The sequence below is a fragment of the Sciurus vulgaris genome (assembly GCF_902686455.1).
Source record: "Sciurus vulgaris genome assembly, chromosome: 14".
Taxonomy (NCBI): Eukaryota; Metazoa; Chordata; class Mammalia; order Rodentia; family Sciuridae; genus Sciurus; species Sciurus vulgaris.
The window spans coordinates 19502716-19563663 of NC_136475.1; the positions used below are offsets into that span (position 1 = coordinate 19502716).

General features: G+C 36.0%; 1 protein-coding gene and 1 long non-coding RNA gene across 3 annotated transcripts; one reads left to right on the plus strand and one right to left on the minus strand.

Moving 5' to 3' along the window:
- Nucleotides 1–2397: 2397 nt before the first annotated feature.
- On the plus strand, nucleotides 2398–59714 carry GCC2 (GRIP and coiled-coil domain containing 2). 2 transcript variants are annotated; one of them, XM_079110375.1, is made up of 23 exons: nucleotides 2401–2527; nucleotides 2863–2919; nucleotides 4011–4095; nucleotides 5462–5529; nucleotides 17907–18011; nucleotides 18908–21376; nucleotides 22016–22088; nucleotides 24480–24580; nucleotides 24686–24784; nucleotides 27535–27654; nucleotides 28137–28301; nucleotides 28578–28682; nucleotides 29250–29412; nucleotides 35800–35900; nucleotides 35998–36075; nucleotides 36886–37023; nucleotides 37894–38015; nucleotides 41018–41194; nucleotides 44399–44616; nucleotides 46056–46250; nucleotides 47405–47544; nucleotides 49559–49760; nucleotides 58107–59714. In XM_079110375.1, exons 1-23 carry the CDS (start codon nucleotides 2522–2524, stop codon nucleotides 58175–58177), a joined length of 5058 nt encoding a protein of 1685 aa, XP_078966501.1. In that variant the 5' UTR covers nucleotides 2401–2521; the 3' UTR covers nucleotides 58178–59714. The 2 variants fall into 2 exon arrangements, 1 of the variants encoding a protein (XP_078966501.1); XR_013759133.1 differs by lacking the exons at nucleotides 49559–49760; nucleotides 58107–59714 and having other exon boundaries at nucleotides 2398–2527; nucleotides 44399–44620; nucleotides 47405–47543.
- On the minus strand, nucleotides 6540–10143 carry LOC306643975. The gene is made up of 2 exons (XR_013759135.1): nucleotides 8942–10143; nucleotides 6540–7836 (listed from the first exon to the last, which is right to left on the minus strand). It is a non-coding gene; the product is annotated as an uncharacterized lncRNA (long non-coding RNA).
- Nucleotides 59715–60948: the final 1234 nt, after the last annotated feature.

Here is a 60948-nt window from a genome sequence, read left to right on the forward strand (position 1 = left end):
TCCTCTATTCAGCAGAGAGAATTCAAGGCCCTTCACAGAGCTCTGACAATACTCCCCTTGATCAACTTTCTTACATGTTTACTGACCCTTGGGCTGTTTGCCAATGGCCTAGATATTTGGTCTGTTACTTTGAAAACTAAAGTTTGGCAGAATTAAGATATCCTTCCAAGCATCCCTGTTCTCTGCCATCTGTAGACATCTGGTATTGTTGACCAGTGAAAGAGCTTTCATCAAAATCAACTCGAAAAGGTTTTAATTGTCTCTCTCATCTTGTGGTCTATGCACCTTACCTAAGCAGTTGGTCACTAAATGCAGTTGTCCCCAGAAAGAAATAATCTCCTCTCAGTTGCATTCTAAATAATGATCACAATAAAGAGTTTGGCAGTTTCTTACAAAATCAAACATATACCTATTATAGAACCCAGCAAATCTCACTCCTAGTTATTTATTCTAGGGGAACAATGTACACAAAAACCTGGACATGATTTTTATACAGGTTCTACTCACAATCATCCAAAACTAGGAAAAAAACAGATGTTCTATAACAGTTGAATGGGTTTAAAAAACCGTGACACATCCACACCCATAAAATAGAAAAAGTTATTGATAAATGTAACAACTTGGAAGAATCTCAAAGGCATTATGTTGAGAAGTCAGTCTTAAAAGTTTAGATACTCTATTTCTATTTTTATGTTCTTGAAAATTCAAACTATAGTGATGAAGAATAAATCATGGTTGTCAGAGATTAGGGATGGGAGGGGAGTGTGGTTACAGTGTAGTAGTATGGGAGAGTTTTGGAAATAATAGAACTTGTTCTGTAATTTGTGTTGCTGTTTACATGAGTCTATATATTAAAACTGAAAGAACCGCAAGCCAAAAGAAAAGTCTATTTTGTTGTATGTCAATTGAAAAAAAAAAAAAAAGGCAAAGACTATAGACTTCAAAAATGTTAATTTTATAAATGATCAAGAAAGGCTGTGGAAATGTTCCAGATTACCTAGATTCCATACAGGAAGGGGGAAAAATGTTGTAACAGCCTTTATATTAAGAGACAGAAAAAATACCCCTGACATTTTAATTCTAAACGTTTTCAAAATCTGAAAAAAATTGACTAGGAATCTTGTGTTCTGTTCTTTTGATTTTTTTTCTATTATCATTTAATTAATATTCAATTAAGTATTCAGGTAGTGCCTACTACATCAAAGGCAACATACCTGTGCAGACAAGAAAGGACAAATCCCTACTTTTCCCTAAGGCTATTGAATACTGTGTGCCAAACCACTTACCACTCTTCTTTAATAGTATTTGCTGCCATTCAAGCATTAAAAATTTTTGCAACTCAGGAGTCAGTTTTCCAAATTATTTTGAGATTATTTTTCTAGTCCCATAGGGAAGTTACTCATTTTTACACACTGCACAAAGTCCACCTTTATGGTCATTTTCTCTCAAGTCATCTCATTATTGAAAGATGTTGGTTTGTTTCACATTGGAAAATTCCTTCTCCAAATATTTTGAACACTGACTGTGACAGCAAACCCTGATGCCTACTGGCTCACTCAGAAGGAACTTCCAGACTCACTGTGGTGGTCTTGGCCCTGCCTTTTTCCCTACATCAATTTTGTCCTCAGGCCGACTAGTACTGTGATGGCAAATCTGCTAGCAGGAATCAGAGATGTATGTTTCTTCAATCATATTGAAAGGAAAAAATAATTATCACTAAGTCCAAATCTTAAACAGAAGCCCCGAACCTCACTGCCTGTACACCTTAAGAGTACCTGTTATCCCTGAACGGGTGTTCTACACACCGCAGAAGAGGAAGAGTCGAAGTTAAGCACCCCAAGGTCTCCGGTAGTCATCCTCTTTTAGTTGCCACTTCTTTACCTAAAAGGATCAGCTACCATTTACTTGATCCACACCGTGTGCTGCCTCTTTGCATCCTTTGGGCCATTTCAAACTACAGGGAACTGAGTTCTCTTTCCAGGTGACCTTAGTTCAAGGGAATGTATGGGAAACAACAGTGGAAGGTCAGGAGACAGCAAATTCTTCAGCAGGGAAGCAAGCAGGCTCCTAGGGGTGCCGAAGGGCCCGTCGGGGCACAGCAGCAGCTCTGGTGACTCCACAGCAAATCTTAGCCCGGGAAGCGGGGGTCCTCGGCTTTCGTCTGGTAATCTCCCCGCGCACGACCCCATCCCCAATATAAGGGAGTCACAGGACTCCAACGCACCGAGTTCGAGACCCGCGGGCCCAGGACCGGCGGCGGCGGGTGGAGCGCGCACCCGACGGCACTTAGGTTTAATGGGCGAGGCTGGCCCCAGGCCAGGCCCGGGAGCGGCGCAAACAGCCTCCCCGCCTGAGAGGCGGAAGCGGAAGCACCCGAGAGCTGTCGCCATGGAGACGCAGGAGGCGGGGCCGCCCCAAAGAGCGCAACCTTCGACCCGCAGTTGAGGCGACGTCAGAGGCGGCCGCAGTCGGAAGCCCTGCGGCGGTGGCCGTGGTGCGGGTCCGCGGCGGTGTGTAGGCGATGGAGGTAACACGCCCGGGGCTGCCAGGCAGGGTCCATCCTCTCGGCGCCCAGCCTCCCGCACCGTGACTGGGGACGAGGGTGGGTCCCCGGGAGGGCTCCGCGGCCGCCCGGGTTCCGAGCCTCGCGTCCGCGCCGCCGCCTTCGCAGACTGTCCCGGGCTGCCTGTCCCTGAGAGCCCGCCGTGTGCGGTTCCCCACCGCGGCGACCGCCCCAGCGCCCCGCTCTTCGCGTCCCCGAGGGCTGCTCCTCGCGCCCCGGTTCCCGACCGGTGGGGTCCACGCTTACGCCTGGGGCTAGCAAGAGTCCTTTTGACGCCTGGGTTTGATTTTATTTTGTAGGATCCTGTTCAAGATGGGGTGGCCTCCCCAGCCACCCCCGGGACCGGGAAGTCTAAGGTGAAGAGAATGCTTGACCTGCAGGCTCCCTCAAGAGCGGAAGGGTGATGAACTAGAAAAACTTTGACGTGGGGAGAGGGCGGCCTGTTTAAAAGAAAGAACCTTCAAGGGATTGCAGTCTTAATCGACAGTCGCCCATCTATTTTCTGCTTCTCTCTCTCCTCCCCTTCTCCCCCTAACCTTAATTTCCTGATGCAGAAACCCGTCCTTGTTTACTTCCTGCTCCTGGTGTGCACTGCTAAGAGAGCCTGCAATTTTTCAGACATTAAATAAAGCAGTCTGATTTATGAAGATTTCTATAGTGGTGCAGTGGAAAAAGCAGTGACTTAGGGTGGGAAACAAGGGGCTCTGGTTCCTACGTTGTGAAAAGAGAGTTGAATTAGCTCATTTTTTATGGTCCCATATAATATTTAACATTCAGTGATTTCAAATGATAGTGGTTTTTTGCCAAGATTTATTGTTTGCACGCTAAGTTTCAGGCCCTTGCCTAAGCACTGGGTTTCTTTATTTAAGCTTCATGGTACCCATGAGATAGTACTGTTGTTATTCTTGTTTTACAGATGAGAAAACTGAATCCGCAGGGGTTAAGTAATTTTCAAAAGTGGTAAAAACCTAATATTTTTAGTTAAAGCTGAAAAGTTTCCTGATGCATCTTGTTGCTGTAATTATAAATTTTCATGTGACCAGACTTCTTTCGGCTTGGCATAGAATTTTTCAGCTCATAGGAATTTTAAGTAGTATTAGTTCCAACCCCTAATTGTACAATTTGAGAAATCAAAACCTAGAAAAGTGACCTTTTGCACTAGTAGTAGTTCCAACCCTTAATTGTACAATTTAAGAAATCAAAACCTAGAAAAGTGACCTTCTGTCACAAAAGTCTTAAGAGGTTATGTGCTCTTCCTGCTAATAACTAATGATTCTTGAGTTGAAGTTGCATTTGCTAATTTAAAATATATGGAACAAAGTATGGTGTTTGGTTGGCTTAAAGGTTAAATATGCAGTAGAATGTTTTTATTTTTAAGCAGACAATATGTTTCTTTTTTGTGACATACTGGAAATGTAAGTGATAACAAGTTGGTTACATCTTTCAGCTGGAAACATTGCCCAAGGAAGATCTCATCAAGTTTGCCAAGAAGCAAATGATGCTATTACAGAAAGCTAAGTCAAGATGTACAGGTATTAGGTTGAAAATATTTATCTTGGTTAAAAATGGTATCAAAGTGCATTCTACTGTCATGTATAACTATTTAAGACAAATATTTAAAATGTGTGTATATATATATATATATACACACACACACACGAAAAAAATGATAGTTTTTAAAATACTACATTGGCCTGTTTTTATTTTCCATGGTTCCAAATGTATCTTAGTCACTGTTGTAAGAATATCACTACTTAACAACACTTACCTCTGTTGTGTTGTTTTTTTGTTGTTGTTTTGTTATTGGGTTTCTGAATATTTCCATGTCTGAATTACAGTAACCTTTGAATTGTTAAAGTTAGGGAGTACTATTTTTAAAATTTTGTAAAGTTAAGAATTTTTTTCTTCATGTGGATTATAGATTCTTCTGAGTTAAGTGTTTTCTAGAAGAGTCAGTTGAAATGTTAGAGATACAAAGTGGTAAACCTAAAGACACAGTCAGTGTCCTTAAGTAAAGTAATAAAAGATTGCCATTCCTGGGAATCTGAAGTGTATACATTTGCTGGGATTGGTTGATTTTCTATTCTGTTTTCTTTTTATTCCAAAAGGAATTTGATGCTAATACTCTTTATAAGTATAAGAAGGTGAGGTCTTGAATTTCAGATGATTTAGAAATGTTAATTTCCCAGTCTAAAAGCCAAGACTTATTTTCTATTAAAAAAGGTCAAATTATGCTTTAGAATTTGAATCTGCTTGTAATTAAGAGAGTAGTTTATTTGGAGCGATGTTCTAGGCTCTAGAGCTAGGCTTGATGAAATGTTCAGGTTAACATTTTTGCTTAATATGAGGTTAGTTGTTGCTTTAAGATTATACAGTAAGAAGTATTTACAACTGAAATAATATGATGTCTAGGATTTGTTTCAAAATTATCAGGATGGCCAGGCACAGTTGTGCATGCCTGTAGTCCCGGCTACTCTGGAGGCTCACAAGGGAGAATCACTTGAACACAGGAGTTTGAGACCAACCTGGGCAACATAGTGAGATCCTGTCTCAAATTTTATAATAATAATAATAGTAACAACAACAGTAGGTAAGAGAGGAAGAAGGAAGTGAGTACTATTAGGAAGGAAACAAAATTGTGTGATAATCACTAAAGCAGGATGATGGGTACATAGAGATTAATCATACTATTTTCTCTACTTTTTTATCTTAAGTTATCCATATTAAAAGGAAAAGAAAAGGTGGTGTTATTATGTGAGTCAATATTCCTCAGTGTCTGCTTCTTAAATATATTTAAATTTATAGGTTTTGGAGTTTTTGTTTTTTTGTTTTTTTTTAAAGAATGTAGTTATCAGTTTAGTGATTATTTTCTGAAGGAAATATTTTTAACTTATTTAGAATTGGAAAAAGAAATTGAAGAATTCAAATCAAAACCTGTTGATGGAGGAACTGATGATATTATTAAGGTAATGAAAGAATTGTGAATATTGCTTCCATTTTTTATTTACTGAGAGGAAATGTCATATGATAAATATAATGTCCTTGAGGGCTGTCAGTTCCATAGAGACTGGCATTCTGTCTACCACTTCCTCTTCGGACTAATTTAAGTTTTTCCACTCTAGTTAACTATTAAAAAAAAAAAAAAAAAAAAAAAAAAAAAAAACCACCAATAAGGATCTTTTTCTATCTGAAATGAATATTTTCTCTCCTCTTGTTACCACATACTTCTCAGTTTTACCTCAGTCTTTGCTCCATTCTTCCTGCCCTCTCAAAAAACCTGGCCATGCTCACAACTTCATTGTTCTGAAGATGTATGTAATCTGTAGGTGGAACTACATCAGTAGATGTTGACACTGATCCACATCTGACAGTTTAGATCGAGCTCCCTGGGGAAAAATTCCTCACATATTTTACTTGTCCTCTTCTCAAGTGCAGCATGTCCATATCCCCTCCTCTGGGTAGGTCAGCAGCACCACTGGGCTTTATGCTTTTTGACTTATGCTTTAATTCTCCTATTTCCTGTATCTTCCGCGTGTATCAGTCACAAGAGACTTTCGGCTACTTCAGTTTATCACTCCAGTGTTTCTGCTTTCTCTCCATTTGCATGGCTCTCTCCTGCCTTCTGTCTTTATGTACTTGTTTGGTCTGCTTGTTTTCTAGGTCCGCTACAAATTTTTACTGGAACTGTTGATTCTCTGAACTTCTACACTGCTTTCCTCCATCAGGCCCCTGTTTGCTAGGGTCTCTCATCATTCATTTTCTCAGTTCACCATCTCATTTTGGTAGATTCACATCCTTCTATAGCTTCCTAAGTTTGAATGCATGGGGTGTACATTTTTGTATTGTCTTATATTTAAAAGTGCCTTTATTCTACTCTCATATTTGATTGATAGCTATAACTTGATATAGAACTTCTAAATTTTTCTGTATCTGTTTTTGTTTCCTTAAACAGCACAGGCTGTTTTTTGTTTGTCTGTTTTTAACTAATATTGTTTCACATAAGGAGCTCAGAGGGAGGCAGTCCTAGAGTTGGTTTAGTCTCCCAGTGGTGTCATCAGAACAAATTCCTTCATCTCTGTGCTCCTGCGTCTTTATCTTATCAACTCTGGAGACCTGGGGCTTGAGGTTTTAACTTTTATAGTGTCTATAGAAAAGACAGGTAAGGAAAAAACAGTTAATCATAGAAGTTGAATGAGATAGTCTACAGAATGTGCCACAGAACTTTTTGGAATCTAGAATTATATTTTCATTCCAGTTTTCCATTTTGTCAGAAATGTCATTGACTTTTAATTTTCCCACAATTATATTGAAATTTCTATTTTGGGATTTGAATGTTTAATTATGAAGAGCTCACTCTTGACATCTGAATATTCATACATCTTATTTAAAAATTCAATATGTTCTGTCATTCTGAGGAAATAAATTCATGGTCTCTTAAAGCTTTTGCATTTTCTGTTTCCTTCAAGTTGAAGTGTTTTTAATCACTTGTGAACCAAAATAAATCTAGGATCTTAAACATAATGTACATCTTCCTTCCTATGTAGTCCCCTCCTATTCCTATGCCAACCCCCTAGTTTCCCATACCCAAGGTAACTATTATCTAAATCCTATATTCATCATTTTTTTCCTTGTAAAAAGCTTTATTTCATACATTTTAGTTTTTAATGTCTTTAAAAGGGTGTCATATTGTTTTTGATGTATTAGGACTTTTTTCCCACTTATAATTTTTTTCATAAAGCTCGTCTGTATAATTGAACGTCACTGTGAATGCTATAGATTGTTGCATTGTATTAATGTAACACAGTTCGTTCACAGATTACACTGTTGATTGGCATTGGAGTTTTGCCCAGGTTCATGCAGTGTAGTGTTGTGCTATGAACTTTATTGTATATATCTTCTTTATGAATATGAAAAGGATTCTCATCGGTAAATGGGTGAAATTACCACATAAAAAGTTTCAAGAACGTTCAGCTTTAGGAGATTATGTCAAACAACTTTATAAAGTATTTGGAATAACTTCCACCAGCAATATACCAAGGGTGCTATAGATCCATATCCTCTTCCTACATTTTATTTTTGCCAATTAAATAAGTATAGAATGAAAGGTCATGGTAGTCCTGATTGGAATCACTTATTTTTTTAATCCAACATCCATTTTTTTAATGGACCAGTGGCCTCTTTTTATTGATTTGTACAATTTATTTTTTAGTTGTCAGTGGATCTTTTATTTTATTTATTTACTTCTATGTGGTGCTGAGGATCGAACCCAGGGCCTCGCACATGCCAGGCAAGTGCTCTGCCACTGAGCCACAACTCTAGCCCCAGTAGAATTTTATATATAAATTTTACATAGAGATATTCTTAGTTATGCATGTTTTGAATACCTTCTTTCCATTTGTGACTTGACTTTTCACTTCTTATGTCTTGATAAACAAAAGATCTTAATTTTATCAGATACATCCTTGTCTTTTTTAATAGTGCTTTTAAATATATTTCTGTCACATATTACACATATTTCTATATATATATTTATTTCTATCTTTTCATCTTTTTTTATCTTTCAGCTAATGTTTAAAAGATATTTTCTAAGATTTTTAAATTTGGAATTTTGATGTTTAAGTCTTAATCCCTCTGCAGTTGATTGTTTCTTTTCTTTTTTTTTTTTTTTTTTTTTTTTTTTTTTTTTTTTTTTGCGGTGCTGGGGATCGAACCCAGGGCCTTGTGCTTGCAAGGCAAGCACTCTAGCTCAGTTGGTAGCATTTGATTGTTTCTTAATATGATTTTTTGACATTAATATATGCTTGTGGAGCTGGGGATAGAGCTCATTTGGTAGAGTGCTTGCCTTGCAAGCACAAGGCCCTGGGTTTAATCCCCAGCATCGCAAAAAAAAACAATTATACAGATATATATATATATATATATATGTGTGTGTGTGTGTGTGTGTGTGTGCATGTGTCTGTTTTTGAGGGGGCTCCAGGGAATGTTTGACCACTGAGCCCTTTTTTTATTTTTTAATTTGAGATAGGGTCTCACTAAGTTGCTTAGAACCTTGCTAAGTTACTGAGGCTGTCTTTGACCTTGTGGTCCGCCTGCCTCTACCTCCCATGTCACTGGGATTATAGGCATGCACCACCGTGCCCAGCACTTGGGCCTATTTCTGAATTCGTTTTAGTTATTTTGTCTATGCCTCTGCAAATACTATATTGTCTTCATTATTTTTCTATAGTTTCATAGTAAATTCAGATAAAGTAAATCCTCACTCTGTTCACAAGTATCCTGACTATTCCTTGTATTTTTTTTTTTTATATTTTTTAGTTGTTGTTGGACCTTTATTTTATTCATTTCTTTATTCATGGTACTGAGAATTGAACCCAGTACCTCACACATGCAAGGCAAGTGCTCTACCACTGAGCCACAACCTCAGCCCCTGACTATTCCTTTTTATTAATTTTTTTTTTTTAGTTTCAGTGGACCTTTATTTTATTTATTTATGTGCGGTGCTGAGAATTGAACAAAGTGCCTCACACATACTAGGTAAGCGCTGTACCACTGAGCTACAACCCCAGCCCATATCCTGACTATACCCGATCTTTTACTTTCCCATATACATTTAGATCATAATGTCACATGCTATGAAAAACTCCATTGTGATTGATTGGAATTGCATGTAATCTATAAAGTTTTATAATTTTCCCAGTGGAAGTTCTTTATATATCTTTTGGTAAAATTATTCCTCAACTCTATGTTCTTTGTTACCACCATAAGTGATATCTTTTTAAACATTGTTTTCTTATTTGCTTCTGGTATCCAAAATGGAACAAACTTTGTATATTAGTCTTATATGTGATATGTGGCTATTTTGTGAAACTCCTTATTGTTCCTGATTACCTGTAGATTTTTCTAGATTTTTTATGTAAGTGCTCATATCATCTGAAAAACCTTTTTTTTTTTTTTTTGATGCTGGAGACTGAGTCTAGGGCCACATGTATACATCAAGCACACACTCTACCACTGAGCTTTCCTGAAGTCTCCAGCTTTCTTTTTTGATCGTATCTTTCATAAGCTTTATTTTCCTGGCTAGGATCTTCAGTGCACGTTTTGATTTTGCTTTGTTTGGGGTACTTTTGCTAAATTTCCCAGGCTGGCTTCAAACTCCTGACTCAAATGATCCTCCTATTTCAACCCATCCAAGTACATAAAATCTTGATTAGAAATACTCGGGGACTTAAGTGATATTTGGGATTTTTGTATCCAGATTTGTGGCAAAATGGGTCTTTGATTATTCCTTTTTGTAAAGTATTTGATACTAGTTTCAAGTTATACTGATTTTATGGAATATCTTAGAAGTTGTTCTTTTTATTTTGTCTGGACAAACTCATGAAATTGGGATAATCTATTTGATTTTTTTTTTTTCCCCCAGTACTGGGAATCAAACTCATGGCCTCACACATGCTAAGAAAGCACTCTTACCACTGAGCCACATCCCCAGCCCTGGGATAATCTGTTTTTTGAAAATTTGATAAAAATTCAACTATAAAACCATCTGTTCCTCTTATATTCTTCTCTGTCTCTCTAGTTCTCTTTCTTTTTTTTTTTTTTTAATTTTTTATTTTATTGTAAACAAATGGGATACATGTTGTTTCTCTGTTTGTACATGGTGTAAAGGCATACCATTTGTGTAATCATAAATTTACATACAGTAATGTTGTTTGATTCATTCTGTTATTTTTTTCCCATCCCCCTACCTCTCCCACCCCTCTTTTCCCTCTATACAGTGCTTCCTTCCTCCATACTTGCCCCCTCCCTAACCCTAACTCTAACCCTAACACTAACCCTTCCCTCCCCTAATTATGTGTCATCATCCACTTATTAGCGATATCATTTGTCCTTTGGCTTTTTGAGATGGGCTTATCTCACTTAGCATGATATTCTCCGATTTCATCCATTTGCCTGCAAATGCCATAATTTTATCATTCTTTAAGGCTGAGTAATATTCCATTGTATATATATACCACAGTTTCTTTATCCACTCATCGATTGAAGGGCATCTAGGTTGGTTCCACAGTCTTGCTATTGTGAATTGAGCAGCTATGAACATTGATGTGGCTGTATCTCTGTGGTATGCTGATTTTAAGTCCTTTGGGTATAGGCCAAGGAGTGGGATAGCTGGGTCAAATGGAGGGTCCATTCCAAGTTTTCTAAGGAATCTCCACACTGCTTTCCAGAGTGGCTGCACTAATTTGCAGCCCCACCAGCAATGTATGAGTGTACCTTTCTCCCCACATCCTCGCCAACACCTGTTGGTGCTCATATTCTTGATAATCGCCATTGTAGTTGGGGCAAGATGGAATCTTAGGGTGGCTTTGATTTGCATTTCTCTTATTACTAGAGATGTTGAACATTTTTCCATATGTTTGTTGATTGCTTGTAGATCTTCTTCTGTGAAGTGTCTATTCATTTCTTTAGCCCATTTGTTGACTGGATTATTTGAATTCTTGGAGTAGAGTTTTTTGAGTTCTTTATAGATTCTGGAGATTAGTGCTCTATCTGAAGTATGATTGGCAAAGATATTCTCCCACTTTGTAGGCTCTTTCTTCGCATTGCTGATAGTTTCCTTTGCTGAGAGAAAGCTTTTTAGTTTGAATCTATCCCAGTTATTGATTCTTGCTTTTATTTCTTGTGCTATGGGAGTCCTGTTAAGGAAGTCTGGTCCTAAGCCAACATGTTGAAGATCTGGACCTACTTTTTCTTCTATAATCTGCAGGGTCTCTGGTCTGATTCCGAGGTCCTTAATCCATTTTGAGTTTAGTTTCGTGCATGGTGAGAGATATGGGTTTAGTTTCATTCTGTTGCATATGGATTTCCAATTCTCCCAGCACCATTTGTTGAAGAGGCTATCTTTTCTCCATTGCATATTTTTGGCCCCTTTGTCTAGTATGAGAAAATTGTATTTATTTGGGTTTGTGTCCATGTCCTCTATTCTGTACCATTGATCTACCTTTCTATTTTGGTACCAATACCATGCCGTTTTTGTTACTATTGCTTTGTAGTAAGAGTTGAAGATCTGGTATTGCAATACTCCCTGTTTCACTCTTCCTGCTAAGGATTGCTTTAGCTATTCTGTGTTTCTTATTCTTCCAGAGGAATTTCATAATTGCTTGCTCTATTTCTGTAAGGTACATCATTGGGATTTTAATTGGAATTGCATTGAATTTGTATAGCACTTTAGGTAGTATGGCCATTTTGACAGTATTAATTCTTCCTATCCAAGAACATGGAAGATCTTTCCATCTTCTAAGGTGTTCTTTAATTTCTTTCTTTAGTGTTGTATAGTTCTCATTGTAGAGGTCTTTCACCTCTTTTGTGAGATTGATTCCCAAGTATTTTATTTTTTTCGAAGCTATTGTGAATGGGGTAGTTTTCCTAATTTCTCTTTCTGAAGATTCATCACTTATGTATAAAAATGCATTGGATTTATGAGCATTGATCTTGTAACCTGCCACTTTACTGAATTCACTTATGAGTTCTAACAGTTTTCTGGTGGAATTTCCAGGTTCCTCTAAATATACAATCATGTCATCAGCGAACAGGGATAGTTTGAGTTCTTCTTTTCCAATTCATATCCCTTTAATTTCTTTGGTTTGTCTAATTGCTCTGGCTAGAGTCTCAAGAACGATGTTGAATAGAAGTGGTGAAAGAGGGCATCCCTGCCTTGTTTCAGTTTTTAGGGGGAATGCTTTCGTCTTTCACCATTTAGAATGATATTAGCCATGGGCTTAGCATAGATGGCCTTTACAATGTTAAGGAATGTTCCCACTACCCCTATTTTTTCTAGTGTTTTGAGCATGAAGGGGTGCTGTATTTTATCAAATGCTTTTTCTGCATCTATTGAAATAATCATGTGATTCTTGACTTTAAGTCTATTGATATGGTGAATGACATTTATTGATTTCCTGATGTTGAACCAACCTTGCATCCCTGGGATGAAACTCACTTGATCATAGTGCACTATATTTTCTTTCCTTGATGTGTCTCTCTCTGGTTTAGGTATCAGGGTAATATTGGTTTCATAGAATGAGTTTGGGAGGGTTCCCTCCTCTTCTATTTCATGGAATACTTTGAGAAGTATTGGAATGAGCTCTTCTTTAAAGGTTTTGTAGAACTCGGCTGAGAACCCATCTGGTCCCGGACTTTTCTTTGTTGGTAGGCTTTTGATGACTTCTTCTATTTCATTACTTGAAATTGATTTATTTAGTTGTGTATGTCCTCCTCGTTCAGTTTAGGCAATTCATATGTCTCTAGAAACCTGTTGATGTCTTCGAAATTTTCTATTTTGTTGGAGTATAACTTTTTAAAATAGCTTCTAATTATGTTTTGTATTTCAATCCTGTCTGTTGTGATATTTCCTTATTCATTCTGAATTTTAGTGATTTGGGTTTTCTCTCGTCTTCTCCTTGTTAGTGTGGCTAAAGGTTTATCAATTTTGTTTATTTTTTCGAAGAACCAACTATTTATTTTGTCAATTTTTTGTATTGTTTCTTTTGTTTCAATTTCATTGATTTCAGCTCTGAGTTTAACTATTTCCTGTCTTCTACTACTTTTGGTGCTGGTCTGTTCTTCTTTTTCTAGGGCTTTGAGCTGTAGTGTTATCTTGTTTATTTGTTGAGTTTTACTTCTTTTATTAAATGCGCTCCATGAAATAAATTTCCCTCTAAGTACTGCTTTCATAGTGTCCCAGAGATTTTGATATGATGTTTCTTTGTTCTCATTTACCTCTAAGAATTTTTTAATTTCCTTCCTAATATCTTCTGTTATCCATTCATCATAAAATAGCATATTGTTTAATCTCCAGATGTTGGGATAGTTTCTGTGTTTTACTCTTTCATTTATTTCTAACTTCAATCCATTATGATCTGATAGAATACATGGTAGTGTCTCTATCTTCTTGTATTTGCTAACATTAACTTTGTGGCATAATATATGGTCTATTTTAGAGAAGGATCCATGTGCTGCTGAGAAGAAAGTGTATTCGCTCTTGGTTGGATGGTAGATTCTGTAAATGTCCATTAAGTCTAAATTATTGATTGTGTTATTGAGATCTATGGTTTCTTTGTTCAATTTTTGTTTGGAAGATCTGTCCAGTGGTTAGAGAGGTGTGTTAAAATCACCCAGTATTATTGTGTTATGGTCTATTTGGTTTCTGAAATTGAGAAGGATTTGTTTGACATACATGGATGAGCCACTGTTTGGGGCATAGATGTTTATGATTGTTATATCTTGCTGATTTATGCTTCCCTTAAGCAGTATGAAATGACCTTCTTTATCCCTTCTGACTAACTTTGGCTTGAAGTCCACATTGTCTGAAATGAGGATGGATACTCCAGCTTTTTTGCTGAGTCCATGTGCATGGTATGTTTTTCCCCATCCTTTCACCTTTAGTCTATGGGTATCTTTTTCTATGAGGTGAGTCTCTTGTAGGCAACATATTGTTGGATCTTTCTTTTTAATCCAATCTGCCAGTCTATGTCTTTTGATTGATGAATTCAGGCCATTAACATTCAGGGTTATTATAGAGATATGATTTGGTTTCCGGGTCATTTGGTTCATTTTTTAAATTTTATTTATTTATTTGTTTGATACAACTTGGTTCCTCCTTTATTTGACAATCCTTTAGGATAATTCCTCCCTTTGCTGATTTGCTTCTTTGTTTTTCATCTCTTCCTCATGGAATATTTTGCTGAGAATGTTCTGTAATGCTGGCTTTCTTTTTGTAAATTCTTTTAGCTTTTGTTTATCATGGAAGGATTTTATTTCATCGTCAAATTTGAAGGTAAGTTTTGCTGGGTATAAGATTCTTGGTTGGCATCCATTTTCTTTCAGGGCTTGAAAAATGTTGTTCCACGCCCTCCTAGCTTTTAGGGTCTGGATTGAAAAATCTGCTGATATCCGTATTGGTTTCCCCCTGAATGTAATTTGGTTCTTTTTCTCTCACAGCCTTTAAAATTCTGTCTTTATTTTGTATGTTAGGCATTTTTATTATAATGTGCCTTGGTGTGGGTCTGTTGTAATTTTGTGTATTTGGAGTCCTATAAGCCTCTTGAACTTGATTTTCCATTTCATTCTTCAGATTTGGGAAATTTTCTGATATTATTTCATTGAATAGATTGTTCATTCCTTTGGTTTGTTTCTCTAGGCCTTCCTCAATCCCAATAATTCTTAAATTTGGCCTTTTCATGATATCCCATAGTTATTGTAGATTCTGTTCATGATTTCTTACCATCTTCTCTGTTTGTTCAACTTTGTTTTCAAGGTTAAATATTTTGTCTTCAATGTCTGAGGTTCTGTCTTCCAGGTGTTCTATCCTACTGGATATGCTTTCTATGGAGTTCTTAATTTGGTTTATTGTTTCCTTCATATCAAGGATTTCTGTTTGGTTTTTTTCAATATCTCTAACTCTTTATTGAATGATCTTTTGCTTCCTGTATTTGCTCTTTTAACTGTCGATTGGTGCGATCATTCAGTGCCTGCATTTGCTCTTTCATCTCATCGTTTGCTTCCCTGATCATTTTAATTATGTACATTCTCAACTCCTTTTCTGTCATTTCTTCTGCCATGCTGTCATTGGGTTTTATTGATATAACATCTAGATTTGTTTGCATCATTTTCTTTCCTTGTTTTCTCTTATTGTTCAGGTATCAGTGGACCGCTGAGATATTGCAGATTTCCTCTCTTGACTTACAATGTCCCTGAAGATTTCTGTATATATCCCCTCTTAGCCTTCAGTAGGCTGAAGTCTTGGAGGAAGTTGATAATGCGGTGCTCCACAAGGAAGCTGCCTCTCTAGGAGTGGTGGCCTTCAGGTGGGGTATATTCCCTGCTAGTGGGCAGAGGTGCCTCCACTTGTTGACCAATGCTCATCCAAAGGGGAACTAGGCTGCGGGCTGAGGCAAGGCCTGTTTGGGCCTGTGTCTCTCTCTGGTTTTACTGTCCTAGTGGGGAAACCTCACCCGCCAGGGAAGGCTCACCCGGTGGGGAGGTCTCACTGGTCAGTTCCCTCCTAGAGGTTCCCCTCAATTTACAGCTAGTGCCTGGGCTGGGCTGCCTTCCTCTGCAAAGTTCCCAGGGGCACGGCCCTACCTCCTGGGCCTGGGAGCCTCACCCTTCGCAGATGAATCTCCTTAGGCTGCCCCTCCTCAGAGAATCTGCCCGCAGCTTGGAACCTTCGCTCCGCCCTAAGCGTGTCTCTGTGCGGCTCTTCCACCAAGAAGCCTCCTAGATCCTGGGACCCTGCTCTGCACCTAATCGCCTGGTTATGAGGCCCCTCCTCTGAGCAGCCACCTGGGGCCCCGTACAATCGCTGTGAGTCCCAGAGACCCGCCGCACGCCTCTTCCTCCAGACAGCCGCCCAGTATTCCGGTGCGGTCACTAGGAGTCCAAGCAACTCACTGCGTGACTCCTCCTCCCACCAACCTCCCGTAGCCCTGGGCAATCAATCACTCCGAGTCGAAGTGATCCGCCCGTTCCTCCCCCTCCTCCAGGTAACCCCCCGGATGTTCAGGAGCGATCGCTCTGAGTGGCTCTGAATTCACGTGACCCGCTGCACGCGTCCTCTGGGCAACCGCCCGGAGCTCCGGTGTGGCCACTCGAGACCAAGCGTCCCACCACGCTTCTCCTCCAGGCAGCCCCCCTGTGTTCAGGAGCGGTCGCTTTAAGTCCAAACAACTCACCAATCGCCTCCTCCTCTGAGCAGCTGCCTGGAGCTCTAATGCAGTCACTGCAAGTCCAAACGACCCGCCGCGCTCCTCCTCCTCCTCGTCCTCAGGGCAGGCCCCGGTGTTCAGAAGTGGTCTGAGTCCAAACAGCTCGCCACGCAGCCCCTCCTCTGGCAATCGCCTGTAGCTCTGATATAGCCACTCTGAATCCAAGCGGCTGCGCTCCTCCTCCTCTTCGTCCTCAGGGCAGGCCCCGGTGTTCAGAAACAGTCGCTCTGAGTCCAAACAGCTCGCCGCGCAGCTTCTCCTCTGGCAACTGCCTGTAGCTCTGGTATAGTCACTCCGAATCCAAGTGGCCACATTCCTCCTCCTCCTCCTCAGGGAAGGCCCCCGTGTTCTGAGTCCACGCAGCTCTCCTCGCCACTCCCCTGGGCAGCCGCCGGAGCCCCAATGGTTGCTCCGAGTCCCAGCGCTGTGCTGAGCGGCCTCCTCTACGATGCTCCCAGTTGTCCGAGTTCACTGCTCCAGCGGGGGGAGGGGCCTCTAGTTCTCTCTCTCTCTCTCTGCTTGTTTTTACAGTGCTAGGCATTAAACCTAAAGCCTTGTATAGGCAAGTTCTCTGTGACTAAGCTACAATCCCCAGATCTCCTGTTTTCTTTGGTGGACAGTTTTTAACTGCTCATTTGATTTTTGAAATAATTACACTATTATGCTTCTTAATATTTTTTTCTTAAGCCAGTAATGCTGTATTTTTCTAGGAAGATTTATTCATTTCACTTCAGCTTTCAATATTATTGACCAATAATTAATTGTTCATAATATTCTGTTTAACTTTTTTAACTCTTATTTCATTTATAATATTGTTTGTGACTTCTGTCTTATCTTGATCAGTCTTACCAAAGATTATCTATTTTGTTAGCTTTTTTCAACTAACTTTTCCTTCTTGATCTGTTTTCCATTTCATTAACTTCCTCTCTTCCACTCATTTTCCACTGAGAATAAACATGTTTCTGAGGAAGGAGAAACATTGGTTATTTGTTGCCTATTATTCTGGCTCTTCCTTATTCAGATTGTTGACCAATTCCCAATTTTTGAGCCCTACATGTTACACTTAACTTTAACATTACATATTATCTTCAGTTGGTTGTTTTGGGGTGTTTTGTTGTGGTGATGGTTTTTCTGTTTATTTTTCTTTTTGACATTCTGGAGATTGAACCTAAGAACAGTTTCTCATATGTGCTTGCTTGATGTTATAGCTTTTTTTTTTCTTTCTAATTCAGTTAATTCTCCTTCACTTTGAGTGCGTTAAATTTTTGGAAATTTATATTCTTACATCTTTTCCCGTTTTATCTTTGTTCTTTTGTATATGCCTTTTGGAATCTTTTATTTTTCCTTTTAACACGGATTGGAAAAGGTGACATAACTATGCCTGTAGTCAGTTTATCATTTTTTTAACCACTTTATTTATTTATTTATTTTTAGTTACAAGTGGACATAATACCTTTATTTTACTTATTTATTTTTATGTGGTGCTAAGGATCAAAACTCAGTGCCTCACCTGTGCTAGGCAAGACAGCCTAGTACACCATTTTTTTAACCTAAGGCAAACAAATCATCCTATTCCAAAATAGGCATTGACTGAACGTCTGGATACTATTCTCCTGGATAAAGCAGAGACTGAACAACAGTGTCTTTCTCTGAAGAAAGAAAATATCAAAATGAAACAAGAGGTTGAGGTAAGATAATATTTAATGTTCTTTTATTTTTTATAAACTTACACAGTACAGTCATGAATTTTTTAGCTAACTAAGCTCTTTAAAAGCATCTGATTGCTAGATTTGGTGGCATATGCCTGTAATCCCAGCCATTCAAGAGCCTGAGGCAGGAGGATCGAAAGTTCAAAGCCAGCCTCAGCAATTTAGCAAGGCCCTAAGCAACTTAGGGAGACCCTGTCTCAAAATAAAAAATGGCTGGGGGCGTTGCTCAGTGGTTAAGTGCCCCTGGGTTCAATCCCTGATACAAAAAAAAAAAAAAAAGAAAGAAAAGGAAAAAACAAATTAATCCAGTTTTAATATTTTGTGAAGAAAGGAGCAAAGATTAAGATAAAAATAAGTAAGTGCCGTCACTCAGTTGTACAAAACCAGAGCTATCATTTACTTGCTATATTGTTTAATCTTCCTTAACACTTATAATGTCATTCTTTCATAAAAGTGAAAATAAGTTGATTTTTCACAGAACTCTAAATACTGTTATGTATTCAGTTCCAGTATTTTTAGTATCATATTTTCACTTTCTTGCCTGTTAGGTCTGGGCTTATTTTCTCCAAAAAGTCTTGTATTAATCTACTCAGGAGTTGAAATTTTATGCCTTATACAACTTATATGATTTGTCACCTTTTAAAAGAAAATTAAATTCAGAGATTTACTAGTTGTTAGATACTATTTTAATAGTTTTAATATTGCTGATCTGTGTTGTTCTACTTAATGTAGATAGAACCTAAAGAAAATTCTTGGAATCGCAGTATCATATTTCTCTTCATTTACTTTGCTCTATTAACCAGTGTCAATATCTTTCTTGAGGGCAGGAGTTTCTTTTGTCTTATTTGCTTTATTTGTGTTTATTTTCATAATAGGATTCTGTAACTAAGATGGAAGATTTGCACAAGGAGTTAGAACAATCACATCAAAACTACGTGAAAGAAATTGAAGATTTGAAAAATGAATTGATGGTAGTGCATTCCAGACATGGTGAAGATAAAGCTGGCTTACAAAAGAAACTGGAAGAAGCAATGAACAAACAATTAGAGCTCTCAGAACAGCTCAAATTTAACAGTGACTCTGAAAATACTGTTAAAATATTACAAGAAGAGATTCAGAAAATTAAGTCAGACTTTGAGGAGCAAATTTCATATCTGCAGAAGCAGTTAGAAGCTACCACTGATGAAAAGAAGCAAGAGATTACTCATTTCCAAAAAGTCATTGAAGAAAATTCTCAGCATTACCAAAAAGATATTAATAGTTTACAAGAAGAACTTTTGCTGTTGAAAGCTACACACAAAGAAGAAGTGAGAGAACTGATGTGCCAAATTGAAACATCTGCTAAAGAACATAAAGTAGAAATAAATAAGTTAAATAAGCTAAATGAAGACTTGGTAAAACAATGTGAGGCAAGTGAGAAGAAGAGTCAAGGGGAGTGTGAATGTGAATTGGAAAACTTAGAGAAGGCCACCTCACATGCCAACCAGGACAATCAAATGTGTTCTACGCGTCTACAAGAAGATACTTCAGTAGAACAAGTAGTAAATGAAAAAGTAAGACAATTAGAAGATTCCTTAAAAGAACTTGAATCTCAACATAGTATCTTAAAAGATGAGGTAACTTATATGAATAATCTTAAATTAAAACTTGAAATGGATGCCCAACATATAAGGGATGAGTTTTTTCATGAACGAGAAGATTTAGAGTTTAAAATTAATGAACTTCTATTAGCTAAAGAAGAACAGGGTTGTGTAATAGAAAAATTAAAATATGAGCTAGAAGATTTAAATAAACAGTTTTGCTGTACTATAGAACAACATAACAAAGAAGTGCAGAATCTTAAGGAACACCATCAAAAAGAAATATTAGAACTAAATGAGACAATTTTGTCAGGTTCAGAAAAAGAGAAATTAACATTAATGTTTGAAATACAGGGTCTTAAGGAACAGTGTGAAAACCTACAACAAGAAAAGCAAGAAGCAATATTAAATTATGAGAGTTTGCGAGAGATTATGGAAATTTTACAAACAGAACTGGGAGAATCTGCTGGGAAAATAAGTCAAGAGTTTGAATCAATGAAACAACAGCAAGCATCTGATGTTCATGAACTTCAGCAGAAGCTCAGAACTGCGTTTAATGAAAAAGATGCTCTTTTGGAAACTGTAAATCAACTCCAGGGAGAAAATGAAAAGTTATTATCTCAACAAGGATTAGTACCTGAACTTGAAAATACCATAAAGAGCCTTCAGGAAAAGAATGAATTGTACTCAATTAGTCTCAGTGAAAGAGATACCATGTTACAAGAATTAGAAGCAAAGATAAATTATCTTGCTGAGGAAAAAGATGATTTTCTAAGTAAAATTAAAAATTCCCATGAAGAAATAGATAGTCTTCTTAAAAAATGTGAAAGGAAAGAAAGCTTAGCCATAGAACTTAAGGAGAGAGTAGAGCAAACTGCCCAATACAACAGTGAACTAGAACAAAGGGTAAATGAGTTAACAGGAACACTAGATAAGACTTTAAAAGAAAAAGATCAAAATGACCAAAAAATAGAAAACCTTATGGTTCAAATCAAAACCCTCTCTGAAAACCAGGAAACATTTTCATCCAAAGCAAAATCTCTTCACGAGGAAAATAATAGACTAAACTCTGAAAACAACCAGTTGAGTAAGAATTTGGAAGCTCTTCTGTCTCAAAAAGAAGATTTTATTCTAAAAGAACATATTACTGAATTAGAAAAGAAGCTTCAGGTCATGGTTGTAGAGCGAGATAATTTAAATAAACTGTTTGAAAATGAGCAAGTCCAGAAGTCATTTGTCAAAACCCAGTTGTACGGTTTTCTTAAGCAAATGGGGTCAAAGATTTCAGAAGAAAATGAAGAGGAAGATGTTGAGAATATCCTGCAAGCTGTTAATGAATCCTTAACAAAAATAAATGAAGAAAAACACAACTTGATTTTTCAATATGATGAAAGGGTATTAGAGTTAGAAAAAGAGATTAAGTGCCTTCAAGAAGAGAATGTTGTTCAGTGTGAAGAACTTAGGTCTTTATTGAGAGACTATGAACAAGAAAAAGGTCTCTTAAGGAAAGAGTTAGAAGAAACCTTGTCAGAAAAGGAGGCACTGCAACTTGATCTTCTAGAAATGAAGAATGCTAATGAAAAAACAAGACTTGAAAATCAGACTCTTTTAATTCAAGTTGAAGAAGTATCTCAAACATTACATAGCAAAAATGAAATCCATTATGAAAAATCTTATATAACGGAACTTGAAAATTTAAGGCCATTACTAGAACAAAAAGAATGTGAATTGCAAGATGTGAGAGCAGAGTTGATATTATTAAAGGTACTATTACTTTAGACTTTATTGATTCAAATAAATTCTTAGTTCTAGTCATAGACTCTAGAAAATGCATATATTAACATTTTTACACTTTGAAATAAATTTTTCAGCTTTTAAGCTCAAGTGGCAGATTTCTGAAAAATGCTTTAAATATTTTGATGTTGTATATGCTGTTTATTCTTACATTGATCTTTTTTGGGAGTATGGATACTTTAAAACTTTGAACTTAAATAAGATTAAATGATTAGGGGTCCAAAGTTTGTAACTAGTCACTAGCAAAACTTTAATCATGAAGATATTTGAGTTTTATTCTTATGCATAGTATCTTTCTTAAAGAGCACTATTGAGCGAAAAAGTGGGCAGTTTCACTTTGGCTACCTTTTTAGGGTTTTCTTTAAAAATTGTGATGTAAAAGCTGATAAACTCTAATCATCATTCGATCATTTCTTTCTTACACATATATTTGATATTAGACATGTTACTCTTGCCCCTGAGTACTAATAGTTCTTATAGTAAATGCCATATACATAAGGTTAGTATTACCTAGTCTGTCAACAGAAACAGATAATCAATTTGCTTTTTTAATTATGGGAAAGTAAGTAAATTCTGTTATTGGTTTTTGTTTTCCCCTATAAAATCTAGGAGTCCATAGGGAAATCACCTTCTATAAATAATGATCAACTCTCTTCAGTAAAAGAGCTGGAAGAAAAAATAGGTAACTATGGTTTTATATGTTGTCACTATAAGACAGATTCTGGTTAGAATAGATCAGGAAATTAAAAAATATAAAAATATAAAAATTTTTTTTAAAAAAGGATAGATCAAGAAATAAAGTAGCTATGTAATGAATTATTAAAATCATAGTAGCTGCCTTTGCCTGGAACCTCCATTGCCTCCTGCTGTTTGCCTTTCCTTTCAATTGTCACTTTCTATTTAATCCAACAAAACACTTATGTGACATCATTTATAAATAGTTACATGATTATTTGGGGATTTTTCATTGAGCAAATATTGTTTGAATGTCCACCTGTTCTAGACACTGTTAATAGGTTATCCAAGAGCTCACTGCATAGGGGAGCTTTATAGTAGTTTGAAGTGTGAACAAAGATATAATTCTGATAGCATAGGAAGTTGCCTGTTGTAAGTTATGAAAAATATCAGAGAAAAGGGTTTTCAGCTAGTTCTTGAAGATTGGGAAATATGACACAAGAAGAAAGGAATTGCAGCAAGAAGGAACTGCAGGTGTTTGTATGTTAATATTTACAAAGTCACGGATCAGACCAGTAAGTTCCTGGAGAGGTAGTGGCCTGATCATAAATGTGTTAGTGTAATGTGCAGAGGAATTGAGACTTCATACTTGTTTTTTTTATTTCACATGTTTTACGTGGGCTAACTCTTTTATTCCCATTTAAAAGTGAAAATTTAGAAGTGTTGTATAACATGTTCATGATTCATTAATTTAATAATCCATTTGATTAAGGTAGAAGGGAAGTTGAGTTTAGAATAACTCCCAGTTTCTATGGTGAGTGACTGGGGCATGGTGAGTTATTCAGTTTTAGACTAATTTTAAATACCAATTCAAGTGAAGATGTCAGATAGAATGCTAATGTAAATCTGGAGTTAAGGGGAGAGAACTAGGCTAGAGATAAAAATATTGTAGTTAAATAGCAGGCATTAAAAACCATAGAAATGAAAAGTTGTACCCCATTTGTGTACAGTGAATCAAAATGTCTGTAAAAATAAAAAATATTTTAATTAAAAAAACCCATGTGATTCAAATCACCCAGCAATATGGAAAAAGGATCGGAGACAGACAGTTCCCTGTTTTTAAATGCTGAAAACAAAGGAAATTGAGAAGGAGCAACCAGTGAGTTAAGAAAAAAAAAAAAAGAACAGAAAATTTCTTGCGAGTAAAGCCAAGCACAAGTAAAAGAAGTTGGGAAACATTATCCTTAGCAAGTTCTGCTGATGGGTCAAGTAAAAGGAGGACTGAAAACTAACATTAGATTAAACAATGTAGAGGAGTTGCAGGATGTGCTAGTGTCTAAGCTTAATTGCAGTGGATTCAAGGAAAAACATGGGGGAAGAGAAATTGGAGAGAAAACTCTTGGGAGAGTTTTTCCATAAAAGCAGGGCATGAGTTTTTTTTTTGTTTTTTTTTTAAATGGGAAAAATAACATGTTTTATATGTTTCACCTAATTGTGTTCTCTCCCCTGACCTCTGTAGCTACCACACTATTTGTTCCTGATCTTGATTTCTTGATATTTTTCTTGTTGCATGTTTATAAACTGTTGGGGGGAAATACACTAGGTGAAATTGCTGCTCTAATGCCAGAGTAGGTGAGATGGCATTGCAATGAAATGCAGAAGTAGAACAGTTGACCTTTGCTGCACTCTGTGGCACAGATGCACACTGATTAATAGGTAAGGACAGGAATTCAGATCATTAGTAAAGATATCAAAAAATAGGGACTGGCGTTGTAGCTCAGTGGTAGAGCACTTGCCTAGCATGTGTGAGGTTCTGGGTTAAATCTCAGCACCAAATAAAAATAAAATAAAGGTATTGTGTCCACCTACAACTAAAATATATATAAAGATACCAAAAAGTAAAGTCCTGAGCACCAGAGTTCATATAGGAAAAGTAAAGAGCTTAAGGGGAAAAAAATTAGTTAGGTCTAATATATTACATGTTTAGCTGTGAAACTCAGATCCACCAACCAAGAAGAGGACTGTACATAGATACTTATCCATATCTGTTACCTTTTCTACTCAGTCCCAATGTACAACCACCACTGAAAGTCCTAGTATACCACGTTCCCAGAAAACCCAACATAAAGGAGTCTTAACCTTTCCAAATCCAAGATTATTAAAATTGTACTGTTTTAAAAAACTGAAAAAAATGGAGATTTCTTACTTTTGCCTTACTTAGATAATGAATGATTAAACTTTCACTTAATGATGATATTGATGTTTTGGCTATTTTAACTTCAAACTGAAGATTTCGTGTTCCAAAATAAAAATGAGTTTCTAGGGTTAAAATAAGCAGGTAATTTGAATGTTTTTTCCATTCGACTTCATGTATAATCCTTTCATTTTCTGATTTTAGGAAATCTGGAAAAAGAATCCAAAGAGAAGGAGGAAAAAATAAGTAAGATAAAATTAGTTGCTGTGAAAGCAAAGAAAGAACTCGATTCCAGCAGAAAAGAGGTAAGCCAATTCAAAAACACAAGATTCAAGAATCTTACATTTTAGAAAATCTAGAGTTTTTCTGTCCATGAAAGACTCTTAAAGTTTACTCTATATTTATAATAGGTCCAGACTTTGAGGGAAGAACTTGAATCTGTTCGTTCAGAAAAGGATCAGTTGTCTGCTTCCATGAGAGATCTCATTCAAGGGGCAGAAAGCTATAAGGTAAAACAGTTATTTTATAACAAGTTGTATTCATAACTAGTAAGTTAAAAAACACTGGAAAGCTAGGTACAGGGGCACATGCATGTAATCCCAGGGACTCAGGAGGCTAAGACAAGTGCATCACAAGTTTGAGGTCAGCCTTGGCAACTGAATAAGACCCTGTCTCAAAAATTAAAAGGGCTATGTGTGTAGCTCCATACTAGAGTGCTCCTGGGTTTAATTCCCAGTACTACCAGGAAAAAAAAAAAAATGAAGAAGGAAGAGATGGAAGGATGGAGGAAGGAACTGAAAATCTGGAAATGTGAAGATCCTATCTATAAAACAGTCACCTTGTATTTTTGTGCTTGTTAGTAAATCTCTTTTTCCCCCACTCTTTTTGTTTTTGTTTTTGTTCTGCTTTTGTACATTGTAGTGAATCCTAATGTCAAGATTTTAAGTAGTTAAACCCTTTTTTTTTTAACTCTTCATTGACTTTTTAAAAATTTTTAAATTTTTCTTAGTTGTAGATGTTATTTATTTTTATGTGGTGCTGAGGATCAAACCCAGTGCCTTGCACATACAAGGCAAGCACCATATCACTGAGCTGTAGCCCCAGCCCTGGCTAGCCATTAAATAGTGCCTTTATCTATTGTTTTCTAAAAGTAAATTCTGTTTGGGGATTTCTTAATAAAAACCAATAAGGAAAGAATGGCTGTTATTAGTATTACTATTTAATATTGTTCTGACCAAGTTGAATAAACGTGAAGCTTAACATGAATTGTAACAGGAAAGTGGAAGTATTGTTATTGGAAGTAATATGCTTATCTACTTTAATAAAATAAGTCTCTATTATAAAAATAAAAAATAAAATCCAACAAAATCACCAAATACAATATAAATGTCATTACATTTCTTCATGTATTTATTTGATCAGCAAATATTTAGATGACTGGACTGAATTCTAAGCTCTGGACCTGATGGTGGTCAGCCAAACAGACTACCACCAACCAAATAATCCTAAATTCCTGCCCTCTTAGGACTTAAATTCCAGTGGTAATAATGGGCAAACAGAAAAAAAAAGACGCAATACAGACTATGTAGCAAAGCGAGGTGAACAGGAAGAAGTGAATGAGCAGTAATCAAATAGGATTTGACAAAAAGAAGAAAATCCCATAGTAGACAAAAAATAAAATTTTGAGAACTTTAATGAGCATTTGGGCACTTAATGAAGAAAACTTCAAAACTTGTGTAGGGTGACTGAATATTATTTAAAATACAAATTCTCAAATTGTTTGTAAATTCAAAAATAATTTTATTAAGAATTCTAGGGTTTTTTTTTGGGGGGGGGTCATAACAATTATTCCAATCTTTAAATGGAAAATAAACTAGCAAGATTAGCTAATTTTTCTGAAAATGTAAAAGGGAAAGTGACCTCTTTACACTAAAAATTTTTTTTCCTATTAAACTATAGAAATATGGTAGAATTCTGTGAGAATCAGATTAATCTAACAGAAGAGACAGAGACTTCTGTATAACAATAACACATTCTTTTATGCCAGGCTCTCTTATCAGTGCTTTACATGCCTTAGTATGCTTAATTCTTAAAACAATTACAAGAAGTATGGTATCAGCATCACCAGTTTATAGGTGAGAAATCTAAGGCATTAGAGACTCAAGGTCACAGACTTAAAGTTCTTAAGAGACTTTCAAGTCCCAAAACAAGTAACATAGCAGAGGTAGAATTTTACCAACTATTCCATATCTATTCTTTCACCAACTAAGCTATACTATCCCAGGAAAATTTAAAAATAGAAATCACTGCCAGGCATGGTGGCACATGCCTGTCATCCCAGCAACTTGAAAGGCAGGAGAATCACAAATTCATAGAGTTAGCTGAGACCCTAAACAATTTAGTGAGACCCCGTCTCTAAATAAAAAATAAAAAAGGGCTGGGGATGTGACTCAGGGGTTAAGTGCCTCTGGTTAAATCCCTGATACCAAAAAAAAAAAGGGAAAAAGGAAAGAAATCACTGAAGAAGGAATTAGTAATCAGGCACAGTGGCACATGCCTGTGATCCCAGTCCAGTGACTTGGGAGGCCGAGGCAGAAAGATCCCAAGTTCTAGGCCAGCTTCACCAATTTAGCAAAATCCCTCAAAAATAAGGACTAGGGGTGTAGCTTAGTGGTAGAACACCCCTGAATTCATCCCCAGTGCCAGAAGAAAGAATTAGAAAACTATTTAAGAGGATTCAGTTAGCTTTTTTTTTATTGTACACACCAAAATAATTTTGGATGAGTTAGGATTTTTGAAAAGTATTTTCTTTAATCTAGAATAAAATACTTAATCCTTTAGCAGACTCCTTCATACAAAAGACTTTTCTAAATTTAAAAGCAGTTTAAGTAGTTTCTTAAATTGAACTTCATAAAATTCGTATACCTGGTCTTCCTCTGGAGGAAATTAATGGATTAGATTATAAGGTCTCTTAGAATATAAAGGAATAAGCTCCAGTGTAACTTGCTCATGAAAGAATAAGCTCATTTATAAATTTTAAATTGGGGGTTTTTAAGATCTCTTTAAATATTAAGAATACTAATCTTTTGTCATATTTTCATGTGTAGATTTACATTTTCATTGCCATATTTTTGTATATAAATATTTAATATCTCAAATGGACTTACAAATCTTATGTCAGGATTGCTTGATTATACAGTCTGACCTATTGAATGAATAATAATAACCTAAAGTTAAATATTTGTGTCTTTTATTGAAGAATCTTTTATTACAATATGATAAGCAATCAGAGCAGTTGGATGTGGAAAAAGAACGTGCTAGTAATTTTGAACATCAAATAGAAGATCTTTCTAAACAATTAAGAAATTCAACTTTTCAGGTAATTTCAAATTGAGTAAATTCAGACATGAAAATTTTAATATCTTTTAATCTCCAATACTTTTTGCATAAAAAAATTAAAATACAATCAGGAACAGGATTTCTTTCTTTCTTCACCCTCACCCCACATACGCCCTGCCATTAGGAGATGAATTTAACAAAACACCTATCCTGTCTTGCTTATTACTCTAATCTCAGTCCCACTGGATTTGTTTTTGTTCCTGTTTTTTGTTTTTTGTTTTTTGTTTTTTTTTTTTTCATTTTTCTCTTTTGCTCTATTGGGGGTGCATCTGGTCTTTTATAAATTTTACCATATAAATATTAACACTGATGGGTTTTGAAGTTTAACACTGTCATACTGTGGAATTTATTTTGAAATCTTCATTTTTCACACTATGCCAATATTCTTGTTAATGTACCTTTTCTTCCTCTCTTGAATATATTTTCTGCATGTTTACAATAATGAACCATTTGTCCTTCCAGTGTGAAAAACTAAATTCTGATAATGAAGATCTCCTGGCTCGTATTGAGACACTACAGTCTAATGCGAAGTTATTAGAATTACAGATTTTAGAAGTCCAGAAATCCAAAGCAATGGTGGACAAGGAATTGGAAACTGAAAAACTTCAAAAGGAACAGAAGATAAAGGTAAAAATGATCCTGTGAAATGATTCACATATGTATAGACATATTTTTATCAAAATATTATTTGAAGAAAAGACTTATTGGACGTTCATTAATTGCTTAATGTATGCCAGCTTTAAATTCAAGAATCTAAGGTGTGATATTTGGATGTATATTTCTTAAATATTGAAAGGTCACCAAATTTTTTGAGTCTTTGGGTCAAATTTATTTTATAACCTCTAACACAAGTACTTTTCTTAACATTGGTTGAATTGTAGGGGGTTTTATTTTTAATTTTAGGAACATTCCAGTACCATGAAAGAACTTGAAGAACTTCAGGTACAACTTCAGAAGGAAAAGAAACAGCTTCAGAAAACTATGCAAGAACTAGAGCTTGTTAAAAAGGTAAAATAAAACACCAAGAGTGAAAACTGACGTCAGTGTTCATTTTATGAAGCTATTTTATGCTTCAAAAAGGAATAGTTTAAAATTTTGTGTATAGTACTAAAATAACCCTTATAAATTTTCAGCCCCAGTAAATTGGAATTTTAATTTCTTTCTCTGACTTTTCAGAAGAATCTAGGCTTTGAATCATCAGTTTGATTTTATATATCATTTTCTATACATGAGTGTTACGTGACCTATGAAGATTTAATGTCAAAAGAAAACTACTGTAAGACCCACTTAAAATATTAATATTTCATAAGAGCCCTCACAAGACTAGAACTACTAGTTGTGGTTAATGAAAGTCATAATGAAATACAGTAAAGCTAAGAAAGTTGAGCTTTTAAAATATACTTTGATTTTATGAAATTAAAAATTTAAGTATCCAACATCTCATTTCTTCATTACTATTTACACTGTTCTGTATTATAGAAGAGCAGAACAGCCTGTGAATCTATGGCATCATGTCAGCAATCTAACAAATGAAATTAATAACTGAATCCTTTATAAAATATTCAAAATATTCAGGATGCCCAGCAGACTACATTGATGAATATGGAAATAGCCGATTATGAACGTTTGATGAAAGAACTAAATCAAAAGTTAAATAATAAAAACATTAAGATAGAGGATTTGGAGCAAGAAATAAAAATTCAAAAACAGAAACAAGAAACCCTACAAGAAGAAATGAGTGAGTAAAACAAAATTTGCTTTACCTTAAAATTGTTTCATTGTAACAGGTGTTGGGGAGGGGGCCTTACCAGGCATTTTTCATCTGTTTTAGGATGAGTCTGGCGTAGCCTTTACTTACAGGTTGGGTGCAGCCCACTACCAGGGGAGTGCTCTTCAAAGTTCTGCTGAATGCCTAGCTTCTTTTTGGATAGTTCCCATCCTATCCTAACACAGTACTAAACATTATTTAGGACCAGCAGGAATGTAAAAACATTTGCCATTATGATTTTTATAGTCCATGTTGGTTCTTGATGCATTTTAAGTATTTGTTATGGGAATAATAGGAAGATAAAAGTAATCTTTGTCCACAGTTTGCTGATTGTCAACAGATTAGGAAATTTTGAATAGTTGTAAAGCATTTCTTTTCTAATGTAATTCTATCCATTTTATCTATATTTTTTTTCAAATATAGGAGTTAACTGGGGATTGAACCCCATAGGCCCTCTACCACTGAGCTTTATTCCCAGCTCTTCTTATTTCTTGTTTTGAGACTGAGTCTCAACAAGTTGCCAAGGCTGACCTCAAACTTGGAATCTTCTTGTCTCAGAAATAGATGTTATTACAGGTGTGGGCTCCTACACCTGACTCCATAAAATATCTTCTGTTGTTAGCAGTGAAAACTATAACTATCCCTTTAGGCTTTTTTTTTTTGGTTTAGCTGTCAATGAACCTTATTTTATTTTATTTATTTATATGCGGTGCTGAGAATCAAACCCAGTGCCTCACACATGCTCGGCAAACACTCTACCACTGAGCTACAACCCCACTTCCCCTTTAGTCATTCTTTAGCTACATCTCATGAATGGGTATGTTTTATTTTAATTCAATTCAAAATATTTTTTTTTTTTTGTACTGGGAATTAAACCCTGGGCACTTAACCACTGAGCTACAACCACAACCTCAGCCCTGTTTTTTTTGTATTTTATTTAGACACAAGGTCTCACTAAGTTGCTTAGAGCCTCATTAAGTTACTGAGGCTGGCTTTGAACTCTAATCCCTCTGCCTCAGCCTCCAGAGCCACTGGGATTATAGGTGTGTGCCACCATGCCTGGCTACATTGTCTTTTTTTTTTTTTTAATAGTTGTGGGTTTTTTTGTTTGTTATTTGTTTGTTTGGTGTTAGGGATTGAACCCAGAGGTACTGAACCACTGAGCCATATCCCTGGCCCTTTTTAAAATATTTTATTTAGAGACAGGGTCTCACTGACTTGGTTAGGGCATTGCTGAGTTGCTGAGGTTGGCTTTGAACTCACGATTCTCCTGCCTCAGCCTCCTGAGCTGCTGGGATTACAGGCATGTGCCACCATGCCCAGGAATTGTTACCTTTTAAAATAGAAGTCAGCAAACTATGGCCCACAAGCCAGCTGCATGATTTTGTAAATAAAGGTTTTACTGAAACAAGCCATGTCATTTGTTGATAGTGTCTTCGGTTGTTCTTGTGTTACAACAGCACAGATAAATCATTGTAATAGAGACTAGTGGCTGGCAAGACTATATTATTTTTTATTTAGCCTATTAAGAGAAGTTGACCAACCCCTATTTTAAAGAAATTAAAAATTAGGAATTTTTTTTCAATATTTAGCCACATATTTGCCATTTCTGGTGTTCTTTGTTCTTCCATGTATATCCAAATTCCACCAGGTATGCATTTCCTTTTGTTGAATAGCTTCTTATATCTTAAGTATAAACTACTGTCAATTAATTCTTGCAGCTTTGGTTTGTCAGAAAAAGTGTTTAATCTGCCTTCATTTCCAAAAGATGCTTATAGAATTTTATGATATATTTTTCCTTTTTTGTATCCTGTTTGTGTTTATTCAGCTTCTTGGATGTATAAGGTTTTTATAAATTTTTTTCAAGTTTGGTACATTTTGGCCATTACTTCCTTTGATTTTTTTTTCTTTTGTTTCAATCATCCCCACCCACCCCAAGGACTCTCATTAGATATGTTAGACCACTTGATATAGTTCCATAAGTCAGTGATACTCTATTCCTTTTTTTCTTCTATTTTGTTTTCTTGCTTGCTTGCTTGCTTGTTTGACTTTTGTACTCTCCTAGCTTCCTTTTGAATAGTTCCCATTACTGTCTTCAAATTTTCTGATCCCATTCAGCAAAATATCTACCTTAGATATTGCATTTTTCATTTCTAGGAGTTCTATTTGGTTATTTTTTAAAAATATTTTCCTTTTCTCCATTATATGTTTTATGTTTTCCTTTAAATTCTTGAACATATTTAATAGCTATTTTGATGCCCTTTTTTGCTAATTTCATCATTTTTGTTTATTTCATGTGTTTATTTCTGTTGATTGATTGATTTTTTTTCCCTCCTTATCATCAGTAATATTCTTCTGCTTCTTTGTATGGGGAAAAAAAAATTAGATGTGAATTTTTCATTGTTGAATTTAGATATTTTTGTGTTCATTTAAAAAATTAAACTTCAGTAAAGTTATTTGTATATCAGTTTTGTACTTTCATGAATTGTTTTTCATCTCTTTTAGGATGAGTCTAGAGTAGCCTTTACTTACAGGTCGGGTTCAGCCCACCACTAAGGGGGTGCTCTTCAAAGTTCTGCTGAATGCAGAACTAATGCTAATGTACTTAGCAAAGTGTCTTCACTCTGGCTGGTAGGGAATCAAATGATTTATAGCCCTGGGAGTTGTCCAGATTACAACTCTCTATTTATTGTTCTTTCCACAGCAGTTCTTTGCATTTCAGACTACCAGCTCTATTTCAGATTCCCATTCCTGCACCAAAAGTTCAGAAATTGCTTCCATACAAGTAACATGTTTGTTGACCTTGTCTCAGAGATCACAATCCTACACTGCCATTGTCCAATGTCAGAAAAAGTTTTTTGCATGTATTTTGTTCCATTTCCTAGTTTATGACAGGAAGGTAAATCTAGACTGTTCATTACTTATGGCCAGAAGCGGAATTTCCATAAAATAATTTAAGGTGGCTACAAAGATATTACCATACAGTAAGATTTTAGATATAAGTGATGAGGCAAGTAGCATAAAAGAAAATATTGAGATAGGTCTCAGTAGTAAAATCAGATAAAAGATTAAGACATAAAGTATACATCTTGCATATTTTGCTAGAGGTCTCCTATAAATTTTACTTTTAGCATCCCAGAAGCCAGAGGAAAGGCAGAAACAGCAGTTACAAGATTTATAGTATCAACAGTAATAAAGCAAGCTTGTGAAGAAACAACTTTTTTTGATACCACATCATGTGAAAGAACATTCTCTCAGATTTTTATAAAGGAGGGATTGTTTGACGTAGGACTCAGACTTGGCTTGTATGTCACACAGTACCTGAAGAACATTGTTAGAAAACCAAGCCACAATGTAACGAATGATTCAGAATCTTAGAATAAAGGGAAATCTTTTGTTTGGAATCTTTTGTTTGTAAAAGCTTCATATGTGATTTTGAAGTTAATGTTAGTTTAGGAACCACTGATAAATTAGACTTGATATTCTCAGCAATGTCCCTACAATTAATAACAAGCAAATCTTCCATGCTTAGCCAGTGACCAAATCACAGCTCAAGAAAGGCAATTCCATGAGTGAACAAAATCCAATCATCTGCCTATATCCAAGGATAAAAATTAACTACCTAGATAATTAAATACCCGGATAATTGATTACATGGTTTCCAGACAATACACCATGCATATACCATGTTTTCAGTTTTCTTCGTGCAAATTGAATGGCAGAACTCTAGGTTATATTCCTGCAAGCAAACATTTGCTTTTGTGAATTAGTAAATTCATATATTTTTGACAACCTGCTGAAAGATAAGCTAGATACCTTGGAAAAACTGAAAAGGGGTGCTTATTCAAGAAGACCTCCCACTTCTCACTGATAAATACCTAAATACAGAAATGAATGGAACCAGCAGGAAATGTTGAATTCAGAGGAGAGTGATGTTCTATAGACTGGAATGATTAAAGCTGAGGTTGAGTTGTGTCTTAAAGATAAGTTTGGAAAGAAAAAGAGGATTAGTGAAAGACTTTCTGCGGCTATTGTATAAGCAAAAACTAAAAGAAATACTATCTTAGGAGTCTTAACCAGTTGGAGTGAAAATCTTCACCTATGAAGGAGAAGTGACATATAATTAAACTAGGCATTATAGTTGATATCCCAGCCACTTGAGAGGCTGAGGCAGGAAGATTTGCAAGTTCAAGGCCAGTCTCCACAATTTAGCCTGACCCTGTCTCAAAATAAAAAGAACTGGGGTTGTAGTTCAGTAGTTCAGTGGTAAAGTGCTCCTGGGTTCAGTCTCCAATTCCAAAAAGGAAAAGAAGGAACATAATTAAAATTGTATTTTTGATCTTGTTCATGAAGGATCTGAATAATATTCAGTTTACTTTTAAAGATGGGGAAGATTACTCTCTGCTGTATCAGAGTATTTAGATGATGGAGAATCTGGGAAAAGTCGCCACCTCATGGCAGTGAAATCCTTGAAAGACTGGAGTAAGGACTTGTGGTAGAAAAAGAAGCATTAAGATTGTATTTCACCCAGGTGCAGTGGTGCATGGCTTTAATCCCAGTGGCTGGAGAGGCTGAGGCAGAAGGATTGCAAATTCAGGTTCAACCTCAGTAATTTAGCCAGCCCTAAGCAATTTAGGAAGATGCTGTCTCAAAATAAAAAAGTAAGAAAGGCTGGTGATGTGGCTTACTGGCTAAGCACTCCTGTGTTCAATCCACAGTACCAAAAAAGGAAAAAGAAAGTGTTGCATTTAAAAAAAACATGTGATTTGCTCACTCTGCCTCATAAATTAAGGTAGATACATCTTAATCTCAAACCCTTCTATCATTTCCCATCTAACTTTTCAGTTTAATTCTTATTATTCTCACAGCTTCTAAAAAGGGATGTAAATCTTCTTGAGACATGGTGTTTTCCACAAGTGTATATTTCATCTACTGTGTTTCTTCCTTTCATGACTTCATTCTCCTCATTTTTCTTTCATGCCCATCCACAGAACAGGAAGCATTTAAGACTGAAATCCTGATTCTAATCCTAAATGCTTCTTCTGTGAAACTCACTCGTAGTTTCACATAAAGTGAATATAACCTTTAGACATGGAGCCATGTAACTGTTTGTTTTTCTTTTCTAATTTTTAAATAGTGCTATCTTGCTTTTATAACTTCTAGAGCACTTTGTAAGACTTCATGTGTAATTTGGCCTTTATAAAATACTTTTCAGAACTAGGTAAATATTTGCCAGGAAATAACTGAATTAGTTTACTACAAGAGTATAGTTAAGATACTCCTGTTCCTGTTTGTCAAATAATGTAATCTATGTTTGTGAATTTAAGATTGTACAATTAATCATTGCCTCTGATATTTCAGCAGCCCAACTACATAATGTCTACGTAACTAGTCTAGATCAGGAGTTAGGCACACTTTTTCTATAAATGACCAAATTGTAAATCTCTGCAGCTTCAGAGACAATGAAGTCGCTGTCATATAGTCTTGGTTTATTCTACCACAGGCTGCAGCCAGATTTGTCCTGCTCATTGCAGAGACTGCCTGTGGACTGCACAATGAATCCACTTATTCCTACTTGATACTTGCTTCTTCTTTGCCTCTGTAAGCAAGAAAGCTTTTTCTTTATTAAGTTTTGATTGGCTCCTTAGTGTGCTTTCATCAATAATTCCTCTCACAAAAAAATTTCTGAGTTACTATCAGAAACACAGATGACCAAATAGGTATGTGCCTCTAATATGTAGAATTGTAAATATACAGACTCTCTTCTGAGGTACTTTTTAAAAGCAGATTTCTTATCTTTTAGAGATAGGGCAAATATAGACAGACATACTTTACTTCAGAGATATACACTGAATATTTACAGATGAATTGATTTGCTTTAAAATAGTTCAGTGAGGATTCGGAGAGTGGTTAAGGTATAGGTCAGGGGTTGATAAACTTTCTCCAGAAAGGGCGGAATAGTAAGTATTTTAGGCTTTATGGGCTACACGGTCTCTGTGGTGATTATTTAGGTCACTGTTTTAGCACTAATGCAACCATAGACTGTTTTGAATGAATGAGGCTTGCTGTTATAGTAGAACTGTATTCACAAAAAGAGCCTGTGGGTTGTACTTTGCTGACTCCTTGTCTGGGTGAGATAAGGTTGGGTGCATTGTTTAGCTGGATGACGGGTACACTGGAGTTTATTGTACCTTAGCCACTGCTGTCAAGAATGTTTGAAATATTCCATAATAAAAAGCTCAAACAAGTTAATATGAAGGTAAGTTAATACAAAGAAAAGACTCATCATTAGCATATTTATATTCACTCATTAAAACATGTTTCATCTCTTTCTGCTGAAATTACTTCCTGTGCTAGCTTCACTACAGTCTTCAGTGCAACAGTATGAAGAAAAAAACACCAAAATCAAGCAGTTGCTTGTGAAAACCAAAAAGGAACTAGCAGATTCAAAGCAGGCAGTATGTTAATTTCTTAATTTTGTATTTTAGTACTTATTCATAGTTTATTTATGAATAATTTCATTTTTTTAATTTAACCAAGATTTTCATTCTATAGGAAACTGATCATTTAATACTTCAAGCATCATTAAAGGGTGAGCTGGAGGCCAGTCAACAGCAAGTGGAAGTCTACAAAGTAAGGTTCTTTGTACTTTTTGAAAGACTGAAAAAAAAAAAAGTTCCATATAGAAATGAGTTATTGGGGCTGGGTGTGGCTCAGTGGTAGAACGCTTGCCTAGCATGTGTGAGGCACTGGGTTCAATTCTCAGCACCACATATAAATAAAGGTCCACTGACAACTAAAAAAGACCAAAAAAAAAAAAAAAAAAAGACGAAAGAAATGAGTTATCTTCCAGGGATTTTATTTATCCTGTAAGGAGTTACCCTTTAAGGATATTCAAAAGGTTTCCTCAACATTTTGAGGAAATCGAAGCAGTAAATCAGGTGGTATATACCTATGGTATACCATTTAGCTCAGGCTAGATTATTTTCATGCATTTGAAGATCCATAATACACTGTAGAATAGTTCAGAATAAAATAAATATGGCCCCAAACCTCATCTGAATCCTCTGAATGATACTGCATTCACACAAAGCAATTCACAAAATAGTTTTATGAATTTGTTTAAAATGTGTGTGTGTGTGGTGGGGTTGTGTTTGTATGTAAAATGTCTTGAGGTATTAAATATGTACTCTGGGATTTCGGGGGATTGATTTTTTGATTGATGTTGGTTTAAGAAAAAGTAAATCAACAGCATAAAAAATATTCTTTTCATATTGCTTTGCTTTGTTAATAATAACAAATAATACCTAAAATTTTTCCTCTACTTAATTCTGTCACCTGTGTATACTTATCTCAAATCTCAATTTCATGTTTTAAGGAAAATATCTTTAACCAGTGAAGATAAGGTTTACCAGAACTAAGCCCAAAGCTTTTGCCTTTTAGATTCAACTGGCTGAAATAACATCTGAGAAACACAAACTTCACGAACACCTGAAGACCTCTGCAGAGCAGCACCAGCGCACAATGAGTGCATACCAGCAGAGGGTGTCTGCATTGCAGGAGGAGAGCCGAGCTGCCAAGGTGTGTCCTTCAGATCAGAAGCCTCTCCCAAGGGGATTTATTAACTGCCATCGAGCTTTATTAACTGCCAGCAAGGAGCGGTTTACTCAGGGCTTTGGTCTCTTTTTTCATTGTTTTGCAGTTAAAAACACTTACTAAATGAGCTCTTGGTTCAGCTCAACCTTCTCCACCCAAAATGCATCCTCACCTTAAGAATCATTTTAGTAACAATTTTTGCTAAAAGGAAAAACATACACACACATTGTTTCCATTTCAACCTTGTTTTGTAATTTATGTGTGAAAGAAAATCACTTATTTATAAGAACTTTTTCTTTTAAAAGTGTTTTGTCTCTGAGAACAAAATATTTATAAAATGACATTGTAATAGAATGTTCATAGAAACCTACTTTTTGTCTACAACATACAAAACAGTCGGAAATGATACAGTAATTTTGTAGAGGTGCAGCTTTTATCTAAGTAATTTTGGCAGTAGTGTTGTAGAAGTTTACAGATCAGGTCAGGAAAGTAGATGATGTAGAATTTAATTTGTACCACTCTTGAAAACTGAAGTTCAAGTAACTTAATGTTTTTGAAAATTAATTTTTCTTTTATTTATAAAAAATAAAAAAAATCTTTAAAGTTACGAAAGCAAAGAGTGTATTGCAAAGTTTATGGGTAGTCAATAAATCTAAGAATTTGTCAGACAAAATTATATTCTTGAAACTCTTAAAAAGTGTAAGACTAACAGAAGTATACTTTTTGTGAAGTTAATTGGGGCTAAAACGAATGTCAGCTATTAATTTTCAAAAATAGATTTTCCTTAGTTTGTTAACCTGTGCAAGAAAATGAGATCACGTTACAATAGAAAATGTTTTCTTTTAAATATTATAGGCAGAACAAGCTGCTATAACTTCTGAATTTGAGAGCTACAAAGTCCGAGTTCACAACGTTCTCAAGCAACAGAAAAATAAATCTGTGTCTCAGGCTGAAACTGAAGGAGCTAAACAAGAAAGGTAAAGTCTATTTAAATGAAACATGCAACTCAGGTTCTTCACCAAGTAGGTTGAAAATTCTATTTTGATTTCTTTCAAGTGTTAATTTTTTCTGTATTGTTACCAATGAAAACAGTTGTTTGGCATCATTGTGACTAATATTTGATGTTCTCTTAATAGAATTGATCATAGTAGAAATTTAGGCAACAGAATTACATTATGATTAGTTTTTCCAATTTTAAAAATGTAGGAGTCAAAGGAAAAAAGTGCTTTTTAAATATACTTCTTCACCATTAATTAGGTTAAACAGAAGTTGCTTAAAAATGGTCAATTCAAGAAATTTTAAGCTAAATATCAAATTTTGGTCTAGAAATAAATTTTTCTGAAATTTATGACCATCTCAATTCTATTAGAAAAGTGTATTATTTAAAGTTTCTTTGAAACTAGCATGTAGATCCCTTTTGTAAGGTACTCAAAAATATAATGGGAACAAGAAATAAGGGTTTTCTCTGGCATGTGTGTTCAGTTTTTATAAGTAGAGGTTCAGTATTCAAAGCCGTTTTATATCTGGCTCTTTATTATTCTGAACAGGACTAATGATCCTGTGGTGTTTGTATGTTTATGTTCCTGTTACTTTTTGTTTAAGACTCTATTAAATAAGGAAACTATGATTGAAGCATGATGAGATATTCTCTTTACTAGTAGTTCCTGATAAAGCTGACGTTGATTTTTTTTTTTATTAGAGCTTTATAGTTATACTTAAAGTAGTTTGGTTCATTCCAGCAAACTCATATGCATGGAAATTGATTTCAGTTCTTGATGCCCTCATTTTCCTCCCATCCTCCCTCCCCTTTCTCATTCTCCTTCTTCTACTCTGCTTGACTTTCTTTTGCTCGTCTATTAATTTATATTTGATTGGTTCTTTATATGGCCCTATCCTTCCCTTTCCCTTTCTTTTATTTTACTCTAACTTCCACATATGAGACAAAACTTTGGACATTTGAGTTTCTGAGTTTGACTTATTTTACTTAGCATGATATTCTCCATTTTCATCCATTTACCAGCAAATGCCTAATTTCATTATTTTTTTATGTCTGAGTAAAACTCCATTGTGTATATGTACCACAATTTCTTAATCTGTTCATCTACTGATGGGCATCTGGGTCGATTCCATAATTTAACTAATGTGAATTATGCTGCTATAACATTGAGGTGGCTATATCTGTAATATGCCAAGTTGTTTTGGGAAAATAACAAAGAGTGGAATAGCTGGGTCATATGGTGGTTCCATCCCAAGTTCTTTGAGGAATCTCCTTACTGTTTTCCAGAGTAGTTTTACTAGTCTGCAATCCCACCAACAATATACAAGCGTTCCTTTTTTCCCACGACCTTGCCAGCATTTATTGTTTGTATTTTTGACCATCACCATTCTGACTGAACAGAGATGAAATCTTAGTGTAGTTCCGATTTGCATTTCCCTAACTGCTAGAGATGTTAAACAGCTTTTCATATATTTGTTGGCCATTTGTGTTTCTTTTGAGAGGTTTCTGTTAGTTCTTTTGTCCATTTATTGAGTTATTTGTTTTAGGGGATTTTTTTATGTTAAGTTTCTTGAGTTCTAGATATTAATCTCCTATCAGAGAAGCAGTTGGCCAAGATTTTCTCCCATTCTGTAGGCTCTCTCTTCATGCTCTTAACCATTTACTTTGCTGTGCAGGAGCTTTTTAGTTTGATGGCATCCCATTTATTGATTCTTGGTTTTATTTCTTGTACTTTGGAGTTCTTATTAACAAAGTCGGTGCCTGCACCAATATGATAGTGTTTACCCTATATTTTCTTCTAGCAATTGTAAAGTTTATAGTCTAATTCCTCAGTCTTTGATCCATTTTGATTGAGTTTTGTGCAAGGTGAGAGAGGGGGGTGTAACTTCATTTTCCACATACAGCTATACAGTTTCCCAGCACCATTTGTTAAAAAGGCTGTCTTTTCTCTGAGACATATTTTTGGTGCCTTAGGAAACAGTGTCACCATTTGCAAGAACCATTTTTGAGCATACCTTACAATTGGGTTCAGACCATTTGAATGTAAATTTACATTTCTTCTACTTTCTTATACAGTCAATACTTTTTTTGTAAATTTGAGGGGGGTTACTGGGGATTTAACTTGGGGGCACCCGACCACTAAGCCACATCCCCAGCCCCATTTTGTATTTTGTTTAGAGACAGGGTCTCACTGAGTTGCTTAGTGCCTCACTGTACAGAGGCTGGCTTTGAACTTATAACCCTCCTGCCTCAGCCTCCCAAGCCACTGGAATTATAGGCGTATGCCACTGTCCTGGCCAGTCAGTACATTTTTAAAAAATGAAATGAAGAGGTCTGGGGTTGTAGCTCAGTGGTAGAGTACTTACCTTGCACGTGTGTGGCGCTAGGTTCGATCCTTAGCACCACATAAAAACACATCAATAAATAAAGGTATTGTGTCCACATACAACTAAAAAAAAGAAATTAAAAAAATAAAATGAATATTGTATGGATTGTGTCAAAATTATGGATTTTAACTATTTGTTTTCACCTAGATTTTATTCTAAGTCTAAAAGGAACTGCTTTTCTTCAGGTCTTGTCTTTCACTATAGCTTGTTCTAAATGTAGTTCTCATAATGGTTAATATAGAACTAGGTGGGTTTTTTTTTAACTAATGGCATAATCCATAACATAAATACGCTATTTTGATGCCATTTAATGTTCTATTCCACTATATAAATTTTTTAAATTCAGAGATGACTCTTTCTTTTTTGTAAATATGTAGCACCTGAGGTTTAAAATCTGACTATAACATCTTTTTTATATCTAATCCTACAGTAATTGAATAATTGGATCCTTACAATAATTATATTTGCTTTAGAATCATTTAGAATCATTTATAATGAGTATGACATAGAAAGATTAAATGATTAAAATATACTGGAAACCACAAAATGGAGTTTCACCTCTTTAATGTTTTACAACTGTTTATTTCTATTTTAGGGAACACATGGAAATGTTAATTGACCAACTGAAAATCAAATTACAAGAGAGCCAAAATAACTTGCAGATCAATGTATCTGAACTTCAGACATTGCAGTCTGAGCATGATACTTTGCTGGAGAGACACAACAGGATGCTGCAGGAAACAGTGTCCAAAGAAGCAGAACTGCGAGAAAAGTAAGATTGCAGGCAGCACTAATGCTATTTGTACCAGAGAGCTGTGTTTCTTTGTTAGAACTCCTGATGTGTTGTTCCTTGGAGTAAATACAGATTTAAAAATAAGTAGACATTTCTAAAGTCTTAATAACTGTGCTTCGTTTATCTTAATGCCTCCCTCTTTGGATTGTTTTTTTGTCATTTTTAGAACATTAATATTATTAAAAGAGTTACTAGTATATGGTAGGTACCACTAGTATATGGTAGGTATTGGATTGTTTTTTTGTCATTTTTAGAACATTAATATTATTAAAAGAGTTACTAGTATATGGTAGGTATTAAAAGAGTTACTAGTATATGGTAGGTAGGTATATGGTAGGTTACTAGTATATGGTAGTTACTAGTATATGGTAGGTACTAGTATATGGTAGGTAATTTTGAGATCCTGTCTCAAAATTAAAAAAAAATAGGTCTAGGGATATACCTCAGTGGTAAAGTGCCCTTGAGTTCAATCCCCAGTACCACCAAAAAAAGAGGGACGTGGGGATACACACACAAATACACACACACACACACACACACGCACACACACATGCTGCTAACACAAAGGACAATTGATGCCTCTTAAAAAAAAAGAAGAAAATGCCACTTTCCAACCCAAATGTCAAATTATAAGTGTTTTTCTTCATTTCCAAGGGAAAACATTTAAACAATTGCTGACTAAAAAATAAAATGCAGCTCACTTTTGCAACTCTACTTTCAACTTATCATATTTTTTTAATCATTACATTACTATATTATACATTAGGAATATAGGCAAAATAAATAGTTTATTGCAAAGAAGAAACTTTGGCCTCTTACAGTAGGAAGTTGGGTGGTAATATTTGTTGTGTCTTAGGGCCCTGAGAAATAGTTCTTTGAGCATATTTCCTCAAGGGTTTTAGAGTACTTTACCTGCCTAAAGTGTGTTTATAGTATATACATAGTCTTACGCTAAACTGAAAAATGAAAGGGATTAATTTCTTGGCTTACACTTTTTTTTTGTTACCAGGAATTGAACTCAGGGGCACTCAACTACTGAGCCACATTCCCAGACCTTTTTATTTTTTATTTAGAGACAAGGTCTCACTGAGTTACTTACTGTCTCACCATTGTTGTTGAGACTGGCTTTGAACTCATGATCCTCCTGCCTCAGCCTCCTGAGCTGTGGTATTACAGGCATGTGCCACCCAGGAACTTATACTTTTTTAAAATGTGTCATTTATACATTAATCATGTAAACCAAAAGTTTCAGGGAAGATCTACCAATGTTCTAACTACTGTCAGTAGGGTTTCCCATGAAATTAGCTTATAAATAGTAACACATACTTGATATGTACAATACTTTTTCAACACTTTTTCTTTACTATAGAAAAGTTATTGCAAATTGCATTGCTAACCAGGTACAGTGGCACACACCTATAATCCTAGTGACTACAGAGTCTGAGGCAGGAAGATTGCAAGTTTGAGGCTAGTGTTGGTGATTTAGTGAGACCCTGACTCAAAACTTAACAAATAAAAATATCTGGAGGTGTAGCTCAGTGATAAAGTGCCCCTGAGTTCAGTCTCGTCAATCCCCAGTACCACCACCACCACACAAAAAAAGAACATATATATTCAATATTGCTAACACAAATAAAGGACAGTTGATAATTGATGCTTGTAATTTAATGATTCATTGAATATTTTGAGTACCTACTATGTACTCCTTTAAGTACTAAAAACTGACTTTCCTGCCTTCAAAATGACTTTCTTTGTGTGATCTCTGTTATTTAAAATGTTTGAATATTCATACTTTTTCTATATGAAATTACAGAAACAGCTCCAGAGCAATGTGCAAATTATGCCAGCCAGTTACCTACATTATCCAAGGGTCCCAAGTAACAACTGGGACAGGAAAGAGAACTTCACTAGCACAGTCATCCCAATTCCGTAAGAGAGGGGTTTGATCTTCTAGTTTTCAAGTAGGTAAATTCAGAAGTGTCATTGATACTGCCTGAAAGCTAGAAGCCTTGCCTGGCTCTTAAATGTTTTTTTATCCTGCTTAGGAAGTTGCAATTGCTAGTAGTTCTTCCTTTACTTTCTTGTGCCCCTGGTTTCGATCCCTAATACCAAAGAAAGAAAAATACCAAAAGGAAAAAAAAATTTAACCAAAACCAAACATAAAACTTCAAAACTACAAGTAAAACATTAAAAAAAGTAGCTGTTCCAGGGCTGGGGATATAGCTCAGTTGGTAGAGTGCTTGTCTCACATGCACAAGGCTCTGGGTTCAATCCCCACCACCACAAAAAAAAAAAAAAAAGGTATTCCCAAATTGTAAGGTCTGTTAGCTAGTGTCAGGCTGAGTACATGAAAATTATATGAAAAACTACTAAAAGCTGGCAATTCCTAGAGCTATTGCTGGAGATTGTTTCAGTTTCAGTGATTGTAGTGTAAAAACTAGATGAGGAAACTCCAGCAATTCTGATGTGCACTCAAATTTGGAAGCAGCTACAGTAAACCAAGTCTTTGTATTTAGGTTTCATATTAATTCACTCAAAAATTGATACTTTACTTTTAAGACTTTTGTTATGGAAAGTATTATTTTTCATGTTTTCATGGTAATAGATAAAAGGTAGATTAATCTTATATTTATAGAAGGTGCCCCATAAAATGACCTGAAGAAATGAGTTAATAAAAGTATAATTATTTTATGCTCTAAATATAGTCATATTTTGGGCTGGGGCTGTAACTCAGTGGTAAGGTGCTTTCCTGGCACATGTGAGGCACTGAGTTTGATCCTCAGCACCACATAAAAATAAATAAAAGTATTGTATCTACTATAACTAAAAATATTTTTAAAACATAAATATGTATATATATATAGGTATATATATATATATATGTATATATGTATGTATATATATAGTCCTATTTTATGATGAACCATGAAGAAAGTTCCTTGCCTAAATCACCCAACAGAGTCTCTGAACCAAAGTTCTTTATCTTTTTCTGTGCTATAGAACACAGAAAAAGAATTCTAACTAGGGGACAGCTGGTCATCTAGGCTTTAACACAGCAGTACATTATAGATGCATCAGCAACAAGTTGGTTCATACACTCAGTAGGTGTCCTAGGGATTCTCTTGTAGAACCAGTTGAGAAAGGCTGAGTCAGCATATGAATTAAGTTCCTTTCACTCTTCAGGTTATGTTCAGTACAATCTGAGAACCTGATGCTGAAGTCTGAACATGCCCAGACAGTAAGTCAGCTCACATCCCAGAATGAGGTCCTCCGCAACAGCTTCCGAGATCAAGTGCGACATTTGCAAGAGGAACACAGAAAGACAATGGAGACTTTACAGCAGCAGCTCTCTAAGGTGGAAGCTCAGCTCTTCCAACTCAAGAGTGAACCAACCACAAGAAGTATGTATGTACCCATGGAAGTATTAGTTGTTCATGTTTTTCACATATTTATGTCACTCGGATACAAATTCACAAGAAAGTTAAAATTTTACTAGATGGCAACCATTGTCAGTTCTTTGATTAATGAATTTTGAATTTGCTGCTTACTGAGAACATATTTTAACCATTTGAACCCTTCTCGGTTATACTTAGAGCAGGCAGCCTGTTTTACCTCTTAAAATACTGATTCTCATGAATTTATTACCTTCCATGTAAATGAGTATTTCTTTTTCTCAAGACATACTCTTTGTAATGGAAAATACTCTAGTTCTAGTATTTGCCACTGGATACTTCATGTTCTCCATTATAGATCATCAAATATGCTTATTTAGCTAAAACATTAGAGAGAGAGCAAGGGACTTTAAAACACCCAAGCAACACTGAACTCATAGAATTGTTGGCCAGTACAACTTCTTTTCTTTCTAATTTTTAATTAGTTGGAGTCTTAACATCTTACATTCTGCTCCCAGGAAGAAATGGGAAGGTGTCAGCCATCATGATGCTGTATTTGAGTCATAAGTTCATTTTGTTTGTTTCCCAACAGATAATGTTGTCACCGTAAGATGACAGCTACAGGTCATTTGTCAGGGTCAAAAACCAATTTCAGAGACTTTTAACATATACTAAGAGTCAAAATAGGAAGTAAGCAGCCAGGAAAAAAATAGGTAATACAAGATATTATATTCCAGGAATCAACAAATAAGCAATTGGTAAAATATCAGAACCCCAGGAAAATGCCTCAGAAAGGGCAGAGAGCTAAATTAGAATTGAAAGAATAGTAGAGGTAACTTTATGGGATAAAAGAAAATCTGGATTAGAATTCTGGTCTCTAACACCTATGAGACCTTGGATGAACTCATTAAATTTCTTTGTACTTCTTGTTGAATTAATTCAGATTTCTTAGATGCAATAATGTATTTTGAATCTATATTATAAACATGACAGAATGTTCATTATCAGCACCATCAGATCTCCTGCCCAGCAGACTGCAGCAGTGTTTTGTGAACTGAAAGAATGCAGTGATAGGAAATACGTAACCCACAAAATAGCTAGAATCTACTTTTAGAATTTTTACCAATATTTACTTAACAGTTTAACCCTCTTGCATAAATTAATGAACATAAGTAGTACAACATTATGATCTTTTGTCTTGTCCAACAGGTTTATCATAGCTAGATGGTAGCAATTTAAAGCTTCTGCTCAAATGACTAAAATGGTTAAAAATTCAGTGACCATTTTTCAGACTTCTTTCTTCATATTCCATTTATTTTCTTCTAGTTCTTTAAGTTCCTTATCCTTTGCCATCCCCAGGATCATTTTATTTTTATTGAGTATCTTTGTTAAAAGCTGAATCCATCAGTTTTGAACAATCTCACACCCTTTAAAAAAATATTTAATAGGCCCAGCTTCTTCCCACCAACCTTTGAAGAACCTTCGAGAAAGGAGAAACCCAGACTTACCCCTTCTAGATATGCACACTGTAACCCGGGAAGAGGGAGAAGGAATGGAAACAACTGATACTGAGTCCGCATCTTCTGCCAGCACACACACACAGTCTTTAGAGCAACTTCTTAATTCTCCTGAAACTAAACTTGGTACGTTACTCAGTCTAAATATTTCTTTTATTTAATTTCACTGTCTTGTTGAATTAATATCACTCTAACTTTTATGTGCCTTTTGAGCCACTTTCCAATAAAATACTTTCAATATTCTACCACCTGTTCAAGTGAAAACTTCCCTGCAGTGTGAAACAGATCTCTTTTTAAAATAAAATGCTAGATCTACCCTACACTTGAGCCAGGAATATATGGTTGAAAGTCCTATAATGGCATTAGCAAGTAGTCTCTCACTCTTCGAAGATACTGGTAATTTCTGTTTTTCTTTTCTTTGAAGTAGTGCTAAATTTGCTGTGGTAAATGTAGTTCTGGTATATTTTGTTCTTATCTGTAATGAATGTTACTTTGTGTAATTGAGGGGGAAATGTCATCTTTCTGAAGTTTAGGACCACCTGGAATAAGAGCCATTTGTATCCATGGTCATCGACCATATGGGTGAAAAGTGCAAATCATAATTCCTTCAGGTGGAGTTCATAGTTATGACAGGGAGTCATCTGACGCTGTGGCAGCAGACTGCAGAATCAGACTTGGCTTTGTGATTTTTGCCAAAATTATTTTGCAATCCTGAGCCAGATTCCATATCTATAAAAATTTGAATAATGGTACCCCTCCCATCTCATAGAAGATTCTTATGGGGGTTCATGATATAAATGAACTGTAAATGTTAATGCTTCCCTCATTCATAAGTGAAATAATGTAAGCTTATGGGACCTTGGATGGAAAGAGGGTGTATACTGAAACCAACAAAATGATTTGACCTAGTGGTAGAGTGCCAGCATGCCTGATGCCTTGGGTTAGGTCCCCAGCACCACCAAAAAAATAAAATCAATTTAAAAACACAAGCTTTGACATATTTTAGAATTAGAGGCTTATAGGCCTTATATTCATTTTTAAACTATATGCATTACAACACAGATTCTGTCTTATTTGTGTTATTCAACATGAAACCTTTGAATTGGGGTATGTTGAATAGATGAAAGGCAAACAAAGCTGACTTACATAATATTGCAGAGTTCTTACTTTGCACTTACTTTACAAAAGTTCTTACTTTTATATGTAAATGTTTTTCTTATTTAGGATCTTTATCTGTAATCTCTGCTTTGAAAATTAACTCTTAGAACAACATCTTGCAGAACCTCCTTTATGGCATGCTGAATTCACCAAAGAAGAATTGGTTCAGAAGCTCAGCTCCACCACAAAAAGTGCAGATCATTTAAATGGCCTGCTTCGGGAAACAGAAGCAACCAATGCCATTCTTATGGAGCAAATCAAGGTGAGGTAATAAAAACATGGCCACCAGGAGAATGCTCTGCACCAATTTGGTTGTCTGACCCTCTGTATATACCAAAGTATAAATCTTCACATTTCAGATGTATCTATAACATCTTGATTCCTTACATTAGATTCCTGATGGGAAGAAATATTGATTGCTTTTATATCTTAATTCCTACTTTTTCTAAAAAATCATAATAGATTTAGAAATTGGAGAAATATTTACAAGTTCCACAAAAGCTCAAGTAAAACTTAATATGGGGCTGGGGTTGTGGCTCAGTGGGAGAGCACTTACCTAGCACATGTGAGGCATTGGGTTTGATCCTCAGCACCACATATAAATAAATAAAATAAGGGTCCATTAACACTAAAAAAAAAAAAAAGGCATGGGAGTATGTGTCCTTCAGTCCTAAACAATGGAATACTTCTAACTCAAATTATTCACCTGATGTTTATGACCCTGAATGTACTCAGCACAGTGGTAGGTAGAAATGGCAAAGTGGCATAGGAAGTTTCTCCTCTTTAAAGTCAACATGAATATCCCAGAGTGTATCAGAACAATTGAAGATAACTTAAATGAGATATTTCCACCCTGGCTCATTGATAAATCACTTCCAAGAATAAAGTCATGGTACTTGTTGAGCAGTGTTCATGACCCAGGTTCTGGACTTTACATGTATATTGTCTTAGTTAACCCTCACAGTCACTGGAAATTGAACTGGCAAATGGTGGAGCAAGGTTCTGACTCCTGTGTGAGAAGTGCTTGCTTCTGCCTCTGCATGTTGTTGCTCCAAGTAGATCTGCCCTGTCTTTGTGCAGGGCTACAAGCTATCCTTGTTAGATTTTTTTCTTTCTTTTTTTTTTTTTTTTTTGGTGCTAGGGATTGAACTCAGGGCCTTGTTCATGCAAGGCAAGCACTCTACCAACTGAGCTATATCCCCAGCCCTAGATTGTATTTTTAATGCTGAATTATTTACTTATTTACAGAAAATTATATACCTATATCTATCTATATATACACACATATGGACTATATATACATATATTTCTTATTTACAGAAATATATATATGTATAATGAAATTCCATCAGTACCTCAATATTTATCTATAAAACATTTTTTCCTCTAATCGAAATATGATTATATCTAACTAAATCATTAACTAGCCCAATAAGCCTAACTGATATATTCAAATGCTGTATTTCCACAGATTTACACTCACTTGATTTCTTGGACCCTCTGGTCACTTTTTTAAATGACCCTGGATTTTATGACCAAGTTAGCTGACTTCCCTGGCTAACCGAAAATCATGAAATACAGTATAACAAAAACTATAGCTTGGTTTAAACCTGGAAATCATCCTCAAAGATTTTAATTTCCTAACTACCTTTTTCATATCATTTTTTGCCTCATTTTTCTGGTAATAGTTAATGATGTCTTAAGCTCCTGAATGTTCACTTTATCCTGAAATAGACTTTTGTTTTGATCAAGAGCCGTTCACTGTGGGTGTTCTGTCTGCCTGGGCTCTGTGAGAAAGGCAAGGGCAGAGGGTTAGTAGAAGTCGTTGACGTTTACTTCAGTGCCTTTTCTCGAATTTGCTCACCTTCCTCAGCTCATGTTCCACAGAGTAGGTGATGAGAGCATCATGATACCAGCTTATGTCAGCAATGGCTCATTTTCTAGATTTCCCATTAGTCCTCCAGTTTTCAGCCCCCATTTCCATGATGCCCTGTGCTTCTAAGGCAGGAACTTCTCAGTATTTACACAGAATGCATCCCCTCCTCTTATTAGTGGTATTCAGAAAGCTACTGGACTGAGTCAGTTCCACTGCTTTATCTGCTTCCCGTCTTCTTGGAATTTCCTGATATAGCTCATTTATTCTTTTCTCCTCTCCTAGTGCTTTCTTTATTGTCATGGGGAGGCAGATGATCGGAGAAAAGAAAAATGCATGGGTTCGGTCTGCCATGTTTACCAGAAACTGGTAAAAATCTATTTTTAACTCATTTCTCTACCAGCTCCTCAAAAGTGAAATAAGAAGATTGGAAAGAAATCAAGAGCGAGAGAAGTCTGTTGCTAACCTGGAGTACTTGAAGAATGTCTTGTTACAGTTCATTTTCCTGAAACCAGGTAGTGAAAGAGAGAGGCTTCTTCCGGTTATAGATACAATGTTGCAACTCAGCCCAGAAGAAAAGGGAAAACTTGCTACCATTGCTCAAGGTATGTGAAAGGAGCTGCCACTTCTGTTTACAATTTATACTAACCATTAGCCTGTAGTTAAGAATGTATGTGCCTATACATATTTCATGATACTATAATTTTTAAAATTACATCATTTAAATTTTGTTCACTTGATTGATTCTATAATATGTGTAGCCTGCAACTAGATTTGAAAAGCTGACTTTTTAACATTTAGGGGCAACTATAGTACATTTATATAATTTTAACACTCAGGAAAATATAATACATTGCTTATTTTGATCTTATCACTCTTTGAGATTGGATTTGTATTGTGGTGTTGAGGTTCTGGTATTGACTTGAATGTGGTTTTGTTTAGATCATACTTTCTTCCTTTTTATTTATTTATTTATTTTGGTACCCAGGATTGAACAAAGGGGTGCTTAACCACCAAGCCATATTCAACCCTATTTTATATTTTCATTGAGAGACAGGGTTTCAATGAGTTGCTTAGGGCCTCATTGATGAGGCTGACCTTGAACTTATGATCCTCCTGCCTCAGCCTCCCAAGCTGCTGGGATTACAGGTGTATGCCACTGTGTCCGGCATACATTAAAAAACAACAACAACAACAACAAAAACGTATTGAGCTGTTCCTCTCCTACTTTACCTCTATCTTCTTCCTATCTGCAGACAGTCCTGGGACAACAGAACAGTGGCCCATATCCTGCAGTCCACTTTCCAAGTGAATGAAGCTTTACAACTATCCTATTGTAGAGTTTAAATTTTCATGTCAATTAGGTTGGATGGTGTGTTGCATAAACAATTTGAAATGCTTCTCATACAGCTGCTGAGTTCCTGGTTTCATACTGCATCTTGACATCATGGTTTTATTTTGGGGTTAGTTTGTTTGTTTGTTTTGTTTCAGTTTTTGTTTTTATTCTTGTTTGTTTTTTGACATGGAGATCTCACTATGTTACCCGGGCTGGTGTCAAACTCCTGGGCTAAAACAATTTACCAGCCTTAGCCTCCCAAGTAACTGGGACTACATGCACACACCACCATGCCTGGCTTGGGTTTCACTTTAAAACATCTCTATTTTTAACAGTTGCAAGCATGCAGAGAGATTACAGTAGTGGCTTTTGTAGCTGTCACCCATCTCTAACAATTCATGGTCAGTCTTTTCGCAGAGATAGGGAGCACTAGAGATTTCAAAGCAAATTGCACACATCCTTTCATTTCCCTGAATTGTTCCATTGTCTGCATTCAGTCCATTTTTATATACGTGGTTCCTGTAAAAAGACTCAGCTGTCTTAAGTATCACAAATAGGGCTCATACATTGCATTTGATTGATTTCCTTTGTTTTGTTGTGTTTTGGTTTTGGTTTTTCATTGGAGGAATGTATTATGTTTCATTTTGGGTTTTTCAGGGGTTTTTGTTGTTGTTGTTGTTAATTTAGTACTGAGGGTTGAGCCCGGGGATACTTTACCATTGCGCTACATCCCCGCTTCCTTTTTTTTAAGACAGGGTCTCACTATATTGCTGAGGCTGATCTGGAACTTGCCATCCGTCTACCTCAGTCTCCGGAATAACTGAGATTATAGGCTTGTACTTCTGCACCAGGCAGCTTGTGTTTTTTGTTGTATGTTTAGATTTTTTTGTTTATTTTTTTTTCTTTTTAGGATATAGTAATTCCATGTTCCTGTATTAAACATGCCATTTATTAATTGAGGAAATTCATCATTTGTCCTATAGTAGTTAAGTATTCTGGATTTGGCACTTGAAGGTAGCAGTATTTGTTCCATTATTGTACATAAATAAGAAGTTAACTCTCTGATTAGATCCAGATGCAATTGGGTGGGGACAGAAATACCTTTTAGGCAGCACTGTGTATGTTCTGAGACATCACATGACCCAGAATGTATGGATGTACCACTTTTGACTGATTTTCTTATCTTGTTGGTTCTTTAACATGTTTCTCTGTCCCTGTAAATCCTAAGTAAACTGATAAATTTAGAATAGTCCTCAGTTTGAGTGAGCAGAAACATCTGGTGCATTTATTAAAACTCAGATGGCAGCTGGGTGCAGTGATGTATGCCTGTATCCCAGTGGCTTGGGAGGAGGATAGGAAGATAACAAATTCAAAGCCAGCCTCAGCAGTTTAGTGAGGACCTAAGCAACTTGTCAAGACCCGTCTCAAAAGAAAAAATAAAAAGAGCTGGGGATAGGGCTCAGTGGTTAATCCCTGGTACAGGAAAAAAAAAAAAAAAAAAAAAGCTGGACCCCCACCTACAATTTTGCATTTTTATTTCTTTATTTTTGGTGCTAGAAATCAAACTCAAGACCTCACACATGCTGCTAGGCAAGTGCTTTAGCACCTAGCTACACCTGTAGCTAATATATTGCATTTTAGCAAGTTGATGCTGATAATCCTTGTCTGAACATCATACTTTCAGAACCCCTGATCTAAAAGCCTGGTAAGATTCAGGCCTAATTATTTGCAGAAATACTTCATATATAGTATTGATAGTTTCTTTGAATCTGTTTTCCTATATCTTCATAGTGATGGAGGAATATTCTCAGTACTGATGATAATCTTTTTTTTTTTTTTTTTTTGCTAACTATTGAGTGTATTACCATAGCCATAAGAGTATTTTTGTCACAAGATCCAAAATAAGAACATATAGTGTATATTTTTAGTAAGATAGTTACCCTAAGTCATAAATTTGCTTTTATATACCATCTTTTTTATTTAAAAACTAAACTTATTTCTTCATTTTAAGAATTACATGTATTCTTGGGGCTGGGGAGATATCTTAGTTGGTAGAGTGCTTGCCTTGCAAGCACAAGGCCCTGGGTTCGATCCCTGGCACCACAAAATAAAAAAAAAAAAAAAAGAATAACATGTATTCTTAAATTCAAAGATAATTTTATTAGAACAGTGATACATTATCCAAATATTTAGCATGTATAATAGTTCCCTTTTAAAAGTCCAGCATGTTTAATGTAACATAAGTGCTACAAACACCCAAATGGTTCCATTAAGTTGAAGATCTATTAATTAAAAGATCTAAAGAAGACTAAACTAGAAGTTTTTTCTTTTTTCTTTTCTTTTGTAATTCCACCTAAAATGTATAAGGGGGTTCTTTAGAAATCCAAAATTCTATTGTATACTTTTGCAAAGTCCTATAAATGAATAGGGAAACTCCACTAATTTATTAAACAAATTAAATCTTTACAGATTATTTACTTATCTATATGAGTAAAAGATAACTTGTTAAAAAAAATTTTATAGCCAAGTGTAGTGGTACACTCGTGCAATCTCAATTCAGGAGACTGAGACAGGAGGATTGCAAATTCAAAGCCAGTCTCAGCAACTTATCAAAGCCCTAAGCAACTTAGTAGACTCTGTCTCAAAATAAAAAGGACTGGGAATGTGGCTCAGTGGTTAAGTCCCCTGGGGTTCAATCCCTGGTACCAAAAAAAAAAAAAACCATAAAAATCAAAACCTGATAGTTAATAATAGATATGGCTTACGAGAGAATGTGTAACCCAGAATACAGGTTAGAAGGAATTATGCAAAATTCACCATAAAGAAACAAGAAAATAAAGTGTAAAAAAGGATAGAGTTAAAACATTGACCATACATTTAATAACGGAACTTCTGGAAGGATTGGGACCTTTAAATGAAGGCTGCCCTGTTCCCTCCCACACCTACCCCTTTTGGCTTAGAATTGTAAAATGAACTTCCTCATCAGGAAAATGCTTTAGAACAAGAAGTTGGTATGGAAGGTGTCCTGCACTCCTAAAGACAAGTATGGAATGACCTGGGCTGGGCTGTGCTTTGCACTAACCCTATAGTCTCTGACAAGTTTTCCAGAACAGGAAGGAGAATATGAGAGAAGCAATTTAGGGTGAAGGGGAATTGAAGAGGAAGTTGGGATTTGGTCAAAGTTGTTCGTTTAGTCCTGTAATTGTAAGTGAATGCACAGTGCATGCAATGTGTGTGTACCTCGGAATAAACAGTATAAATAAATGGCATCATTGTTTTAAAATAATAATAAACGTTCTAAAAGGAGAAGACAGAGAATGGGCAGAGATAATATGTGAAAAGAATGGCTGACATTTTTTCAGGACTAATGAAGGATATACAACCAAAGTTCAGCAACTCCAATAAAATCTAAAAAGTAAAAATAAATAAGTAAAACCAAGACAAAGAGAAATTTCAAAAGCAGTCAGAGAAAAAAAGACACATTTTCTCACCTTTAAAAGAGTAACAGAGGTCAGGGTTTAGCTCTGGTAGAGCATTTGCCTGGCACATGTGAAGTACTGGTTTTGATCCTCGGCACCACATAAAAATAAAAAAATAAAATAAAGATATTGTGTCCATCTATATGGGGTGGGGGGCTGGGGAAGAGTAACAGATAGCCAGATGTGGTGGCATACACCTGTATAATCCCAGCAGCTGGGGAGGCTAAGAAAGGAGGGATCAAAAGTTCAAGTTCAGCTTCAGCAAAAGTAATATTCATAATGTCTGATTTTGTATAAAGTAAATAGTAATGTTTTTCATTGAGGTTGTTACCAATTAATGAACTGAAATTAATTTGGTGAATTGCATCCAAAGTATATTAAGAGTAAGCCAGGTATAGTGGTGCACACCTGTAATCCCAGTGACTCAGGAGGCTGATGTAGGAGGATTGCAAGGCCAGCCTCAGCAATTTAGTGAGACCTGAAGCAACTTAGCAAAACCCCTTCTCAAAATAAAAAAAGTACTGGGGATGTGGCTCCGTGGTTAAGCTCCTCTGGGTTCAATCCCTGGTACCATATAATTAAAGTAAAAAGAATAAGACAAATGTAAGAATACATTGAATCCAGTGAAGGTAAGAATTATTTCTTGAGCCAAGCACAGTGGTGCACACCTGTAATCCAAGCTACTCAGGAGGCTGAGACGAAAGGCTTGCAAGTCCAAGACCAACTTAGACCCTTTCTCAAAATAAAGGGCTGATAGGATGCTTTCCTAGCATTTGTGAGGCTCTGGGTTTAATCCCCAGTACCTGAGGGGAAAATAAGAATTATTTCTTGAAACTTTACATATGTACATAAGTGTTGGTGTCTATCTGCCTATTCCAGTTCCTGCTGTAAATTTTAGTTTTTCTCACTATAAGGTAAGGTCAGAAATATTTGCAAAACATCAGTTCAGGAAGTAAAGTAAGTTACCCTACTCTGAAAAGCAACATCAAACTCCTTGTGATAAACACCCATTAGAAATCCAAGTTAAACCCCAAGCAGGTATCATAAGCTGCTCAGGATAGCCTGTTACATTTCTGTGTAAGATAAATCAACTTAGAGTGCAGCAGTAGTCCCCAAACAAGTAGTTTCAAGTAGATACTGCCAAGAAGTACAGGCTGCCCCTCTGCTTGCACCACAAATGTTAACTCACACGCCTCTCCCTGATAGAGCTCAGCAGTTTATTTTCTTTTCTGCTTGAGATAGAACTTAATGATAAGCAGCTTTGCTCCCCAAATAAGTTAGCAATACAGTACTGCTCTGTGCAGAATCAGTCTCAGTTTTGCTATTCAAGCTAGAGCTAAAAGTTGTTTTTCTACATTTTCTTTACTCTTCTATCAGATTGCAACTTATAGACTTCTATGTTGTTACACCATATATTCATCAAGGTCCAATAATCTTTAAAAGTAAATAAAGAAGGAAATGACCAACAACACAACAGGAAAACAGGCCAAGATTGTCATAGGCTTTTCTTAATTATCTGCAAACTGTCAGGAAGAATATGCATACTCACTTGACTTGATTTGCAAAGAATGAAAAACCTTATCAGAAGAGAACAGATGCTTGGTGCAGGAGCAAGTGCCTCCTCTTTCAGACCAGCTTTTCTCCAACCTTTTTACTGAGGGAGAGGAACGGCTGCCAGGAATATTATCTAATCAGGGCAGGCCCTGCCAGAAGTGAGCACAGACAATTTTTATTGTGTCACAAGGCTTGTACTTGAGTATACCATTCATCCTAGATGAGCACCCAACAGCCTGCATTTCCATTGGGGAAATGTTTCCAATCTTCTGACTCATATTCTTGGGGGCAAGTGGGCCTCACTCAGAAAACATGATCGGTGCACAGTCGCTCATCCCCTAACTCTGCATTCTTCCAATATCTCTTCTTCCAGCTTTCTTGAAGTCATACTCTATGCAGATTGCTGGAAAAAGGCTTCTAGAAAGTCCTTACCCTCATTATTCCCTCTTCTAGAAACTTTCACTTTTGTGTAATCCTGTCTTTATGGCCAGAAGGCTGACCTAGTGATTTTAGTTCCAACCAGTAATACAGCAAGGCAGATAGTTACAAGAGAGCGTGACTTCTGTCTTACTAGAAGACTCTCTGTACATAAAGCAAGCTGCCATGTTGGAGAGGCTCATGTGGCATGGAACTGAGACCAGCAGCCTCAAGGAACAAATTGTACCAGCTGTCACCTGAGTTTGGAAGCAAATCCTCCAGTCCAGCCTAACTGAGAACCAGCCCAACCACCATCTTGACTGCAGCCCTTTAGAGACCCTGAAACAGCCATTCCTGATCTTCTGACCCACAAAAACTGCAGGATAACAAATGTGTATTGTTGAAAACCACTAAGATTGTGGTGATTTGTTACACAAGTTCCTAAGCAATACCCTAAGTAATACTATTAGAGTAAAAGCAAACTATAACAGAAAAGGAAAGGAAATGGCTTGTAAACCATAGAAAGAGTTCTACCATCTAAAATTTTGATGATGCTTCTCTCCATGAGATCAACTGTGATGTATATGTGTATGAAAACAGGGACTGGAAAGGGTACACAGTAAATGCAGTAACAATTAGTAATCCTCTAGGGACGGGAGGAGGAAGGGAAAGGAGGTAATGGAAAGGGGTATTCACTTTTTTTTCGAGGTTATGAAAATATCAGATCATATGACATTTTAATGTACAAATCATATAATTAAGAAATGCAAGAGAAACTCTCTGAAATTTTTGGAAGCTTAGAATTTTTCTAAACTTCAAGCCAGTATCATTGTTGATCATAAAAAAAAAAAGGCAAAAAGAATAACTGAAACACTCAGCAACACAAGTGTTATAACCACTTTGGGAAAGTTTGGCACTTTTTATAAAAGTCTAACATGTACTCTAATATAAAGCTATGTAGAAAACAGCTGGGTATGGTGACATACACCTGTAATCCCAGCAACTCAGGAGACTGAGGCAGGAGGATTGCAATTTTGAGGCCAGGCTCAGCAACTTAGTGAGGCCCTAAGCAATTAGGAAGACCTTGTCTCAAAATAAAGTAAAATAAAATAAAATAAAAATATTGGGGACTTAGCTCACTGGTACAATGCCCCTGGGTTCAATTCCCAGTACAAAAAAAAAAAAAAAAAGGGATATGCAGAAAACAGACCATATGTGGCCAGGGCGAACTCTGAGCGGGAGGGAACGCGCCCAACCCCTTGGGGTAGAGGTGCATGGCTGTATGAGCCTGCGCACCAAGAAGGGCGAATTTCACCCTAAGTAAATTGTACCTCAGTAAATCTGATTTTTTAAATGGTTAAAATGTTGTTTTTGTTTTAGCCTTGTGGTTTACCATAATTCTATTGGTTTTAGACTCCAAGTTAAGTTATGTAAAGACTTATGTTTAAAGGAATATGGAGAAATTCCCCTTGTCAATAGTACTTAGTTGTGCTAGGAACTTTATTATGAAATTGTCTTATAGAGGAAGACAAAAACCGAATATTCAAGAACAGAATTTGATTTATAACATCAAGTATCATGTGCAGAGATGCTATTTCAGAATGGTGGAGGCATTTCTTATGTACTGGTGATATTGTTTATTTGTAGAAAATCATTTTTGTATAATTTTTTTTAAATGAAGTCACTTTTGAGGGGTTAAGTTCTAGGTTACATGACACTGTTTCAAAATTAAAATATAAAACATAAAAGTAGCATTAAGCCAGGCGAGGTGGCACCTGCCTGTAACCCCAGCAGCTCAGGAGGCTGAGACAGGAGGAACTCGAGTTCAAAGCCAGCCTCAGCAAAAGTGAGGTGCTAAGCAACTCAGTGAGACCCTATCTCTAAATAAAATACAAAATAGGGCAGGGATGTGGCTTAGTGGTCGAGTGCCCCTGAGTTCAATCACTGGTTACCCACCCCCCAACAAAAAGTAGCATTAAATTGGTTCAACCTAGGAAATCCAATTTCATATTCTTAAGAAAGAAATTAGAATAGTAACTAATGCATCTTTTATATGGTATATAATCAGTGAAAAAGACATTATTCACTTATATTACAGAATGATTCTAGAATATAGATTTCATATTGAGAAAAATTTAATACTTTCTTTTTTTTACCTTCCAAAGGTGAGGAAGAAAATGCTTCCCGTTCCTCTGGATGGGCATCCTATCTGCATAGTTGGTCTGGACTTCGATAGATGGATGGAAAGAAAATTCTTCATTAACCAAATAGAATCCATTTTGAAAAATATTGGTTCATTTATATTACTGTTATTTTTCTGTTAAAAAGTATGTACATATGTTTGCACCCTCCTTTGTCTGTATATATATATTATATAACAGATGTATTTAAAGAGTCTCAGCTTGGAGTAAAAGTAGAACAACTTGAAGTGTTAATGCCAGTCCACAGCCTTGCAGCTCAACACCACAGACACTGCAGTTTCTGTGATCTGCCTTGCATGACACCGAATGAAAACACAAAGGATGAAGTCACTCCCCTCTCTCAAGTCTTAGGACCCGCCCATTTCTAGGCAGTACTGTGAATTGTGAAGTTAAACTAAATTTAGGTACCATATCAACTGGAATATAAGCTCATAAAATAATGTTTCAAGACTGTTGCAAGATCAGACTTGCAGATAAGTTGTTATTAATAAGTTGCTGAGAAAATTGGCAATTAGAATATGAAGGAAAATGCTTTAAAGTTGATTTTTGTTTGTTAAGGGACTGTGAAGCAAATATTCTTTAGTTAATTATGAAGTTAAGTTAAATTGCAGTTTAGTTGTTTGCTTAAAGATTAACTGTTCTTTTTTTCTCCAAAGTGTATTATCTCAACACTTGTTATGTGGTCAGAAGTGCTGGTTTACTGGCTGGTGTACCACCATGAATACATGGGACCACCACCTTAGCTGGGATTGATTTGGTGGTATCTCTAGGTTCTTGTTATGGTACCACTACTTACAAGTCATGAGTCTGAGAATTCTCCATCTCCCCAAATAAGAACTTCTCAGAACAGCAACTCTATTTCTTGGAATTGAAACTGGTGCTCCTGGTGCCTGACAGACAGTGTTGTTCCTCAGCATTCCACCCAACGGGATTTTAGAAAGACACCTGTACCTCAGTGCTGTATTTTCACAGTTCTGGTAAATAACCCTAGATGTTAGTGCTACTTACTTTTGATGTCTCTGAATATATTTTATTGACTAGATCAAAATTACGTTCTTAAATCAAAATTTGAGAATTCTATTTTTAATATTTATTTGTTAATAAATCACTACACAGTATGCTCTCAATTTATATTCTTAATGTTTAGGCTCAACTAGAGAACTGACTTTGTACTTCAATTACCGGGAACGCTGGTTTCCAACTTAGGTTAACTGAATTTGCTGCTGACATGTTGAGTTTGTTCTTTAAAAATATTTTTTCTTTCTGTCTTTCCTCCCATCTTAGAAGAACAGACCTAACTTAGTGAATGTATTAAAGAAAATGTATCTATTTCAGAGTTGACTTTAAAAGTTTAGCTTTTTTCACTTTATAAAACTGTGAATATGAGTGTGCCAGCAGCATACAGTATAACACTTAAATAAATTTTACTTTTTCTTTGAGCCTAGGCCTTTTGAAATCCATTTAAAGTTGTCTTGTAATACCATCTATACTTAATGATTATAACAAAAACAACTTTTTGCATGATATAAAATTACTTTGATTACAAAAGGCATATTTGGCTTCAGCAATGAGGAAATGTAACAATTATTTTAATATCTATTAAATATTTAAATATATTTTTATGTCTACTTTTCTTCTGTTAGACACTGACTCTGGTTGTTTTTTTGGGTTTTTTTTGGGGGGGAGCATACCAGGGATTGAACTGAGGGGCACTTGACCACTGAGCCAGATCCCCAGCCCTAATTCGTATTTTATTTAGAGACAGGGTCTCATTGAGTTGCTTAGCACCTTGCTTTTGCTGAGGCTGGCTTTGAACTCGAGATCCTCCTGTCTCAGCCTCCCAAGCCACTGGGATTACAGGCCTGCACCACTGTGCCCTGCTCTCTGGGGTTTTAAGTTGGTTTATGAGTTTGAAATGCAAACTCCTTCACAACTGCCCTTGCACAATTGAGACCTTCTGGGTGCTTAAGAGAATGCAGACCAAGCCACCTGCAGTGGTGCACACCAGCAGTTCCGCTGCTTGGGAGGCTCCCTTGAGCCTATTGGGAAACTCTCTTGAGCCTAGGAGTTCCAGTGTGTTCTTATTAAGACCACCCACCCCTACCCAGACTCCTACAAAAAGGAATGTAGACCACCACTTTGGTGTGCACCAGTTTGACCATGATGCCCACCATATCTGACGGTTGGCCTTGGCCTTTCTTTGAGCAAGATAGACATTACCAGAGACAGGTGCCTCTCTAAGCTGCAGCCTAAGGGTGGACTTAAATGAAGGGCTTTGTTCAGGTCCTTTGGGAATTTGGACTGGGAAGTGGGAAGGGGCAGAGCAAAGTGAAAGAGAAAGATAGAGATGGCACAAGAAAGGGGAAAAGGTGACCCTGGAAAGGAGAAGACATGGCAGCCATGCCAAATAGTTGGAGTGAGGGATTGAGTTAAGCAGTAAGTTAATACAATACTTACATTGTTCCCTTAAACAACTTACTTTCCAAGACTATACCTCCCCAGACCTGGGACTGGAATCCAAATTTCCAGACCAAGTCCAGTGTTGTGACTAATACTGTACTTGATCTACAGCTGTCATCGAAATGTCTTTGTAAACATTTTTAGGCCCCCAACTATTAGCCAAAATACATTTACACCATCAAAATGCATTTATTAAAGGAAACTTTTTAAATGGTCGGCATTCTGTTTTGCTCAGAACAATGAAGTTTTGCACCAGTTGTTCCCACATGATGATTAGTGACACTGACTCATTTTCAGAAGAGGCCTGGCTTGCGAGGGAAGTGTCAGTGCCACCCTGCAGGACAGA

Coding starts and splice junctions, on each gene's coding strand:
- GCC2 (XM_079110375.1), top strand. Junction 24,581..24,685: donor TCGATTCCAGCAGAAAAGAG/GTAAGCCAATTC, acceptor TATTTATAATAG/GTCCAGACTTTGAGGGAAGA. Junction 29,413..35,799: donor AACCCTACAAGAAGAAATGA/GTGAGTAAAACA, acceptor TTCCTGTGCTAG/CTTCACTACAGTCTTCAGTG.